Source organism: Gossypium hirsutum, chromosome A03, assembly GCF_007990345.1.
Source record: "Gossypium hirsutum isolate 1008001.06 chromosome A03, Gossypium_hirsutum_v2.1, whole genome shotgun sequence".
Lineage (NCBI taxonomy): Eukaryota > Viridiplantae > Streptophyta > Magnoliopsida > Malvales > Malvaceae > Gossypium > Gossypium hirsutum.
The window spans coordinates 173,566-240,673 of record NC_053426.1 but is presented as its reverse complement, the minus strand read 5'-3'; the positions used below and the strand labels follow the sequence as shown (position 1 = coordinate 240,673).

General features: G+C 33.4%; 11 protein-coding genes, 1 non-coding gene and 2 pseudogenes across 29 annotated transcripts in view; 7 read left to right on the top strand and 7 right to left on the bottom strand.

The window, feature by feature from the left end:
- LOC121223296 (lysine-specific demethylase JMJ706) overlaps positions 1–6,928 on the top strand; it is a 7,059-nt gene extending 131 nt beyond the window's left edge. The window contains exons 1-11 of one of the 4 annotated variants that reach the window (XM_041104463.1): positions 1–473; positions 1,979–2,363; positions 2,756–2,912; positions 2,995–3,214; positions 3,468–3,521; positions 3,624–3,703; positions 3,789–4,066; positions 4,145–4,540; positions 4,631–5,037; positions 5,173–5,448; positions 6,065–6,928. The exon at positions 1–473 is cut by the window's left edge and continues 131 nt beyond it. In XM_041104463.1, the coding sequence (XP_040960397.1) occupies positions 471–473; positions 1,979–2,363; positions 2,756–2,912; positions 2,995–3,214; positions 3,468–3,521; positions 3,624–3,703; positions 3,789–4,066; positions 4,145–4,540; positions 4,631–5,037; positions 5,173–5,448; positions 6,065–6,421 (2,613 nt within the window). In that variant the 5' untranslated portion in view covers positions 1–470 and the 3' untranslated portion in view covers positions 6,422–6,928. Of the gene's footprint in view, positions 474–1,978; positions 2,364–2,755; positions 2,913–2,994; positions 3,215–3,467; positions 3,522–3,623; positions 3,704–3,788; positions 4,067–4,144; positions 4,541–4,630; positions 5,038–5,169; positions 5,450–6,064 lie in introns of those variants that run through there. The other 3 variants (XM_041104460.1, XM_041104470.1, XM_041104466.1) reach the window with 3 other exon arrangements.
- Positions 6,929–7,905: 977 nt separating this feature from the next.
- Positions 7,906–12,786, top strand: LOC121223293 (uncharacterized). 2 transcript variants are annotated; one of them, XM_041104455.1, is made up of 9 exons: positions 7,906–8,203; positions 8,281–8,372; positions 8,631–8,702; positions 9,338–9,444; positions 9,540–9,595; positions 9,687–9,861; positions 10,484–10,567; positions 11,417–11,707; positions 11,802–12,786. In XM_041104455.1, the coding sequence occupies exons 1-9, from the start codon at positions 8,021–8,023 to the stop codon at positions 12,593–12,595; spliced, it is 1,854 nt and encodes a 617-aa protein (XP_040960389.1). In that variant the 5' UTR covers positions 7,906–8,020; the 3' UTR covers positions 12,596–12,786. The 2 variants fall into 2 exon arrangements, with proteins under 2 accessions (XP_040960389.1, XP_040960387.1); XM_041104453.1 differs by having other exon boundaries at positions 7,909–8,203; positions 11,799–12,786.
- Positions 12,787–14,072: 1,286 nt separating this feature from the next.
- LOC121223284 (dolichyl-diphosphooligosaccharide--protein glycosyltransferase subunit DAD1) lies at positions 14,073–17,386 on the top strand. Of its 2 annotated transcripts, XM_041104441.1 has the most exons (8): positions 14,073–14,348; positions 14,443–14,490; positions 15,225–15,312; positions 15,392–15,435; positions 15,637–15,684; positions 16,419–16,506; positions 16,586–16,629; positions 16,918–17,259. In XM_041104441.1, exons 1-8 carry the CDS (start codon positions 14,259–14,261, stop codon positions 16,999–17,001), a joined length of 534 nt encoding a protein of 177 aa, XP_040960375.1. In that variant the 5' UTR covers positions 14,073–14,258; the 3' UTR covers positions 17,002–17,259. The 2 variants fall into 2 exon arrangements, with proteins under 2 accessions (XP_040960375.1, XP_040960382.1); XM_041104448.1 differs by lacking the exon at positions 16,586–16,629 and having other exon boundaries at positions 14,160–14,348; positions 16,419–16,541; positions 16,918–17,386.
- A 1,599-nt stretch (positions 17,387–18,985) lies between these two features.
- Positions 18,986–25,262, top strand: LOC107938592 (glycerol-3-phosphate acyltransferase ATS12, chloroplastic). 3 transcript variants are annotated; one of them, XM_041104437.1, is made up of 13 exons: positions 18,986–19,607; positions 20,616–20,713; positions 21,154–21,240; positions 21,369–21,466; positions 22,160–22,217; positions 22,705–22,806; positions 22,889–22,950; positions 23,042–23,152; positions 23,272–23,350; positions 23,701–23,820; positions 23,886–23,999; positions 24,710–24,880; positions 25,000–25,262. In XM_041104437.1, the coding sequence occupies exons 1-12, from the start codon at positions 19,286–19,288 to the stop codon at positions 24,842–24,844; spliced, it is 1,386 nt and encodes a 461-aa protein (XP_040960371.1). In that variant the 5' UTR covers positions 18,986–19,285; the 3' UTR covers positions 24,845–24,880; positions 25,000–25,262. The 3 variants fall into 3 exon arrangements, with proteins under 3 accessions (XP_040960371.1, XP_016727297.2, XP_016727298.2); XM_016871808.2 differs by having other exon boundaries at positions 18,988–19,607; positions 24,963–25,262; XM_016871809.2 differs by having other exon boundaries at positions 18,989–19,607; positions 24,710–24,873; positions 24,963–25,262.
- A 3,280-nt stretch (positions 25,263–28,542) lies between these two features.
- TRNAQ-UUG (transfer RNA glutamine (anticodon UUG)) lies at positions 28,543–28,614 on the top strand. The gene has a single exon. It is a non-coding gene; the product is annotated as a tRNA-Gln (tRNA).
- Positions 28,615–28,783: 169 nt separating this feature from the next.
- LOC121223274 (UV-B-induced protein At3g17800, chloroplastic) lies at positions 28,784–32,413 on the bottom strand. The gene is made up of 3 exons (XM_041104423.1): positions 32,096–32,413; positions 30,589–30,866; positions 28,784–29,768 (listed from the first exon to the last, which is right to left on the bottom strand). The coding sequence occupies exons 1-3, from the start codon at positions 32,207–32,209 to the stop codon at positions 28,958–28,960; spliced, it is 1,203 nt and encodes a 400-aa protein (XP_040960357.1). The 5' UTR covers positions 32,210–32,413; the 3' UTR covers positions 28,784–28,957.
- Positions 32,414–34,120: 1,707 nt separating this feature from the next.
- LOC107938585 (bZIP transcription factor 16) lies at positions 34,121–39,164 on the bottom strand. The gene is given in 14 exon segments (XM_016871799.2): positions 34,121–34,629; positions 34,742–34,867; positions 34,970–35,047; positions 35,301–35,581; positions 35,672–35,714; positions 36,818–36,872; positions 37,462–37,631; positions 37,730–37,789; positions 37,884–37,951; positions 37,954–37,972; positions 38,135–38,209; positions 38,304–38,363; positions 38,464–38,580; positions 38,986–39,164. Coding segments are annotated over 13 exon segments (1,197 nt in total). The 5' UTR covers positions 38,521–38,580; positions 38,986–39,164; the 3' UTR covers positions 34,121–34,524.
- Positions 39,165–42,574: 3,410 nt separating this feature from the next.
- Positions 42,575–49,007, top strand: LOC107938569 (protein IWS1 homolog 1). Of its 4 annotated transcripts, XR_005920580.1 has the most exons (12): positions 42,575–42,772; positions 42,900–43,320; positions 44,125–44,244; positions 44,437–44,657; positions 44,743–44,872; positions 44,969–45,031; positions 45,101–45,178; positions 45,531–45,622; positions 45,714–45,776; positions 45,859–46,048; positions 46,335–46,659; positions 47,129–49,007. XR_005920580.1 is itself a non-coding variant. In XM_016871768.2 (11 exons), the coding sequence occupies exons 1-11, from the start codon at positions 42,765–42,767 to the stop codon at positions 46,431–46,433; spliced, it is 1,485 nt and encodes a 494-aa protein (XP_016727257.2). In that variant the 5' UTR covers positions 42,575–42,764; the 3' UTR covers positions 46,434–46,682. The 4 variants fall into 4 exon arrangements, 2 of the variants coding, with proteins under 2 accessions (XP_016727257.2, XP_040960317.1); XR_005920579.1 differs by having other exon boundaries at positions 44,969–45,178; XM_016871768.2 differs by lacking the exon at positions 47,129–49,007 and having other exon boundaries at positions 46,335–46,682.
- On the bottom strand, positions 46,933–47,860 carry LOC121203174 (uncharacterized). The gene has a single exon (XM_041104396.1). The coding sequence runs from the start codon at positions 47,858–47,860 to the stop codon at positions 47,081–47,083; it is 780 nt and encodes a 259-aa protein (XP_040960330.1). The 3' UTR covers positions 46,933–47,080.
- On the bottom strand, positions 47,772–49,629 carry LOC121223266 (uncharacterized; annotated as a pseudogene).
- Positions 49,630–50,831: 1,202 nt separating this feature from the next.
- LOC107938570 (vacuolar protein sorting-associated protein 25) lies at positions 50,832–53,698 on the bottom strand. 2 transcript variants are annotated; one of them, XM_016871769.2, is made up of 7 exons: positions 53,567–53,698; positions 52,920–53,009; positions 52,106–52,245; positions 51,927–51,980; positions 51,740–51,828; positions 51,562–51,637; positions 50,832–51,252 (listed from the first exon to the last, which is right to left on the bottom strand). In XM_016871769.2, exons 2-7 carry the CDS (start codon positions 52,976–52,978, stop codon positions 51,131–51,133), a joined length of 540 nt encoding a protein of 179 aa, XP_016727258.2. In that variant the 5' UTR covers positions 52,979–53,009; positions 53,567–53,698; the 3' UTR covers positions 50,832–51,130. The 2 variants fall into 2 exon arrangements, with proteins under 2 accessions (XP_016727258.2, XP_040960340.1); XM_041104406.1 differs by having other exon boundaries at positions 53,386–53,619.
- Positions 53,699–54,888: 1,190 nt separating this feature from the next.
- On the top strand, positions 54,889–57,463 carry LOC107938551 (signal recognition particle receptor subunit beta). Of its 6 annotated transcripts, none has more exons than XM_016871748.2 (7): positions 54,889–55,006; positions 55,336–55,519; positions 55,957–56,039; positions 56,212–56,298; positions 56,454–56,602; positions 56,717–56,848; positions 57,047–57,463. In XM_016871748.2, the coding sequence occupies exons 2-7, from the start codon at positions 55,339–55,341 to the stop codon at positions 57,234–57,236; spliced, it is 822 nt and encodes a 273-aa protein (XP_016727237.2). In that variant the 5' UTR covers positions 54,889–55,006; positions 55,336–55,338; the 3' UTR covers positions 57,237–57,463. The 6 variants fall into 6 exon arrangements, with proteins under 6 accessions (XP_016727237.2, XP_016727241.2, XP_016727240.2 ...); XM_016871752.2 differs by having other exon boundaries at positions 54,900–55,006; positions 56,236–56,298; positions 56,457–56,602; XM_016871751.2 differs by having other exon boundaries at positions 54,900–55,006; positions 56,236–56,298.
- A 1,582-nt stretch (positions 57,464–59,045) lies between these two features.
- On the bottom strand, positions 59,046–63,203 carry LOC121223218 (26S proteasome non-ATPase regulatory subunit 13 homolog A-like; annotated as a pseudogene). Its single transcript, XR_005920577.1, has 6 exons — positions 62,948–63,203; positions 61,649–62,095; positions 61,033–61,113; positions 59,855–60,050; positions 59,673–59,772; positions 59,046–59,522 (listed from the first exon to the last, which is right to left on the bottom strand). The product of XR_005920577.1 is annotated as a 26S proteasome non-ATPase regulatory subunit 13 homolog A-like (transcript).
- A 1,077-nt stretch (positions 63,204–64,280) lies between these two features.
- Positions 64,281–66,128, bottom strand: LOC121223222 (uncharacterized). Its single transcript, XM_041104352.1, has 3 exons — positions 65,604–66,128; positions 64,943–65,125; positions 64,281–64,635 (listed from the first exon to the last, which is right to left on the bottom strand). Exons 1-3 carry the CDS (start codon positions 65,667–65,669, stop codon positions 64,414–64,416), a joined length of 471 nt encoding a protein of 156 aa, XP_040960286.1. The 5' UTR covers positions 65,670–66,128; the 3' UTR covers positions 64,281–64,413.
- Positions 66,129–67,108: the final 980 nt, after the last annotated feature.

Here is a 67,108-nt window from a genome sequence, read left to right as displayed (position 1 = left end):
AAGCATTAAAATTTGGGTATAAAACGTATAAATTATCCTCCCCTTGTTCTTTTCTACTTTTCCAAGCCTTCTCTTTTCCTTCATTTCTTCCTCTGTTTTGTTTTCTCTCTCGTCGGAAAACTGCCTCCCTCCGCCGGGAAGGTGCTTGTTCTCTTGTTAAAAAAATCTTCCGGTTCGCCGGAAAGTTCTAATCTCTCTGGTATTGATAATTTCCTGTAATGTTTTTAAGCATTTCTTTTGCGTGATTCGTATACGGATCTCCGAGTTTGACTCTTTCCGGTGGAGTACGCGGCGCGTTTTGAGAATGTGGCGCGTGTGGTCGGCGTTGGTCGCTTGCAAATGGTGAAGATCATAATTTAGGGTTTGGTATTTGCGGATTTTGCGCGCTTTTTCTTTCGTTTTATTTCGGTTTGTTTCGTTCGGTGAATTGCGACAAAACGGTGGCGTGCAAAGAAGCATTGAGGAATGAGATGGTGCGTCAATTCTTCTGTTGATTTCTTTTTAATTTTGAATTTTTTGAGATTTTTAATGGATTTTATACGGTTTTATTTTTTATTTACTCTGTTGTTGTACGGATCCAAAGCATTTTTAAATCGGAAACGGTTTATTAAAATTTCCATTATTTTTCTGGTTTCCTAGATTTGTTCTACATCCTTTCGGAAACTAGAATTTTTTTTTAAATCTAGAAAGAAATTCGTTAATGAGAACTTTGTGGACTTAACATAGTGCTTCACGTTTTCTTGGAGCAGACGGATTTTGCTTTAACAGTTTTCCTTCTTTTTTTAATCATTCATTTTAGAATTACTGCTTAAATTTTTACAGAGTTTCCTTTATTTCTATTAATAAATGGTTTTGTTTGTGATGATGGATGCTTCATTTTTCTATTAATAAATTAAATTACGTGTCTGCTTGTTGAATTTCGTTCTTGAGCTAGAGTTTATTTTGACTACGTTTTACATTTTGTGGATAAGATTAAAGTTATTTAATGTATTTCATTTTAATTAAAAAATTTGTTCTCGTAATACCGTGTATTATTGTTGAAATTATCTGGCTTTTGACTGAAGATTTAACATGGGTTTCTGTTGTTGCTCGTTTTTTGACTTTACATTTGTGACATATATATGTTATGTACGATGAATTCAACTTGTCGTAAACCTTTGACTCACGTTTTTAATGGAAAGTTTTGGGTGTAATTTTAACTTAATTGGGTCATTGAGTTGATTTAGACTCAGTCAACCATCTGTCTTCTGCATGCTTTAGAAATTATCCTGGTTCTGATGGTGTCGGCTTTTTGGTTTCACATTTAATCTTGGCTACAAATGGTTATGCATGTTCCCAAATTTATCCTTTTGACTGTATCATTTCAGAATGAACCTTGTTCGTCTCTTAATTATTTCTGGATGGATATTGTCTAGTCTAGTGATGGTGATTGAAACATGGGAGTAAATGCTTCAAAATTTTGCTACCTGATTTAGTAATCTGATTTGAAATGATCTTTGACTGTTACACTAGAATATAGTTTTTATTTTCTATTTATTTTGGCAGAGGCTGATGCAAACAAAATACTGGGATTATTGACAATTTATTCTGTTAAAGAGCTATGTTGAAAAACTTCTACTTTCTATCAGTCTAGGTGATAGTAGGTTTTTTGTTTGTTTGTTTGTTTAACAGTCTAGGTGATAGTAGTTAATTGCAGCAGAGGTTGAACTAATATTTAACTATAAATTGCTGAAAAACTTTTAAATTAATGGTGTTGCCTGTGTGCATTTAGTGTGTTATGATTGTTGTAGCTGCATGCAAGTATGGAGGTCAGTTAGATAGCAGTTAGGTGCTGATTTGTTTGAAAGTTGAACTATTTAACCTCGTAAATGTTGAGGCTGATTTTGTGTTGTCATTACATGTTTCTCAAGTTTGCTTCTGTCTTTGTTTCTACGTACTGATATATATTTCTTTAAATTTGTTTATCTACTTTTGGTAGGTGGAAGGAAGGGTGTGTTTGTCCAAGGAGGTAAGAAATGGGTTAGAGTCATTGAAGCGTAAAAGGCTTCACCGAATAAAATCAGAAACTGTCTGTGGGCCATCTGGTGTCACAAATATGATGTCTAGAAGTGGGGGAGATGCTTTGAGAGCTTCCGCATCATGTGGAGTGAGGTTGCAGGGGAATGCTGAATCGTTTTCCAGGTCAAATGTTGCTTCATGTGAGAAGGATGTCTTTTCAAAGCGCAAGGTTGATAAGTTTTACACTAGTGATCTAGAATGGACTGAGAAAATCCCAGAATGTCCTGTATACTGCCCTACAAAGGAAGAGTTTGAAGATCCTTTGATTTATTTGCAGAAGATAGCTCCTGAAGCTTCAAAATATGGTAAGACCTGTGCTTTTAGATTCTGTCTTTAATAATTTCATCAGTTTCCATCTCCATCTCCATCTCCAAGTCCCAACACCAAAGCCAATCACCTCCCTGGCCGTGGTTGAATGACTAGAAAATACAATCTAGAAAAAACATAGAACATAGAGACATATGATGGTCTATATCTACGTTTTATGTTTTTATATGCCTTTTTTTTATGAAAGTAAGAGTAAAGATCTGTAACAGAAATCGTTACTTCTTTGGCACACCAAAAAAACCAAAAAGAGGGGATATGCTTGTTTGGATTTTGAGGGAAAATTTTGTAAAAAATGCCTCTTTAGTTTTTCTTTTCCCTTCTAATTAAATAAATGCTGAAGCGGTTTTAATGTTTGCTGTGTAATTTGCAGGAATATGCAAAATCATTTCCCCTTTAAGTTCTACCGTTCCTGCTGGAGCTGTATTGATGAAGGAGAAAGCAGGATTCAAGTTCACAACAAGAGTCCAGCCCCTTCGTCTTGCTGAGTGGGATACTGATGACAGAGTCACCTTTTTCATGAGTGGAAGGTGAGCTCTCTTACTTGATACAAATTTTGTTTTGTGCGTAGTGTATTTTTCTGGTCTTTGAGTTTGAGCATGGCTTTTTCAGAAATTATACATTTCGTGATTTTGAGAAAACGGCGAACAAGGTGTTTTCTCGTAGATATTATAGTGCTGGTTGTCTTCCTGCAAGATACATGGAAAAAGAATTTTGGCATGAAATTGCTTGTGGGAAGATGGAAAGTGTTGAATATGCTTGTGATGTTGAGGGTAGTGCCTTTTCTTCTTCTCCCAGTGACCTGCTTGGAACTAGCAAATGGAATTTGAAGGTGTTGACTTCAGTACTATTATCTCTATATATTTCATTTTTCTTTCTAGTGGTCTGTTTGCTTAATTTTACCACGATATCAAATTTTAGAATAGTAAAATTTCTAGTTTATTTGATCGCCAATTGAATTTTAATAACTTCAAGGTTGTGAACTGGGAAAGCAATTTGATACTACTCGTATTATGATTGGTTCTATCTCTGTTCTTGATTATGGTTCAATTGGAATTTATATACTTTGTTTCGGTTGATTTCAGAAACTCTCACGGCTGCCAAAGTCCACTTTGCGTCTTCTTGAAACAGCAATTCCGGTATTGAAATGATCCAAATCTCAATTTTAACTCTCCATATTCACATATTATTGATCTGCACACATCTATGGTCCTGTTGTATTGAACTGATATTTGTTTCAGGGAGTAACCGACCCCATGCTTTACATAGGAATGCTATTTAGCATATTTGCTTGGCATGTGGAGGATCATTATTTGTATAGGTAAATGTTATCAAACATTTAATTCCTTTTAAGTTATTTACTTTCTTAGTATTCTGTAATTAACCCTTTTCCTTTTTTGTGGCAGCATTAATTATCATCATTGTGGGGCTTCAAAAACTTGGTATGGTGTACCTGGTGACTCTGCTTTAAGATTTGAGAAGGTTGTCAAGGAACATGTGTACACTAATGATGTCCTATCCGTGGATGGTGAAGATGGAGCTTTTGATGTGCTTTTGGGTAAAACAACATTATTTCCTCCAAATATCTTGTTGGAACATGATGTCCCTGTCTACAAGGCTGTTCAGAACCCTGGAGAGTTTGTAATTACCTTTCCAAGAGCATATCATGCTGGGTTCAGTCATGGTAAGGCCTTCTTAAGCAGCTGTTCTTAATCTGCTCATACAGAATTCGATGAATATGCTTCTAATTGCGATCTTTTAGGGTTCAACTGCGGCGAGGCTGTGAATTTTGCTATCGGTGATTGGTTTCCTTTGGGTGCTGTGGCATGCTTGCGTTATGCACATCTCAACAGGGTGCCTCTCCTTCCTCACGAGGAACTTTTGTGCAAAGAAGCTATGCTTCTCAATTCAAGTTTAGAACTGGAAGATTTGGATTATTCGCCAGCAGATTTAGCCTCTCATCATTCCATTAAGGCTTCATTTGTAAAGCTGATACGTTTCTTGCACCGGGCCCGTTGGTCCATTATGAAATCAAGGGCATGCAGCAGTGTATCTCCAAATTATCATAGAACTGTCGTCTGCACTTTATGCAAACGTGACTGTTACATTGCTTTTGTTAACTGCGGCTGTTACTCTCATCCTGTTTGCCTGCGACATGGTAACATTTCTCTGATCCTGCTCTATTTTAGTTAATTTCTCTTTGGTATGAAATTTCATTTTATGATGAACTTCATCGGCTTTTTTGCAGATATTAAGTCACTTGACTTCCCCTGTGGGAGTCATCATTGTCTTTTCTTGAGGGATGATGTTAGAGAGATGGAAGCTGCTGCCAAGAAGTTTGAGCAAGACAATGGCGTATCAAAAGCAGTTGAGCGACAAGCTGAAAATGGTGATGACATGTATTCATATCCACTATCAAATAAGTTCCAGAATGATGTAGAGGATGGATACTTTCCATACTGTGAGATAAATGTTGATTTGAAACCTGAGATTGCTACAATGACTTCAGCTACGGGTCAAACTGTTGAATATGGACATCATTCATTGAGCCATAACACTGGAAATTTTCGACCTGAACTGACAGATGCTTTATCTTCTTTTGCCGCATCAACTCTCTGTTCTTTTGTGGAGCAAGTTGGGTCCTCAGCAAAAAATGTAAGATCCATCTCTCTACCTGCCTGAGTATCTTAGTGTTAGGCCGCCACATTTTGTATTGTCATGTTTACGTCTCTACTTCTGCTGCTGATCCTGTTCTAAGTGAAAGTTTGGTATTTATATATTTCAAAGCAGGTTCAGGGGCTAGCTAACCTAGGAAACACTAATGATAAAAGGTTCTGTGAAGAAGTCTCAGAAAACACATATGAATCGTCTGTATTGTGTTTGTCACGTGAAGATCGTCCAGGTATCCATCAGTATAATGGTCATGAACCAGTGAGTAGGTCTATAGTCGACCATGACAGTGATAGTTCTGATTCAGAGATATTTAGGGTTAAACGGCGTTCTTTTTTGAAGGTTGAGAAAAGAAATGGCAACCACACCATGGCATCAAATAGCTCTGAACACCAGGTATAATTTTAGCATTTTCTGAAGTTATTTTCTTAAATTTATCTTAAAATGGCCAACTTAACTTTCAATCTGCTTTTTTTATTTCATCATAAAAAAGTGAAGCTATTGAAATTGAGACAAATGATATGTATAGGAACTTCATTCGATATTTAGATTGGCATCCAACAAATCCATGAATTTGAGAAATAATCTTAAAAATATTGCACTTACATGCTTTTAGCACACAACTTACACTATTATTGAAATGTAAACCCATATTTTGAAATCCGAGCTTTCAATCGCTGCCTTAGTGTGATTCTTCTTTTAGCTTGAACTTTTTACTTATCATTATGATGTAATTAGCCCTTTGAAATTCACATTGCATTTCAAACTTTTAGTCATTGTGCTAATATTTATTGTTCATAATTGTTTTTGGGGGCTACTATTTTCCTTTTTGGGAAGTATTTACAATATTTTTAGCGTTTAGTTTACAGTATGCATCTCATCAGTCGTTTGCTTTTGCCCTTAAGTGAGTTTTGTTAGAGGATATAAATCGGCTTTTGATCCTATCATACACTTTTGTTGATTACATTTCCGCGTCTAATTGTTTCTTTTTCCTTTTTATTCTTTTCAAAAGGGGCTCAAGCGATTAAAGAAACTCCAACATGAAAAAAGAAGTGGGCAATCAATGCCATCTGATTGCTCTAGAAACGATGAACCAAATCGTAACACCAATCGTGCTTCTAATTACAAAGAATCCCCAGAGAACACTTTGAAGGACAGATATGGAAGAAGCAACCTTCCCATCTCCATAAAGTACAAGAAATTGGGAAATGAGGAAGCAATGATTAGGCAACGAGAGCACCATAGAAACGACAGGTTGAAGCATGAGGTGGGAAAGTACACGAGGGAACCTCCTCCCTTAGAGAACGGTCCAAAACGGATTAAAGTGAGGGGGCCAACTTATGTAGGTTCAGAAAGCAGTCTGGATTGAAAGTTTATACTTACATAGATGTGCAGAAAAACTGATTGGAGTTCCGACTTTGCTAACTTCATTCCCTCTAATCTAATGGAGTTCTAACAATACTGAAACCGGAAAATTGATTGATTTTCTTCATCAGGGAGTAGCAGCAGGCGAAGATTAGTGACCAAAGGTTAGGACAAAATTTATATATTCTTTGTGCAAATTGCACGTGCAGTGGAATTGATGTGGGGTTCTCAGGCCGGGGGGTGTTTTTCCTGTCTTTGGTAGGAGAACCTTAGTGTAGAAAATTTGGATTAGTGACTTTTGTTTCTGTTGGTATATTATTTGCTTATTCTATACATATATATTCATTGAATGTATATGCCAACGTAACTTGTTCTGTGCTTTGTAGTTTAGGTTAAGAAACGAAGTCCTTTGATTGGGTTGTAATTTTTAGATTTCCACTAGGTTAGGGAGAGATTGATTGGGTTGTAATTGGGCCCATATTGATATCAAATTTATTTCAGTTCTTTTTTAGATCCTTTCTATTCTATTATCTATGCGTTGGGATTGATTTTGAGTTTGTTTTAAAATTTCAAGTCATTTAAGTTTATCTATATCTGAAAAATAAAAGCTTTCTCCAGTCGGTGTTGACTCGGGTTGATAGTGGCTCATTTTTCTCGAGTCTGTCTGTGGTAGCTTGTCTTTCCCAATTACGTGGTGGCTACCTCTTGTTTATGCCTATGAGGCTCTGCCGGAACTATCTATGTCGGATTTAACACCGGTTTGCGGTTAATACCCAAGTAATGTTGTACATTAATTAGTAAGATTTGGAAATAAGTTTTACGAATGTAATCTCCTTTATTAAAAATTATTTCTGAATATTTTAATTAATGTTTATTATTTTTATTTGGCTTTAGAATAGAACGAGAAAATGATGTTGTAGAAAATTAAAGCCTATAACAGTTGATGTTAAAAATAGTCTTGGTCCCAACAATGAAAACCAGCCTAATGGGTTTAAATGTTCATAATTGGAAGAACCCAATCCATTAACACAACAACTCTAGCGTTTGTGATCAATATCATCCGATTTGAGTTCTAAGTCGATTCTGTTCAAAAGGTTCGAAAAAAAAGTTTTGAGTAAAAAAATAGTTTAAATTCGGGTTTAAATATTTAAGGCCTAAATTTAACTCGATCAGTTATTTTAAGTTTGTAATATGGGTGAGGTGAGTAAAATTTTAAGTTAAAATTTCAAATCGAATCGAGTTTAAACAAATATAAAATATATTAATATCATGTCTATACTTCATACTACCCATAAACACTTTTAGTATTCAAACCAGTTTTACTATTTAAATTATATATTAATGTTAATTATTGTTTTTATAACTAAATTAAATACATATATCTTTTATTATTTTAATGAAGCCAACCATTTGGAAGCACTTAAACGACTCGAGCGAACTCCGGTTCAAGGTTGAAATTTTTTTAAAAATCTGTCCCGGCCTGCCCGACCACAAACACCTTTAGAAAGGTTTAATAAAAACCTTAGCACGTCTCCCATTAATCTCTATTTCCTTTTCATCATATTTCTTCTCAACGTCTCTCAGTTCACTCCCCAATTCCCAAATGGAACCACTGCTAGGGTTCAAAGAAGAAACGGTTGAAGCTTATAACCAAGACTTTTCATCCTCAACAATACCTTCTAATGCTTACAAATTGGTGCCCTGGTTGAACTGGGCCGAGTGGGATTCAGTGGGAAAATCCCTGTTCTCCTCTTCTCCACGCAAGATTTCCTCCGCTCTCTCAAGAGTACCTACACTTTCTCTTCTCTTTCCATTTTTTCCATTTCTTTGTTGATTTCTCATAAAGTTTCCAATTTTTTTTAGATATCGACTTGGCGGAGCAGAGGTTGTTTACCGGTTGTCATTGATGTCACTGCTTCAATCGTTGAAATTCAGCAGTCCGATCCTTTTTTCCGGTAACCATTTATCCATTAAGTTTTGGTTAAATTCTATTATTAGTCCCTGTACTTTAATTTGGTCATATTAGTCCTCTACTTCTCAAATTTTAAAATTCCAGTACAAGGACTAAAAATGACCAAATTAAAGTACATGACTAAATCTACAACTTTTGCAAAGTCCAGGGACTAATAGCAGAATTTAATCTTCAATTTTTTCCTTTTTTTTTTTTGGAAGAGAGTAATATATATTATATTTTTTTTTCATTCTATTTGCAGAGGGGATAAGTCAAAAGATGATTCACGTTCAGAACAATTGCTAGCTATGTTGTATTGCATGGCAATCCTGAGGTAATTTGTTTTCCCATGAGTCTTTTTCTTAGTAATTGGAAATACTTGTGGTCTAAAGTGAAGTGTAGCTAATGTAAAGCAACTGGTTTACAAAGGAAAGTTTGTGTCTTTCCTAGTTTTATGCTTTGATATGTTAGTTTATAATATATTAATCTTTGAAGGTTTGTTAATTGTGTAATAGAGAAGGCACATAAGAGAGCTGGGAAATACTTTGGGGTCTAAAGTGAAGAGTAGCAAATGTAAAGCAATTAGTTTACAAGGGAAAGTTTGTGCCTTCTCTAGTTTTATGCTTTGATTTGTTATTTTATACTAATCTTTGTAGGCTTGTTAACTGTGTCGTCAAGAAGACACTTATGACATCGAGTAGCAGATGTAAAGCAATTAGTTTAAAAAGGAAAGTTTGTGCCTTCTATAGTTTTATGCTTTGATATGTGTTTCATATTAATCATATATATATATTAATCATTGAAGGCTTGTTAACTGTGTAATGGAGAAGGCACCTAAGAGAACTGGGAAATACCTGGGGTTTAAAGTGAAGAGTAGCAAATGTAAAGCAATTTGTTTACAAGGGAAAGTTTGTGACTTTTCGAATTTTATGCTTTGATATGTAATTTATTTTATATTAAACGCTGAAGGATTGTTAACTGTGTTATCGAGAAGACTCGTAAGAGAACTGGGATTTCAATTGCTGATGCAGCTGATGCAATTGGTATTCCACGAAGACTGATTGATGTTCGCCATGGTAAGTGGCTTTAATAGTTCGAATTGTTTGTGACATTTAGCTACAACAGGAAAAAAAGACAATGATTGGATTTCTTTGTTTTTTGATGTTGGCAGAGGGTTCTCATCGTGATCTCCCATCTCTCACTATTGCTCGAGATTCCTCAGTTGTGGTTGGTGCTTCATTTTTTTGTATTCTCTTTATCATCTTTATCTTACAGGCTTTTTCATTGTGACATGTTCTATGATCCTTGCTGATTTCAGGCACTTAATTGGCTAAAATCCTATTACTGGGAACCTCAGAAAAAGCAAATTCCATTTCAAAGAGATGGAGTTGTTAATATTAGAAGAGAGATCAAATCAAAACTCCGTGAATTGGCATTGTGCATAAAAATCCAAAAGAATCCTGAACTTAAATCTTTGCTCGTCAGAGGAAAAGGTGCTTGTCTCTTCTTTTACTTTCGATTATTTGAATACTTCGATGCTAAACGTTGACATTTTTGTTTCCTCCTTAATATAAGTGTAAGTGATTTCTTCCATGGATTCTTTATCAGATTGTTCTTCTGTCCTGCATCAAACATAGCATGGCATTATCTAGTGCCTTTTTGTAATATTTTTTGGTAAAAGTGCCATGGAGGTCCCTGTACTAGGAGTATGATTGCATTCCCTCCACTAAAAAATGGGCAAATTAGTCATTGTACATCAAAAAGCAAATTGGTCATTTCTATTAAAATTTGATCTATTTGTACCATTAACAACTGGCGTGGCTGGCTTAATAACCACATAGTGACATGTGGCGTGTCACATGTATTTTATGCTAATGTATAGGGACCAGTTTTTAATAGGAGAAATGGATGAAATTTTTAATAGAATGACCAATTTGCTCTTTGATCTAACATATAGGGACTAATTTTCCTTTTTTTTTTTTTGAGTGGAGGGGGCAAAATGCAATCTGACTCCTAGTATAGTGGCCTTCATGGCACTTTTACCAATATTTTCCTTCTAACCTTTAGGGTTGTTCATCTAAATACACCGTAGTTTATATTATTTATTTCTTACAGGTGGCGGGCAATTCAAACACCTTTGTGGCCGTAGTAAATTCTTCTCACTTATGGCAGGGAAGGTCAATTCGTCCCAATCTAGTGGTAGGATATCCTACCTTATCAATTACTGTTAGGTGCTTCTTGGAAAGAAGAATTATGATGCTTAGCATCAGAATTCAAATAATTTAATTGTGCTTAGTGTTGTCAAGTGCACAAGGCGCATTCTAAGTGCTAGAACCCTTATATTTGCCTCAGATGCAAGCCTCAACAAAAGCGCTAGCCCAAGTGAAGTAAACTGCAATATGTATATGTGTGAGTTTTTGCAAGTCTGTGCGTGTATATATATAATATTAAAGCTTCGGATATATGGTTAACTCTAAAGTGTGGTCTAGTTTATCTAGAAAACATTTCAATATGCATGATTTCCTTGCAGTCAATATTTTTTGTTGAATACTTAAATACTGAGGAGTATAGAGTTTGATAGTATCCCTTTCTTTCTAGTAAAGGCATATCAAATGAAAACAAAGAAAAATAAAAGAAATTAAAGAGAAATCAACCAGGTGGGCTTCTTTTATGCCTATTGCCTTACAGAAAAGTGCGCCTTGGTGCGTGCCTGCTCAAATGGGCCTCACCTGGAAGGGTCTGAGGCATTTTGCTGTATAATGATAAGGTGCAGGTGCCTAGGCTTATGCCTTGACAACACTAATTATGCTACTCTTCGGTTGACCTGTTTAGAACCTGTTGCTTCATTATTTCAACTGAAATAATATCGGGATATTTACTGTTGCATTTGTTTATGATTGTTCCATTGACTTAAGGAAATTGAGTGGTATATTGTGTGTGCTCTGATTGGAACTGGTTGAGCCATTATTGTGTAAAATGTACAAAAAGACGATGTTCATGTCTATAATAAAATTATGCATTTCCTGATGGGTGTGTCTGTATTTTCAGGTCCTAAGAAACTGGTTAGTAAAACCATGAAAAGTCTTGTAAGTTTATATTCTACTTCATCCTCGGAAGTAGTGTCTGTGTTATTGGAATTGTTGCTAAGGGCTTTAGATTCTTCAAGCTCCATGGACATTTCAGAAGACTCTGAAAGTGGCCTGGATAGACACACTGCATTGGACGATTGGCAGCTTGTGATAAGAAAATTTTCGAATAAGGAGCCAGAATTGCTTCTGGCCCTTCTTCAAAGGATTCTTGATATGATCGGGACAAATGAGGCATCAAAATACGAAACAGGTAAACATGCATTTATATTGACTTGGTTGTACATCCCTTTTGAATGTCGTACTTTCTACATAATTCGGTTTACTTTCTTATTTTTGTTTAGAAGCCCATCCGACAGCTTCAAAGGGTAGACCGGAGGCTTGCCAAGTAGAACATGTCTCATCTTTGTTTGCATGGCTAGTTAGACATTTAGAATTAAAAGGAAAAAGCATGTCAAATGCAATTCTACTGGAGCTACTGCGTAAATGTCTTTTGGTGGCGTCTTTACGTAACAACCATCTCATGGATTCTGCCCTTCATATTGCACAGTTGATCGGAAACAGTGTTCTAATGGAGAAACTCAACAAATTTCGTTCCTTAGGTTTGTCAAATACAGCGGTTACTGAAGAAAATACTTCAAATGAGATTTGGGGAATTGTTAGTCAAGAGGAATATCTTAATCAAGCAGCTAAGAAGTTGGAAGTTGTAAAACTTCGTCGAACAAAGAGCACTGCTGTGAAAACAGGAGACGATGTTAGAAACTCGAACAGATGGGTTGTGGCAAAATCATGGAACCCATGTCCACTCGGTATGTTGCCTCGTACTCTTGGGTCTTCTGGTCGTATTCCATTGCTTGACTGCGGTAGTGACTGCCAAAAGGATACAGAAGTAATGGAAGCGAAGAATGAGCGGGAACTTAACCGACGAAATGGCAAGAGAGAAGGTAGCGATGATATCCAGTTAATGAATTTCTCAAGCCCTAAGAAGCTAAAGGAAACGGTCGAGAACAAACATGAACAGAGTAGTGAAGGTGTTTCTTCATCAGGTACCTGCAGGCACCTTATGATGGATGGGGTCTGGAAGGAAGTTGGGGCAACAGAGGTCGAGGCTATAGCATCTGCTGTAAGGCTTTTGGTATAGAAACCCTGCATATTAGGCATTGCTTTAGTGTAGGTGTGATGTTTTCAAATTGTATCAGAAGCTGTTGCTGAATTGCCATGGCATAAATTTTGTCAATGGTTCTTGTCCAATGGGTGGAGATTATTTTTGGTAGTATTGAGGAAGTTGTCACTGGGAGGCAATTGAGGTTCTAATATGATATTTTCAAATCATCATGCTTTTATTTCGTTAGTTTTTGGCCCTTGAACTAAACTTTTTTTTTTCTATCCACATTGGCATGTAAATGCCTTGGATTTTAACTTAAACATGCCAATGGACAATTGTGACTACTTCAAACTTGCATGCCAAAATGGTAAAATTTCATTTTAGATCCTTTTAAAATGTCAAGAGTATGGTTAAACAATGACTGCTTTACACTCGTATGTGGAGGTCTCATCAAGCTCTATTGGGGCAATGCCAAAGAGGCAGCTATAAGGGTCTTAGTCCCCAAAATAGTAAACTTTTATTTTAGTCACTTTAAAAATTTTGAGAGTACAAGTTAACACTATGATTTAATTACGCTTTAGCCTCCAAATAATAGAATTTTAATTTAACCCTTTTAAAAATTTTAAAATATACAATGATAAAATTATATATTGACAGATTAAAAAATTATAATTCAAACTGGACCTTCAAAATGAATATGGAGAGATTTTTTTTTTTCATATATATATATAGGCGTGCACGATTTGAATTTACTATTGTTGAAGAAGTCAATTTTGAATACGAATATTAAAAAAAAAAACAAATATTATTATATTAACCTTTTATTATATTAATACTTTTATTTAAACCTACTCTGACCAATTGGATTAGGAATTTTTCGGTATATCATTTTGGACATTAAAATCTGACCAATTCGACTATCTAGTTATTAAAATATTACAAAAAAATTATATATTATTAAAATATTACAAAAAAATTATATAAAAATGGTGAAGAAGTTACTCTAAAGACATTAAGAACCTAAGTCACTAAACTATTAATAAGTTTATGTTTTGGTCACTTAACTTCAAAAAGTTACAAAATGATCATTAAACTATTCGAAAGTTTTAATTTAAGTCATTGGGTTGTTAAAATCGTGGTTGTATAGCATTCTCTGTTCGCGTTGCCTACATTAATCAAAAACTCTGCTTCCCCTTCTCTTCTATAGTTTAGTTTTTTTTTCATAAAATTACTTTGAAAAGCCTGAATTTGCAAACCAAAATCCGAACAGCTTTCTTCTCCAATCTCTAACACTGTTCCACCGTATCGATCATCAAATCCTCACTTGGAACTTGCTAGCTAGACTTTAAAAAAAAAATTAAGAACCTAGTGACTTAAATAAAAACATTCAAATAGTTCAATGAGTTGTATGAAAACTTCGATTAGTTTAATGATTGTTTTTATAACCTTTTGAAGTTAAATAACTAAATCGTAAACTTATTAATAGTTTACTTACCTTAGTTGTAGTTTACCCTTTTCTTTAAAAATGAAGGGTCGATATTCAATCTTGAGATCTGATCACAGTTGACTTGGAGTAAAACCGCCCTTTGCTCGACGTTATTTCATTTATTGTTATTTTTCAAGTTAGTACAGTTTACAAACAGAAGTTCTGGCGGAGAAGCTTGGAAGAAGCCAACGGAGGCAATTGAATTAGGGCAAAATGGGAAGAACATCATCCACCAAGGAAGACGCCGGCGCCCTCTTCCATTCTCTTCGATCTGCTTACGCTGCTACCCTTGTCAATCTCAAGGTTCCTCTCCTTCTCTTTTCCCCCTTTTTGTAACTCTCAATTATTTTTCCTAATCTTATATTTTTTTTTCTTTGGTGGCGTCTTCCATTTACAGATCATTGATTTATATGTTGGTTTTGCAATCTTCACCGCTCTGATCCAGGTACTTCCATTCATCTTCATAATTACTTTTTTTATCTAAATCTTTTCTTGAATGCTTTCTCATTATATTTCATCCGTTTGAAGTTCAGTTTATTACGCATTAGAAATGTTAAATTCTTTTTCTTTTTCGGAAATGCGAGCATATCGTAAATTGAATTAACGAGTTTAATGGAAGGACGCAATAATTTGAAACTCCATGAGAACCAAATTAGCATTGAATGCTCCCTGGAACCTTTTAATTGTTGAAATCGATGAATATTAATCAATTAGATCCTACCATCAAGCTAACGCCAGCTTGGGTGTGAAATGCTATCCCATATATGATGTGGAGCATATTTGAAGCATATGATCAAATTTAAAACACGTATATACCTGCATGGGCAGTTTGAATCTGATGCGTTAAAGAAAAACGTATAGTGCCATTAAAATTTTGTCAGATCTGAGCTGTTTGTTTATGCAATAGGTACAAATATGTTTAAAATTTGATCTGTGTTTTTAAATATGCTTCATGCCAGATCCTAGTTAAAATTTACTCTCAAGCTGGCGGCTAAGCTGAACTAAGTATCTAGTTGATATGATCTTTATACTTTGAGAACTTAATTAAAATGACATGAAGTTTAGGGGCTAATTTAGAATCTGGATTATAGTTTGGGATGCCAGATGTAAATATCCCTATATTTAATTTAGTTGCATATATGTTCAAAAACTTTGTACTCTAATATTGACGATACGCAGGTAGTTTACATGGCAATGGTGGGATCATTTCCTTTCAATTCATTTCTTTCTGGAGTGCTTTCTTGTGTTGGAACAGCAGTCCTTGCCGGTAAGTCAAACTTTCTATCACCACTCTTTGCAAAGGTAAATGACAGATTCTGACACTGATTTGGTTTTGTTGGATTCAGTTTGTCTTCGTATTCAAGTGAATAAAGAAAACAAGGAATTCAAGGTAAGCTTGGTCATGTCTTTTGTGTTTGCGTGTTACTACATGAGTTATGAGGCAGGGGAATAAATACGAAAGGAAATGATCTTATTATCCCCCTTGTCAATCTCAAGGTTCCTCTCCTTCTCTTTTCCCCCTTTTTGTAACTCTCAATTATTTTTCCTAATCTTATATTTTTTTTTCTTTGGTGGCGTCTTCCATTTACAGATCATTGATTTATATGTTGGTTTTGCAATCTTCACCGCTCTGATCCAGGTACTTCCATTCATCTTCATAATTACTTTTTTTATCTAAATCTTTTCTTGAATGCTTTCTCATTATATTTCATCCGTTTGAAGTTCAGTTTATTACGCATTAGAAATGTTAAATTCTTTTTCTTTTTCGGAAATGCGAGCATATCGTAAATTGAATTAACGAGTTTAATGGAAGGACGCAATAATTTGAAACTCCATGAGAACCAAATTAGCATTGAATGCTCCCTGGAACCTTTTAATTGTTGAAATCGATGAATATTAATCAATTAGATCCTACCATCAAGCTAACGCCAGCTTGGGTGTGAAATGCTATCCCATATATGATGTGGAGCATATTTGAAGCATATGATCAAATTTAAAACACGTATATACCTGCATGGGCAGTTTGAATCTGATGCGTTAAAGAAAAACGTATAGTGCCATTAAAATTTTGTCAGATCTGAGCTGTTTGTTTATGCAATAGGTACAAATATGTTTAAAATTTGATCTGTGTTTTTAAATATGCTTCATGCCAGATCCTAGTTAAAATTTACTCTCAAGCTGGCGGCTAAGCTGAACTAAGTATCTAGTTGATATGATCTTTATACTTTGAGAACTTAATTAAAATGACATGAAGTTTAGGGGCTAATTTAGAATCTGGATTATAGTTTGGGATGCCAGATGTAAATATCCCTATATTTAATTTAGTTGCATATATGTTCAAAAACTTTGTACTCTAATATTGACGATACGCAGGTAGTTTACATGGCAATGGTGGGATCATTTCCTTTCAATTCATTTCTTTCTGGAGTGCTTTCTTGTGTTGGAACAGCAGTCCTTGCCGGTAAGTCAAACTTTCTATCACCACTCTTTGCAAAGGTAAATGACAGATTCTGACACTGATTTGGTTTTGTTGGATTCAGTTTGTCTTCGTATTCAAGTGAATAAAGAAAACAAGGAATTCAAGGTAAGCTTGGTCATGTCTTTTGTGTTTGCGTGTTACTACATGAGTTATGAGGCAGGGGAATAAATACGAAAGGAAATGATCTTATTATCCTTCTATATTCAAATGGTTTCGGGACCGCAAAGAAACTTTCTTAACTTAAAAATAGATGCTTTTGAACAGCAATAACCACCCCCCCCGGGGGAAAAATTACTGTCTCCTAGAGGTGGGCATTGGGTAATGGGTATATAACTATATATGTATCATCTATGTGTTAAATCCTTAATTTGAGAATGCTCATTTCAATTGCAGGATCTACCACCTGAGCGAGCTTTTGCAGATTTTGTTCTTTGCAATTTGGTGCTCCATTTAGTGATCATGAATTTCCTTGGCTAAATCGCGCCTCCAGGTTTGCTGTGGACTGCTGGCTGTGATTCATATTTAAAGCATGAAATGAAATTCTTAGGTCATTACTATGAGTTTATGCATATAGCGTATATGATCAGGAATTGTAGTAAGAATTCAGTGGTGTCTTTAGTTAAAGAATTTTGAAGTTGCTTGGAGAGGAACAGTAGACGTTTTAGTGTCAATTTGCTTGTTCTGATTCCTTTCTGTGTTCATCTTTCATACAAGGCATTTTATAGACTTCGGATCTCTCTCTGGTGCTTAACTTAACAATCCTAAGTGCATGCATCGGCATATGGTTGGTAACGTTAATTTTCTTCTAGTTTATGAGTTGGATGAACATTTGAAAAGTAGTGAATTTACGTGTTGCCGGTAATAGCATCGAATCATAAAACATAATGAGCTTGCTTTATATTTTTTATACTGCACAAGTTTCATGGTATTCATGAGTTGCAAAGGAAACGTTCATGAAGAACCTATAGTCATTGATTTAGAAGTTTAACATGTTTGAACCCAGCTGATAAACAGGACAAATTAGTCTCTGTACGTTAGATGAAAGAGTAAACTGGTTTTTTCTGATAAAAACTCCATCCATTTTTACTTTTAAAAATTGGTGTAATTGACAAAATAACTCGACAGTTACATTTGGCGTGCCACATTTACCTTGTGCTAGTTTACCATGACAAGTTTCTAACAGTAGAAATGGATGAACTTTATATCAGAATGACTAGTTTGTCCTTTGATCTAATGTTTAGAGATTAATTTATTATTATTTTTATTAGAGGGAACAAGGGTCTCTATAGTATTTTTATCGTGTTAAATGTCAATTCAAATATGACATGAATCATATTTAAAACATGTGAATTAAATTTTAAACACGTATATACTTATTGCATGGGTAGTTTAAATTTAGCGTGTAAGAAAAAAACAAACAGTTCATTAAAAATTAAGAGACTTATTTTATTTAAGAGAGTTAGTGCCATTGATATATGCATATTTAGTTTGATCTATATGTTTTAAACATTATTCTCATCAAATTCGAACTAGTATTTAATGTCTAAGCTTATATGATACTAATATTTTGAAGAGTTAATTAAACTGTTATAAAGTTTGCAATCAGTTTTGTATATGGATAATCATTTAGGGATGTTTTGTCTTGTTATTGGCTACACTATTTTGTATGATCCGCTAGGCGTTAGTTTCTATTGTCCAAACCTATTTTTACTTTTTTTTTCTTTTTAATTGCACGTTCTATGGTAAATTTGCTATAATAATTTTAAGAGTTAACTGCTTTAAATATACCCAAATTATGTTCTCATTTTAAATTTAAATTGATGTTCAAACGTCAAGATATTTTAATTACATTTTTAAACTATCAAAATTATATCAATTGAGTTTTTTCATTATTAAAATTGTTAAATGACATATCAAATTTTATGTAGTTAAATTTAAAAAATATATATTTTTAAAAGACTAACATAAAAGTAAAAATTAAAAATAAAGTAAATTTGAAAAGAAGAGTGGTCGATTTAGTAATGAAATGACTTAACATTAACAATTTGATGATGCAATTAGAATGATTTAAAGTTTAGGTATCAATTTAAAATAAATGTTATAATTTTAAGATGTTTGATATAATTAAATCTAATCTTAATGGTATATATAAAATTTAATTTTATCAATTTTAACCCAAATTCAATCGGATTGATTTTGGCAATAAAAAGATAATAATTCAAATCTATTTTACTTGAACTAACTTAAATGCATAAAGATTAAAACTTAAAATCATTCAAATTCATCCATTCAAACATGTGATAACACAATTAAAAACATCAGATGAAATTCAATTCACTGGAATTAAAGGATTCGAAAATTCAAAATGATATAAATTTGTAATAAAACCATCGTACGATCAAACCCCCAAGCCTTTTTTTTTTTTTAATATATAGAAAGGAGAAAATTCTTATGAGATGACACGTAAACATTGGACGCCACGCATGCCGATTACTACTCCAATCCTAATCCCTACGCGTCAGCATTTTAAGCTATTCCCCTATTGGCCTCTTCCTTCGCTCGCCGATATCAGGCGATGTAAATCACGTGCTTCCCTCCAACAACATCGCCCCGCCACCACTATACCCCATAAAACAATCCACATTTTCCCTGTCCCAGAAGACTATATAAAAAAGAAGAGAGATCAATTCGTGTTTTTCGTTTATTTTTCCCCCTTGTTTTCGCTCGTATTGTCCTTTTTTTTCAAAAAAGTAAAGCAATAATGTCTACTTTGCCTTTACCTCTCTCGTTCTTTAGATTGAGCGGCACATCTACTAGGGATCTTCCATTTCCTTCCTCGCTTGAACGTTCTTCGGTGTCTTTTCCTTTGATTCCGTTTAGGCGGCTAGAGCTGTTTCGATCTACTTCCGGAATGACGATATCTAGGAGTTTCTCTTTCGTGTTTTGTTCATTGAAAGCTAAAGCAACGGCTGAGCTCGTTCAAGATACGGAATCCGGTATACCTGCCGTTGGTCGTAGTGGAGGTGGAAGGACAACGGAGGTTGAGCATTCTCGTACCTTTCTTGAAGCTCGATCCGAGCAAGGTTCGTTTTCCTTTTTCATTTCTTCTACAAAACATTATATATGTTTATATATATCGGTGTTTATTTAATTAAACAAATGAATTTAGAAAAAAGTATGGTAAATACTACTGCGTGATGCGACGTTCTTTTTTTTTTCGGAAGAAAAGAAATATGTATTTGTAAATATAATGATGTTTTCTTCTTCGTATTATTTCTTTCCTTGCCTCACCGGTAAAAGGAATTAGCTATAAAAAATTGTTATTGGATAATTTTGTTATATTTTTATAAGTTAGTAACCATTCTCTCTCTTTCTCTTTTTTTTTTCTTTTTGGAAATAGAAATTAAAAAAAAAATTGCTTACATCATAGGAAAATGTCGTTTTTATTATTTAATGAATACCTTAATGGATCTTTTTTTTATGGTTTTCAAATAAGCTTGGATTAAAGGTTTTATGGTGTCATGCACAAAGATCACATAAATGAATAATTACACTCAAAAGCGCTTCATGCAAAAATTTTCCTATCAGAATGTTTATTGGAGAATGTGAATGGATGTTGCTGCCGTAAAATAAAAAGATTTCTGGAATCTGTTAATTCTAAGAGCATCAGCATCATGAATTGATCAGGATACGATGAATAATTTATCTCCTCTATAACGGTATACGATGAATAATTTAGTTTGATGGTTTTTTTGCATGAAATCTTTTTATTTTACAGCAGCTACATCCATTCATGATAAGAGCACATCTTGAAATTATCTACTCTGTAACGGTATACAATGAATAATTTAGTTTGATGGGTTTTTATGAGCATATAAAGAAGGAAGACAAGTTGGAAAATGCAGGTGGTTGGACACGATGAAGAATAGAAAGGTTTAGTTTGTTGAAAGAAAAAGTGGGGCTGAAAATGAAAGAAAATCATTTCCTCACTTTGAATACAACTTGCTGTTTTCTTTCAACTACACCCTCTTGTTGTTCCAAAATTAAACCAGGGGACTAATTTTACTCTTGTTCTACTTACTTGTCTACAGAACTCCTATATGGAATAAGGAAGGAAGTAGAAGCAAAAAGGCTACCTCCAAATATTGCAGCAGGAATGAAAGAACTTTATCAGAATTATAGAAATGCGGTGAACTAATATTTTTGAGCTCTTTATTTTAGTGGAAATTAGTGAATGTTCTATATATGATAGATTCTGCTCTGCATATATTTGAGCTCTTTATTTTAGTGGAAATTAGTGAATGTTCTAGATATGATAGATTCTGCTCTGCATATAATGTGTTAGTTCAGATCGCAGCATCAAGCTTCCTTTTGGGTGCTATTTATCCTGTGTCTTTAACAAGCTCATATTTTAGCAAGTCTACTGGCATGTTTTTAAATCTCTTTATTTTTACACTGAATGCATGGTTTATACTTAAATGGTGTATATGCATTTAAAAATTGGAGTATATTTTAGTTTCTCACCTAAAGATTGCAATATTTGGCCAAACCTTATCATTCAATGGTTAGCTTTTATTTGTACCTCCAAAAACCTAAAAAAGAAAATTTTTTGCATCTGGGAACATTTAGGTTTTCCAAAGTGGAGATCCTTCAGCTGCTGAGACTGTGATGTCAAACATGGCTGTTGCATTTGATCGTATACTTTTGGATGTGGAGGTAATTCTACTAAATTCTCTTTCAAGATGATTCTGCTGTTTGTAGCATATATGAATTTCCATTCAGATATTGCATACAGATTATGAGTTTTATAAACTTCTGCATGAAATATGACAGTAACTTTTCAGGATCCTTTTGTCTTTGAACCCTACCACAAAGCTTTGCGAGAGCCATTTGACTACCACATGTTTGTTCAAAATTATATTCGGCCTTTGATTGATTTCAGGTGATTCGGTGACTTCCACCCTGTTCCCATTTTTGGTTTGGTTACTCGTTAATTTAGTTTGCAGAAAGTTCCCTTGAAAATTCAAGATGTGCCTTGATAAAGGAATTTGTGGTTTTCCAATTCCATAACTCTATTAAGAAAACCAAGGTACTGTATTTTAAGGTTAGTGGATGGGACATGCTTGATTATTAGCTAACTTTTGAGACCATCTAGGATTAAGCTTATTCTATGATCCTTATTTCTTGCATTCTCTTTGGTGTTTTTTTAATAAATTTCATGAGGGTTTCTTGATCAGGAAGTGAATAAAATAATAATGCATTTCAAAATTGCAAAGGACCCCTTAATATTCATAGGGTCTCAAGTAGTTTTTTTCCTTCATGTTTGATTGTTTATCATCAACTGTATTGACAACAATTCCAAGAAAGAGAAACATGTATTATGCATATTGCACTCTCTTTCCTGTTTCAACATCTTATTTTACATTTCTCACGGGTGCTTGTATTTTACTTCAATGCTTGTCAACCTCATAATCACATTGCTATTATTTCATGTTCTTCATATGAAATTTTTGTTATCCATATTTTAATCTCCTGAAGAAACTTTTTTATGGGAACCAGAAGACACATTTGGTCTATTGTTTTTTTTGTTTTTTTGGTTATTTCTCTTAACATCAGTCTGTTACATTTGTGGCAGGAATTCATACATTGGAAATCTTTCTTTTTTCTATGAAATTGAAGAAAAGCTTAAGCAGGTACTAATGCTCACTTTTTCCCTTTCCTTGACTCTTCGGAACAAGACTGAGTTTTGCTAAATCCTTTTTTTCACAAAGCTGCGGTTGGATGTTCAATTGTGTTTGCATTTGAAAAGAAAGTTAAAAATCATAACTTGTTTTATCCATTGTAGTGCATGTTTGTAGATGAAAATTTTCATTCTGGCTATAATACTTACATGTTTTTAATAACTAATAAAAACATGTATCCAAGAAGGATATATAGATAACAGGTTTTTGTATGCTTAAATTTGTTTCCATTTTCTTGCAATTTTGCTTTTTGAAATACAAAGAATTTGTGGTGTTCTACTTCCAAATTTATGTTGGCATAAGCCAAAAGTAGTCATACTAAGTTTTCAAGGTTCTGGAGTTTATAACATTCAACTGGAGCCTGTGAAGTGTGTAGTACTGTCTAAATCTTTTATATTTAGCTGGCTTTATATGTATAATTTCTGACAATTGGTTGCAGGGTCATAATGTTGTACTTATATCTAACCATCAAACTGAAGCTGACCCAGCCATCATTGCATTGTTGCTTGAGAAAACAAATCCACGTATTTCTGAGAACATGGTAATTATAAATTTTACATTTTGAGCTTGTGGTAGTAGCCATTGACTGTGCTCTTAATCATATGTTATGCTCTATTTTGCAGATCTATGTTGCAGGGGATAGAGTCATAACAGATCCTCTTTGCAAGCCTTTCAGCATGGGAAGGTATTCAAATAGTTACTTCCTGTTTTGAATTGGTTATTCCAAAATATACTAAAGAGTCACTTACAAAAAAGGTTTTACCATTTCCTTTCAGGAATCTTATATGTGTGTACTCCAAAAGGCACATGTATGATGTTCCTGAGCATGTTGAGATGAAAAGAAGAGCAAACACAAGAAGTTTGAAAGAGATGGCTTTGCTGCTAAGGTGCCTTAATGACCATTATCTTACTTTTAGAACATAACTTTTCATAACACGCTTGAATCAGCACCGTCGTATTTCACTATAATATGCAGCTTTAGACCAAAATTTTTGTTTCATTATAGGGATGGCTCAAAAATAGTGTGGATTGCACCAAGTGGTGGCAGGGACCGCCCAGATCCCTTTACAGAAGAATGGTATCCAGTAAGTTTTAGCAGTCCTCTTTAACTGTTGTTGTTGTTGTTATTCAAGAATTTTTTAGTGCTTCTTATTATCAATTTTATCTTGTAATAAAAAACTGTAGGTACAATGCTAGAAATGTATAAATGCTGCTTTCATTAGGATAGAGTCCAATCCAAAACATATTATCACTTAAAAAGGCCTCTTACTTTACTTTAATTATGTTTCTGCCTCATTTTATTTATGCAACAAGCAATAGTCATTCTTGTGTTAATTAGACCCTCTAAAGGACATGAACCTTTTGACTGCAAATGTGTGTCACCTTATTTTTAAGACAAGCTTGTATTCATTCATACTAATATAAGGGGAGTTAGGATTCCTTTGATTCCTCTTCAGTAGACAATATGAGAAGGCTCATAGGACGATCAGGTGCAGCAGGGCATATATATCCCTTGGCTCTATTGTGCTATGACATCATGCCCCCTCCACCCAAGGTGTGTACTTGCCTGTCAGTTTGTCATATAAAAATTTTCTCTTGTGACTCAATTGCATTTTCCAGGTAGAAAAAGAAATTGGAGAAAAAAGAATCATGTCTTTTCATGGGGCTGGATTGTCGGTGGCACCAAAAATCTGCCCTTCCGAAATTGCTGTTGCTAGGAAAATGTCTGAAGAGGTTAGTCGCTTTATATATTTCAAAAGTTTTGAGAAAAATAATGTATATTGGATGTTGCATGGTACAGCATCTAATCAATGCAGAGTGCACATTTAACTTTATCACTATCATTTCCACATGAGCTTCATCATTTATATCAAAGATGATTGACCATACTAGCAGATATTGATTGTAATCATAACTTCATGTTGACAAAATGACTACCTCAAAGATTTTATTGGATGTGAACCATAACAATTATTTGAATAATTTGATAAAAGTATTATGGAGGCCATTGTACTAGGAGTCAAATTGCATTTTGCCTCTTTTACTCAAAAAATGGGCAAATTAGTCCTTGTATGTTAGATCAAAGAGTAGACTGGTCATTTCTATTAAAGATTTTATCCATTTCTACTGTTAAAACAGAATAACCAAATAGTTACACTTGGCCTGCCATGTATATTTCATTCTGATGTACAGAGATCAATTTTTAATAGAAGAAATGGATGAAATTTTTATTAGGACTAGTTTACTCTTTGATCTAATGTATATGGACTACTTTGCTCATTTTTTTAGTAGAGGGGGTAAAATGTAATCCGACTCCTATTACAAAGGCCTCCATAGTACTTTTATCAAATAATTTCTATGTTCTAAAAAACTCTAGAGGATAACTCTCTAAAAGGATCGTGTTTGTGATCTCTTTAGTTTAAATTGGCTTTACTTTTGGGCAGGCTAAAGATACATATGCACAAGCTCTGTATAAGTCTGTGACTGAGCAATACAATGTCCTCAAATGTGCCATACATGGGAAACAAGGGTTTGCGGCATCAAGCATAGGCATCTCTTTATCGCAGCCATGGAACTAGTCAAAACCTTACTATGATCTCAACATCCGGTAATAGGTATTGACTTAAAATGTGCTTTCTGCAGTGTCAGAATAAGCACATCCTAATGTAATATGTTACTCGATTTACTTGGTGCCAGGTCATTTCCATTGCATATATTTTTGACTCGTTAACAGGAAGCCATCAGATATGTAGATAAAAGAATGCCCCGCAAGACGAACAATATATGTTACTCGATACCCATTGATAACTTAAAACAGTAGATACCTTTTACGTGGAGCTGAATCCATCAGAAACAGAAGCTATGCCGAAAATCTGCTTCAGGTTTGCTTTTGTACAGACCTTACTTTCTAGAAAGAATCAAAACTTATAGATACAGCAAATTCTTACGTGTATATGATCTTTATTCAAATTCGATGCATCACATTATATTTTCTGAGTTGAAGGTCCAATAATTAGTTATGCACTTTTACCGAATATGATATAATAAACCAATTTTGATGGCATCCTTTAGAACATGTTCTCTCTAATAGGAACCATAATTGGAAGGTTAAATGTACTTGATCAAATTAGTCCCTCTGATATTTACTAGATCAATTTAGTCCTTATACTATTAAAAAGAATCAAATACGACTGAATTGGAGTTGAGTTATATTTTCAAAGTTTTTATGGTTCTGTAAATGAAATATTTTGTTCAGAATTGAATTACAATTGACAAAAAATATTTTTCAAGACATTTTTTATATGGCAAATGTTAACTCTGTTACAATTTGGACTAGTTTGATTCTTTTGATTAGTACAAAGACTAAATTGATCCATTTAATAATAGAGGGATCAATTTGATCTAGTCCTTATAATACAAGGATCTCCTAGGTACTTTAACCTAATTGGAAGTATGAACATCATTACCATTCTTTGGGGCCAGTAATTGGGAGTAATTTAATTGCTTTCTTTTTCATGAATAGAAAGGCCTTCTTTCTGCGACTGTTGGTGAAATTGCTATTTTCACCATTTGTTTTATTTGTCTGCTGCCATCATTACTATTATTGTTATTCATATTGCATCCTCAATGGTATTCGTTATGTCTGCATTTAATGGGCAAGTATGGCTGAATGCCTGTTTCCCCCTTAAAAGTCATTTTCATGGTTCGAGTTTTTTTAGGTTAAATTATGGTTTTGGCCCCTCTGCTATGCTTGAATTTGAAACATAGTAGAATTTGAAAATTTTTATCAAGAGCAAAGCCAGGATTTTTCTTTGGAGGAGTCAAACGGACTAAAATGTATTTTTATCAATATATTAGCTTACATCTTATATAGTTTTTAGGAAAAAAAAATCTTATCATTTTGGGGTCAAATTATAATTTTATCATATATTTTTTATAATTTTATAAATTTTAAAAGGGTCTAAAAGTAAATTTTCTATTTTAAGGGTGACGGTTTTGCCTGACTCTTGGTGTCACCCTTGTTCTTATACCGAAAATTGGCATGATTTGATCCCTCTATTTATGTAGTGTAAATAATTAGCTATTTTTTAAAAACATAATTATGACAAGTGTTTTCTTTTAAATACATTATTCATAAAAATAAGGATTAAATTATCTAAAATATAATACTAAATTTTAAGTATTTTATTTTTTTAGATGAAATCAATAGTTTGACATTTTAGGAAAAGAAAATGTGATTATTTAACATTGAAAGAGAAGCAAGATAAGATGTAGGAGTGGGAGTATATACGTCTGTTTGTTTGTTTGTATGAGATATAAGCATTTATTACGCTAGGTTAAAAAGACGCGCCTCACGTGAGTGCCGCATGAAAAAGACTGGGATTGGTAGTTGGATGAGGAGATGTAAATCTTAATCTTAAAAGTGGCTGTTCAAAAGCTTACACATGTTATTCGTATTGTCTTTTTGTTATCTCTACCGACTGTAGTAGTAAATTGGATTCAAAATTTGAAATTTTCAACATTAATGTTTAAGTTTTAAATTTCACTTAGCATTTATCAATTTTTATATTAAGTTTTTTTACAAAATATTAAACATTTTGTATATCTACCTGGATTTTATTTTAAGGAATTATAATATTATTTATCAACTAATAATCAATTTAGCGAAAACAAAATCCATTAAAGAAAGTAAGTGATTTCTCTTTCACGATGTATGCATTTTTTTTTTGGCTTAATTGGTAGCAAAGTCACTTTTTTATATGATTGTCTCAAGTCTAAATGAATTATTAAGAATAAGGGAAAGAGGATTGTGCATAAATACATGTTATTTTCGGATAGTTGAATGGTTGAAATTAGCTGAAGGATGGAAATAATAGTTTAAAATTTAAAAAGATTATAAAAAAAGTTTTAGAAAAATAAATAAATATAATGATATCAATATGATCATTGTTATTCCTAAATTAAAGTTTTTAAAATTTAAAATTAAATCACCAAAACAAACATTAATAATATAAACTAGAGTCAAAATATATAGAAAGTCCTTAAAAACATTATTCCTCGGTGTTTGAACTGCTGCCGGAAACCAAAATTCACGTCGGAATGTTGCTGCTTCTGCAACAAATGTTCATGGTGGAAATTATGTTGCTGTTGTGGGGGTACACACAATAATAATGTTGAGTTAAATGGTATAAGCAAGAGGGTTAATGGTGATAATGTGCTTTGTATAGATTGCTGAACTTGCTTAACATCCGCCCACCCTATAATCATTGGCAGTAGTAGCCTACAAAACAAGATTTTATAAGTTTACCTTTTAATTCAACCACAACAAGTCTCGATTATTGAATTATTTAAAAGTTTTTATTTAACTCATTAATTTATTCAAAAAATTTGCTTAAGTCATTGGTTATTAAATTTTTTAAAGAAAAGTCTAGCTAGTTAGCTTTAAGCGATGATTCAACAATTAGTACGGTGAATCAAAATGCATCTACGAAAAAAAAATATACTTTAGATCTAAGTCAATCTAACAATCAAAGTTGAAAATCGGAAAAGAAAACCATTTGAATTTTGATTTATAGATTCATAATATTTAAAGTTATTTCATAGCCAAAAAAACTAAACCGTAAAAGAGAAAGGAAATGAGAGCTTTCAATTGATGCAAGCTATGCGAATAAAGAAGTCCATACAACAATGATTTTAATAGCCTAATGATTTAAACTAAAACTTTTAAATAGTTCAGTGGCTATTTTATAACTTTTTGAAGTTAAATAGCCAAAATGTAAACTTACTAATAGTTTAGTAATATTAGTGTAATTTATCTTTATTTTTGTAGATTTAAAAAAATATAGGAGCTTTCATTAATTATTACCCATTAAATTTTGGGATAAGAAGGTAAAACAATTACTCTGGTCAATTTTGAAAATAAACAACTAATGATAAGTAATCATGACACATCAAGTATCATATTTTTTCTTGGTATATAATTTAACTCTCAAATTTTACACATTTCGTAATTTAATCCGTAATATTTATACATTTTGTCAACATTTACACAAAATATACAAGCATTGAGATAAAATTTGTTATTATACAAATCAAAATTATATAAAATTAATAGAAAAATATGAAAGCTGTGCTTACTTGTCCTTAATTTCTTACTTTCAAAATTAATAGAGACTAAAATTGCTCCAAATTTTTTGAGATGAAATCAATGGAAAATGAAATGATTCATTTTGTTTTATTAGACAAAGACCTTAGGAAGGATTTAAGTCAACAAGATGGTTCTATGGTGTAGTGGTTAGCTCTCTGGACTTTGAATCCAGCGACCTGGGTTCGACTCCCGGTAGGACCTTTCATTTTTTTTACCATAATATTGTAATTACTTTACATACGGACACATTATATCGCAATTACAATGAAACTTTACATAGATAATGGGTTGAATGATGAATTTGCCCATGGATTTGAGCAGCAAGAGCCATAAAACACACTTCAAACTTTCTGAATCATCAACACAGCTCTGCAAAATAAAGTCCAAATATCACATATGTTTCTAACAATGTGAGTTTTCACTATTAATCTCTTTTTTTTTTTGAGCAGTATGGTTTACATTTTCCCAACTTTTACAAACTTACAATCCCATATTCCATCAACACTATCACCATTCATCACACGAATTGATCATTCGATGACAATTAGCTCTTAAGAAAATGGTACTTTGATTCAACATAGCTCTCTGCATCCCATAAAAATGAACCAAATGCCACTGCTTCCAACACTAGCATTGTCAACCCAGAGAATGTGAGTGAAACTACTTCATCATTTGAAGTGTCGAGCGAACCGTCATCAAGAATTTGAATGTCAGGCCTCCCAAATAGTGCTTGTGTTTGCTTTTCAATTAACGAAATAGCTTCTTTGGATCTTATAGTTGCGTATCTCTGAAGTGTCTCGGAATCCAAATACATAACGTAAGATCTCAGTCTATATTGTTTTCCTTCGGCATCTTCGTATCCTCCTCCATCATCGTCATCATGGGGTGGGATTCTAATCAAAGAATCTGGATCCCAAAGCTGCTTCCCTGGATTAGGGTCTTCAAATCTTGCTTGGCTTTTAGTGAAATCCTCGGGAAGGGTTTTCATTGTTCTCTCGAGTTGAAACCGTTGATCGACTCTTCTAAGGAAATATCCGTACATTATCGAAGCAGCATAGAGCTTTCCAAGTTTGATCTTGCTAATTTGAACAATGGTACTTAGGGGACCAACCATTCGGTCTCCGAGCACAAGGGATAAGTGGCTTTGAATCATTTCAAATGCTTCAGGAGAATGAACAAATTCCAGTTTTTGTTCCTGGTTTGGCCAAAAGTCCACTCGTCCAGTAGGGTCTGAAGTTTCTGTTACCTTAGGAATCATTGAAATCTCGTTGTCGACAAATTTCTGTACAATCAAACAATATATGATTTCCTCCAGTGTTTTCTGTCTCTCCTTTTCTTTAACTTCAGCTATTCTCCTACAGTTCAATGGTTTCAATTATATCAGTAACTTCTTAGTAGGGTAATAGCAAAAGAACAGGTAAAAGTACCATGGAAGCCCTTGTACTAAGAGTCAGATTGCATTTTACCCCATTTACTCAAAAAATGGGCAAATTAATCCCTATACGTTAGATCAAGGAGCAAATTCATCCTTTTTGTTAAAAATTTCATTCAATTCTATAGTTAAAAATTTGTGTGCCTGGCAAAATAACTAGAGGTGTACCACATTCTGACGTACATGGACCGGTTTTTATCAGTAGAAATGGATGAAATTTTCAACAAAACGACCAATTTGCTCTTTGCTTTAATGTACAGGGACTAATTTGTCCATTTTTATAGTAAACGAAGCAAAATGCAATCCAACTTCTAGTACAAGGGCCTCTATAGCACTTTTCCCCAAACGAACAATATAGACGTACATGGACCGGTTTTTATAAGTAGAAATGGATGAAATTTTCAACAAAATGACCAATTTGCTCTTTGCTTTAATGTATAGGGACTAATTTGTCCATTTTTATAGTAAAGGGAGCAAAAAGCGATCCAACTTCTAGTACAAGGGCCTCTATAGCACTTTTTCCCAAACGAACAATATAGTAAGCATTGGTTGAATTTTGAAATAATTAAGTCAAAAACCGCTGATTCCAAAAAATAACACAGCATAACATAAAAATGCTATTATCCTGTTAATTTATGAAACGAGAAACATTTTATTCTAATTCACATGCATGCACACACATACACCCAGATTTTTTCAACTGCACAATAGAAGGAACTAACATGGAAAGAGATGAAGCTCACTTGTAGAGGAGATCGTGAGATTGCAGAGTTTCTTCTGTCTGGTCATTTTTATCACTCTGAAGGTTACCGAGCTGTTGATCAACGGCCGCAGGCAATAAATGAGGATGAGTTCTCAATATTTGTGCCAAAAGCTGGCCAACCGGAGATTCAAATTCTACAGGAGCAATTGGTGATAAATTATCACCTGACTCCCCCAAGGCTCTCATAGTTAAGCATCTTCCTCCTCGGTACTTATCGGGGACCATTCCTAGCTTTGGAATGCATAACGAGGGACATCTCTGAATAGAAAACACTCAGAGAGAGCTAATCAGACAGGGGAAAGTATCAAAGACTAGGCCTGTATTCCAAAACATGCATGCCATAGGAGTGAGTATTCTAAAACATGTAACGCATACTCTACTATCGAGTTTTACTCAAACTGAAATCTACTTAACCGAATTGCTTTCGACTACTTGATATTTCGCAATCAGAACATCACAAATTAAATGATTTCCAAATAATGGTAAGCCATCTCAGATTCACAGACATAGCAGCTCCTAAAAGCATGAAGATCCAAAGGCCATATATATATAAACTCCAAGACTATTTAAACAACTTTATAAAAGAAACATGCTACTAAGTTTTTCCATATCTATTTCTTTAAGTTTAGCAAAGACAACTACGACGTCAAAGTGGCAACAGGGATTGGTTCAATTAGTTGAGTACTCATCAGCACCCTCAAGCAGGGGCAAGGGATGGGGGGCTGGCAGGAGCCCTGTCCCCCTAAAATGAGAAATTTCTTCTTAGACCCCCAGAAATTCATAAAATCCTAAGTTAATATATGGTAAAATTATAGTTTAGGCACAAAAATGCTAGAATTTGAATTTAGTCTTTTTGAAAACCACAAAGTTATAAGCCAATACAAGGGCGAAATTACATTTTAGTTCTCTTAAAAATATGCAACTTAATCTCGAGCCCCCTCTAAAAAAGTTTCTGGCTTTGCCCCTGCCCCCAAGCAAGTACCAAGGTTCGAGTCTCATCAGCAATCTCATTTGGTAGGTGATATTGGGTAGCCTTCCCTCACCTAAACTTATTTTGACCAGAAAAAAAAAAAAGTAGTATTCAAGCATTTTCTCTTTCCAATATTTTCAATAAACTATCCAACTGGTATAAGTTAACATAGCAGCAAAATATGAACAAGGATTAAGCAGTTGCCAGTGGACTGCATCCAATGGCAAAGAGGAAAACAACAATAGGTTTCTAAAAACTAGCAACCAAACTGGATTTTGCACAACCACTGAAGAAATCCCTAGCATCAAGGGAGAAGAAAACAAGAATAAAACCAGCAATTTATATCAACTATCTAATTAAATACCAAACTTTTATGTTCTCTATATGAAAAAAAATACTATTCGCAAGGGACCAAAAAAAAACCCAGAGTCTAGAATTTTACAATAATTAAAACCAAGATATGAGCAACACAAATAGACATATAAATATGAATATAAAAAAGAAAAAGGTAGCATACTTTGAAGAAAGGAGAAGAGAGGAAGAAATGATTGGGATGGAAGTGTCTGAAATTGAGGGCTCCAGCTGAAGGGATGGCTATCAATACCTCAGTTGCTACACCCGCTATCTGCATTTCTTAATTTGCTACTCTCTTTTTTTTTTCCTTTTTTCTTTTTTTGAAAAAACCCTAAATCAAAATCCTCTAAGAAGAAAGAAGGGCAGAAGGAGGTTTTTGATAATGGTGGGAAATACTGTAAGATGGAATGGGGTGGTTGTTGAAGCTAGTTTCTTTGTGGACTTCTCTTTCTTTCTTTTCTTTTTTTTTTCATTTTTCTGGATTCTGTCTCTTTATATTATTCTAAATTATTTATTTTTCTAAAAAAAAATCATTTTTTGCAAGAAGTTTGTATATTTAGTGATTTATAAGTTTTCTAAAAAAATAAATTATTAGACGAAAGAAAGTACACTTATTTCAAATATGTTTGTTTTTTTTTCCCTAAACATGCTTGCTTTTTAATAACAAGAATAAAGGTTTTTTTTAAAGTATATAGAAGGGTGAAGAAAGTGAAATGAAAATTACTTTTTCTTATATTAATTCATTTAGGGGTGTAAATGAATATAACATTCGATAAATTATTTATGAACTGTTCGTATAACCTTTGTTTATGTTTGTTTATTAACAGACGTGTTTTTGATTAGTTTATGTTCACAAATAAACTCATTTATAAATTTATTTATTGATTTGTTTATTACACGATTATTTATTAATGATATTTTCTTATAAAAATTCTATTAGTATATATTAATAAAATTATCTTAAAACTCGTTTATTGGTCTATTAGTACATATTAATAAAATTATATTGGTTTGTATTTTTTCATTTATAATATAATTATTAATGGTTATATTTTACTATTTTGTATCTAAACAATATATGTGTGTATCTATTTATTTATTGTTTGTTTGTTTATTATTTATTAACATTGTTCGTGAATATGTTCAATTATATGTTCATGAACATGTTTGTTTAATGTTCGTGAACATGTTTGATTAAGTTAAATGAATATGTTCGTGAACATTAAACAAACGAATATGAACACACATAATTTTAAATAAACGAACATGAATAGAAGTTTGTTCGTTCAAGCTCGATTCATTTACATTCTTAACTCTATTGAATTCTCAATTATAAAGTTAAAAAAAATAATTAAGCATAAAAGAGTATGTAAAATTATTAATTTTAATGAAATTTATTTTTCATTCATTCTATTTAAACCATATTGAATTCTAACTTTTGTAAATATAAAAATAGTAATAATTCATTTTAATAAATTTAGATGATAAATGTAATTGTCAAGCTATCATTTTTACTTCAAAGCTTTTTTCTTTTCATAGGTTTTCTGATATGATAAGCAATTAAACTAAATTATTAGTAAGCTTAAATTTAAAAAAATAAAATTTAATTTCGACAATTTAATTTTAAAAATAATTTAATGGTCATTAAATTATTTTAAAAGAAATTTAATCAAATAACAAAACTGTTAAAAATTATTATTAATCTTTCCTATTCACACCAATCGAAAACTCTTTCTCTCTCTTCTATGGATTATATTTTTTTTCATAAAATAATTTTAAATGTTATAAATCTACGGATCAAAATTTAAATAACTTTCTTCTTTTATTTTTAACACTAACTATCAATTTGACTTGAATCTCGTTGATAAGTACTAATTCAATACACCAATAATCATATCGTTGCTTGAAATTTACTAACCAAACTTTTTCTAAAAAAAAATTAACCGTCCAATAAATTAATAAAAACTTTAAAATAATTCAGTGACTTAAATAAAAATTTTAGAATGATTTAATAATCATTTTATAACTTTTGAAATCATAATGTTATTAATAATTTAGTCATAGTTTACCTTTTTAACGTATTATCATGTGCTTGATTTTGCTTGCTTGCAATCCTATTTTCAGTTATTCGATTGTACTGACAGGCACAACAATTCCAATGCAATCGAAGGGAATAAAATAAATGTAGTAAAAAGAAAAACTATCATCGCCCAACCATTAAAATGAATCATAGTTTATTACACGTTCATCATCAATCATATTTTAACATAAAACAAGCTTGAAAAGGTTTAAAAGAAAAACCTGTGCATACTTACCCTTCTTTCAACAAAGAAAGGTATCACATTCACGACACTTACCCTTTCTTTCAACAAAGAAAGGTATCACATTCACGTACTTATATAGTCTACATACCATCATCATCCTCTTAAGGCTTTGCTTGCAAAAGGCAAGCCAAATCAATGGTGATGGATTATAAGGGATAAGGGAACCTAAAAATCTATCAAGGTCAGTTTTGATGATATTTATAACATGTCATGCAGAATAAATATTGTCTTTAGCTAAGCTAAATTTGGTTAAGAGGGTGTATAAATCCTACTGACTACCTTGCACATGCTCTGTTTGTTTATCATTATTTGTGTCTTGGTCATTCCTACTGGAATTTAGATCCTCGTGCCCTGGAATTTCCTTTAGCCTCTCCTGCAATGTTGTAACTGATATTAGAAAGAAGTTTTATTCGAATGGGGTCTCTAAGGACGACATGCTAACAAGGTTAATATTTTTGAAAAGCAAATCAAGAGTGGAATATGACCTTGAGAGAGGTATTCTCTGCGAGAAGTTGCTCATACTCGCTCTTGATACGGTTAGCTTCTGATCTAAGATTGGCATTATCTTCTTTTAAAACTTCAGCGCGCTGAGCCAGCTCATCGCATTCCGCCTGATTCAACAGCAAGAATTTGAGAAAAATAAATTAACATGTGGCTTTCAAATGGAAGATAACCGTAATACAATCCACAATTTCTGAAGGATACTTCATTACCTGCTTGCGCAACCTGGATCTACGAGCGGACTCTCTGTTTGATTGCTTCCTTCTCTGTCTTTTAAGCTCCCTTTCATCCTAAACTCATAAAACCAAAAGAGTTCCAGTTACAAAGTAACCCAAAAAGAAAAAGAGAACCTGAAAAAACAGATCTTACAACATAGGCAGGGTAAGTATGAGACAGTTGATTCGATGAGAAAATCAAGTCCAGCTTAACTTAGATTGAAATTAAACATTACAAAAAATGACGGCAAAGCACTAAACCTCAATCAAAGATATCAAATCTAAGGAGATCTTGAATTTTACTATATTGTTTAGAGAAAGAGAGAACCTGTAGCCATATCTGTGACTGAACACTGTCCCGTGATGCAGGAGTTACTATTCCTCCTGCAACTGGAGTTGGAGGAACCTTCCCACGCATTGCAGGGATGGTAGATGAAGCCGGACTCCCCCAGTAGTCCATCCCAATATGTAAGTTTGTTGTTGGACCAGGAACAGCTGTGGTGGCCACAGCCGTTGATATAGGTACAATGGGCAATCCTGTATTCACCATTGTATTTGGGCCTCCATTCTGAGGACCATGTGCTGAGTTTCCATTCTGAGATGCTTCACCTGTAATACAGACATTGTAGACACTCAGGATACCCAAATGATAATAAAGAAATGAAAAAAGATATGCTATTGACACTATCACTGTCTAACCTTCTCCAGAATCAAGTCTTCCTCCAGACTTCAAATGTGAATCCTACAAATAAGGAAACAAATAAGATTTTACAGCATAAATATGTGAACTCCTGAATTTGGGATAAAAATGAGCCATTGAAAGTTTTCTCATCCTTGGAATAGTTCCAAGAGAAGCTGCAACTGATGGGGAGCTGAAATAGAGATTATTGTCAAATGCCGCTTTAGCATTTCTTCAATAACACAACTGCATAGTATTTTTATGACATATAGAAGACCAATTCAACTTTGTTTCCCATGTGACAGGAATAAATAGAAAATTAATCTGATTAGTTGGCAGGCTAACTCTAACAACATAATACAGAAGCTGCAAGAGGATTTTATGCCATTTAGAGAGTGTGTCTCAACCAATGCTCCTAAAAATTCTGAAGAAGCATTTATGTCAGTCTCTGAGCAACATGCAGGCAGACAAGGTTGAAGCAAGGAATTTTTTGTTTTTTTTTTTTTTTTTGGGGGGGGGTGGGGTGGGGGTATAAAAGAGGATGAAATAATAAATTTGGGGGGAGCCAAAATAGATTTTTACCATCTTTTGAGAAAGAGAATATTGAAGTATCTAGGTATTGGACAAGCCAAGGGGACCAAGGCCCCAGCCTTCGCCCCTGCAGGCAGACATACACTGGGCAAGGGACATGATCTTGAACCATAAGTGAAAACCCTAAGATTAATAATGTAAAAAATTTGCCCGCTAAGTGGGCACCTACATACAGAATGAGAAGAAATGTGAGCCTCTTTGGCTCTATTAACTTACCTTCATACTTAGGGCAAGCCAATATCGAGAAATACAGAGAGTCCGGTGGCCACAGAATTTAATAGAATCAAATAGATGATGTCAAAAAAATATGATGTATGGCAAAAAGAAAATTGCAAAGAGGAAATCCTTTACCAGGGAAACACCGGTAACATCTCTAAGAACTTATTTGTTGTATCATAGGTCCAGAGTGTAGGGGGAAATAATAGCTATGGTCATAAATTCACAAAATTATAAGTCTTGCCCAGGAATCCACCATTTACGAAGGGTGTTCATGCTCCCCAAGATAGATGAAATACGGAAGCAATTTCAAAATATGAAATTATCACAAAGGAAAAGACAAGAGGCAATGTACTCACATTGTGGGAGTTCTCATCACTGCCTTCACTTGTACCTTCACTGCCACTCTCAGCACTACACATACACAATTATTACACTTTTAGCTAAATTACCTAGAAGGATCATTTTGATAGCAAACACAAGCAATTAGCAAGTTGTTATGCTTAGATGAGTAGGTGCATCTAAAAGTCTAGATATGACTTTGACTACCAACTAAAAGGCTCAAACAAAAAAAGGAAAACAAATGCTTAGTCAAATCATCTTAATTCAGGAGCTCTTCAAGCCACAAAAACAAACAGAACAATTCAAAAACTACTATAATAGAAGTTCGGGGGGGGGGGGAAGCCTTACTCTTAAACAAACTTTTCAAATCTTTCTAAATCTTCGTACAACTTAATAAAGGGAGAAGCATGGGAGGTTTATTCAAGAGTGGAGGTAACGAGAGAGCTTCTTCAATAAAGGGTCCTAATGACTTCACAATGAAACCAAGTTGAAACTACTTTGTTTAATAGGCTCTTTTCTTATTATTAAATTCTATTTTAAGACTTAGATATGCAGATCAAGAGTAGCCTTCCGACAAAAAGTCCATGTAATCAACAACAGCACAAACTTTGCAAACAAAATCTATAGAATAATTGGAAAGATCATTTCTTTTCTCCCCTACCTTCTAGAATAAGCTCCATTAGCCGAAGCGCCTGATTCTTTACCGAGATTATTGTTCTTTCCAGTAATCATGTTCAAACTGCCTAAACTCCCTTTTGATCTTTTAATTGGCAATTTTTCCTTCACATCAGAAGGCTTACCATCTGCTTCCATGTTTCCAGGAGTATTTCCCTATATAAAATCTCAAGATTCAGTCCTCTGAAAGAATGTACAAAAAAACATGCCTTCTAAAAGTAAAATCATAAGAAAGAGTAAGATTAAGTGCTCACAGAAGCCTCAACAATGCCGTTAGGAGAAGGCATAGCAAAAGGACTAAAAGGATAAGATCCCTGTCCAAGATTAAACCATGTCATGAAGAAGGCTCCAAATCTCGAGCTATTGTGGCATTAGAAACAAAACTAAGAACAGTGAAAAAGAACAAACTGGAGGAATGGATGGATGCGCATATATTCCACCATGAGGATACATTGCAACATAAGGATGTGGTGGGTACCATATGGAGGCATAATATGCTGCAAGAAACAAAGAATTACATTAAAGCTTTAATGACCAGCAAATGAAATCATTAAACCAAAGTAGTTAACAGAGCCAACAAATCCTAAAGCTGTAAAACTTAACAATTATAATAATGCACCATCTACCATCCTACAATACCAATTAACAACCATAAATACCTGAACCCCCCACATATATGGGGGAGCTTGAGGAGTCGATGCCAAGAACCCATGTGGAGGAATGGGAGAATATGCCTGCTAGCAAACAACAATCCACATACATAATAATTCAAAAACACGTATGACCTTAATTCCAAAAATAGAAACTGAACACATTTATCTACCAAACCTGAAATCCTGACCAGTCTGCATTTGCTGGACCAGCTGAATTAGTGGTTGAAGATGGCTCCTGAGCACAAATAGAACATTATTATAAACAGAAACCCAACACACACAGACACACTTGTAAGAACAGCTCCAAAATTTTCAAACAATTAACAAAAACATACCTGAGAACTACTAGCAGGAAGTGTTTTAGGCTCCTTCTCTTGTGCGGTTTTATCCATCTCACTGCTACCCACTACTCTATATCCACCAACCAACTATTAAAAAACCCTCAAACCATCCTACAAATATTCAATAGATACTTCCATCAATAATCCGCACTTTCAGATTTATCTAAACCCTATACATATAAGGAATGTCAACACAAAAGAAATCGCAGCTTACTATTTAAAAATAATCCCTTAAAATACATATACCGAATGCATTAGCCCCAATCAAAAAAGAAAATTCCCCATTTACATCACATCAAAAACAGTTAAAATTCCAATATCCAATCCTCTTTTTTATTATATTTATCAGTAACCAAGCAAATAACAATTAAGAAAAAGATGTAACATGCATCCACGGAAAGAAATAATTAAGAAAAACAATTTGTATTTGATAAAATTTGAAGGCATGCAATATACTGTTGACTACTCCACAAAATTAAGAAACAAATTATAAAAAAAACGTAAATATTGAATTACCGGTAAAAAAAAACCAAACTGATACAAAAGCCGAGTCTGAGATCCACTGAAAAAGAAGCAAATTTTAGGGAGCTATGGAGCTGAAAATTGCGCGAAGGGAGTTTTTTATTTCGATGGGTGGGGAAGAAGGGTGTAGGTGTCAATCTAGGAAAAGATTAAGGGTGGGATTGGAAGACAACAAATTTCTCATTTGTCCATTCCTTTTTACCTTTTCCAGATGGGAAAATTGTAAAAGATCATGCGATTGATGTTACACGTCGTACGGTAGTGGATTATTACTGGGATTCCCCCTTTCTATTTTCATGACATCGGGAATTCTCTATTTTGTCCTCCAATTTATTTTTTTATGGCTTAATTCAATGATAAGCCCTCAAATCATATCCATTGTTTGATTTAAGTATCTAGTTTTTTTCTCTTATAACCATTCGTTTTTTATTGATCCTTTGTTTTTAATCATTTTTTTTTCTAATGGTTAGAAGCTTTTTAAATATAATTCTAATTTTTTAAAAAAAATCAATTTTAATAGGTTGGTATTGTTATTTTTTAATAATTTTATTTATAATGTTTATGATCTTTTAAATAATTTTTAAATTTTTAAACGGTCATGATTGAATTTTTTTTTTAATTTGTTACCAAGTTCTTTGAAAATGAAGGTTAGGCGGTATGCGGTAGTAATCCTTCCCTGAAGTGTTGTGTTGGGAGTCCAAATATTTGTTGTGTCAATCGTTGTTTCTATTGTCCAAAGAGTTTTTTAGTCACCTTTTGTTTGGAAGGCTCCGTTGTAGTCGTTGTGATTATTTATGGCATGTTGATTACTTTTATAGGGTTTCGTTGTGCTTGGGTGAAGCAAATCGCATTTTGATGTTTCCAAATGTGCCAAAGTCTGAATATCTACCCTCGATTTATAAGATGGTTCGGTTGTCTTGTAACTGTGTATCCAAGAAGCAATCCATTCTCGAATATCTGAGATTTGCAAGACATCGACGTGGACCGACCATGAAATACTGATTCAAATCGGTCTGATTAGGGGCATAGTCGGAATTGATTCATTTTGCTCTGAACAAATAACACAATAAAGGTGAATCGGAATCCGTCATCTTAATAGTTCATCACGGATTGGTTGTAGATTGCGGCAAAGTTTCCAAAAGAATATTATATCTTGTGCGGAATATTAATACGCTATAGTGCCTCCCATTTTATGTTAAACTAGTTGTGAGTGAGTTCTGGGTTACGTTCCTCGATTAACATGTTGTAGGCAGCTTTGACTAAGAACTCGTTCGAAAAACTATGTTTCCACACATACCTGTCATTAACGTCGGTTAAAGAGAAGCTCCTCAAGTGTAATTCATTGGCTCAGTTGTCTCCCAGTCAATTCTGTATAAATTGGGAACACCACCTTTTGTTTTCTATATCCTATATGTTCGTTAATGGAATCACCAACCAATCGAAATTTGGTCCAAGCGTAACGTCTCTATTTGCGGCAATGGTCTAGCACTCAAACATCGGAAGAGATGTTAAGTAAAAAAGTTCAAGTACTTGTTTTTTACGAACTTTGTTACCATCTTTAGGGATACAGTTTCATGCAAAAATACATCTGTTTTTTTCAAATGAGATAAAATGTTACAATTTCCCTCTTGCATGAAAATTCTCAATACATGATGTGTGTTCTAACTTTTTTTAAGCAACCATGTTTTTCATTAAATTAAAACATTTAAATTAATAAAAAAAATACATTTCTCACTTTATTGTCCCAAACATGAAAAATTATCATGCATAAAATTAGATAAAAATGAAGTGTAAAATAAAGTATATTACAATTTAATTATTTAAATACAGATAGGTGGGTATGCGCTCTTTCTCTCTCATTATAAGAAATAGTTAAATTTCAATATTAAACTTTATACTTTAAATTCTAATATAATTTCATTACCATGTTTTTATAATGTTATTTAATAGTTCAAATAGTTAATATCGATTGTTGATTTTTTTATTAAAATATTACATGGTTATATATAATTTAAATGCCTTAAGAGTCTTAGAAACTAACAAGTGATTTCTTATTCTTCTTTATTTTTTTTCTAAACATTAGAAGAGGATGATCAAATTTCAGATTTTAACTCTATACTATGCCGAGGCTTGAGATTTAATATATACTTTAATTTTTTTTATATAATTTGGTTCCTCCACTTTTATAATGTAATTAGTTAATATTGTTAATTATATTAATCAAAATGTTAACGTCATTTTTTTCTTAAGAACACGACAACAAAAAAATCATTTTATCATGATGAGTTTGAAAAATTATTTTTAAGAAAAATCTTAATCGATATTTCAATATATTATTTTTAATGTTACATGACTACAAGGTGAATATATTATTTTTTTAATTTAAAAAAGTCACACCTATGTTTAATAAAATAATGAATTTTTAATTTCAAAAAATAAAGAAACTAAATTCCTGAAAGCATGGGAGTGAACAGTATTAGTATATTTTAATTACAATATCTTAATTTTTATAAAATATTATAAAATAAGAAAAAATGGTAAACTACACTGATAGTCACCCAAGTATTTAACTTTTTCTTTTTTGATCACTAATTGTTAAATTACTGATGGGAAGATAACTTGGTAGCTTCTAAAATTAGCATAATAGCAACTTTAACTCTTAATATTTATACACTGTGTCAAATTAACATTGATTATTAAAAAAATTTATCTCTCAATATTTACAAATTGTGTAATATGGTCTTTTTTATATATATAATTTTGTTTATTTTTTTGTGACAATGAGGTTTAATTTTAAAAGAATAAGAAAATATGAAAACTGTTATATTGGATTTTTGTGTGTTCACATTTTTTATATATTTTCGATCAAGTTGACTTGATAATTTTTTTTTAGCTTTTCATGTGAATGGATCACAAAAAAAAAAACCAAATTATATGATGTTTAAATGTTGAGAATTAATTTTTTTAAAATCAAGACTAAATTGATACAATATATAAATGTTGAGTATTAAACTTCCTATTATACTAATTTTAAAAGTTGTCATATATAATCGAATTATTACTATTGATGTAGTTTACCCATAAAAAATAGGGATAAATTTGAAAACAATACATGAACTATAGTTTAATGTGTAATTGTATACATAAACTTTGGTTTTATATAATTTTATATACGAAAATTTGATTTAATCAAATTTTTGTAAATTATTAACACAATTATTGATATAACAGTATTTTATGTTTATATATTGCAATAATAAATAATTATATTTATCTAATATCAAAATAAATTAATGTACTTATTTTTTTAAACGTGTATGATTAAAATAAAATAAATGTTTTAAGTATATATTTAAACTAAAATTAGAATTTTATGTGTATAATTGTCTCAAATTAATATGTATAATTATACTTTAAATTAAAATTGAAGTATAAATTTGAGATTTATAAAAAAAAAAAACCAACCGGCTCCGCCGTTGGATACGTTTACAAAGTGACAAGCAATAAGACGTAAACCAAACGTTGGATCCGAAAGTCCGAACGGGTTATACCAAAATTGAAAGGAGTCCGTTCCATTTGGGCCGGATGTACGAGTGGACCGACTTGGCGGGTGAAAAAAGAAATACTAATGAAAATTTAGTTCATCCCCCCGCTCAGCTAAATTACTTCTTCTTCCCTGTTGCTCCATTCATATCCTAAACAGAAAATATTGGGAAAAAATCCCATAAAATTAAATAAATTCAAATTTTAGCTTGTGATTGATCGCCATCGTCATGGATTCGTAAGCTTTTCTTTTTTTTTTTTCATTTTTATTTATATGTTCAATTAAGGGCTTAACTTTTTTTTATTGAAAGTTTTATATATAAAATACTTAGGGTTTGTACATGGTGATTATTTTGTTTTTTTAGTTATCGTGACGAGGAAGGAGAGCCGATTGTGGATTACGATGACATTCAGTCGGATCCTGGTTCACCGGAGCCGCGGCAAGATCTTCTCGATGACTTTGAGGATGAAGTGGAAAATTGGGGCCAACGAGAGCGATCGCAGACGCCGGCTTATGATACCGATAAGGTTGGGAAGCCGAGGAAAAGGCTGGTCAAGAAAGGAGGATCTACGGGAAAAGAGAGTATGGATGCTCCCGAGTTGTTAGATGAAGGTGAAGAGGGCAATTTTTGGAGGGGAGGATCGGATTCAGATGCGAAGAAGAGGAAGAAAAAGGAGAAGAAGCTCAAGGAGAAACATTATGGTGGTGCTACTGAGAAAGGAACTGTTAAAAAGTTGGGGAAGTCTGAGGAAGTAAATGAGATGTGGGAATGGGTTAATCCTGAGGTATTTCTCTCTCTCTCTCTCTTTTCTTTTGGGTTATTGAACTATTGATTGATGTTTGATTGAATTTGTGGTTTTGGAAATCTGGGTTCTCATTTTTTGGATTTACAATGGGTTCTGTTGCATAAAAAGAGATAAACTAACGTTGTAGTTGTTTACTCATTGAAGTTAAATTCCTAAATTGTGTGCTGAAATTTGGAATCAGTGAAATATTTATTGGTTTGTACTGATTTTAAGCTCAAAGTTTGGTTATGAAGTAAAGCAAAAAAGGAGAAAAACAACGAGTTCGGTTGCTACTTTTCTTTCTTTTTAACTTTATTTTATTAGAGGAGAATTTTGTGATATGTAGTCTCTGTGTAAATACCCCAAGATTAAGTTGTGTTATTTGATTAATTTTAATGGAGAATTGAGCCTTCTCTTTATTGCTGTTGGAAAACAAAACTTTTTGTGAGCATGCTAAAACAGTTTTTAAATTTAACCTTTCAGTTCATAGATTAAAGGACATAATAGTTTTGCATTTCAACCATAATATGTTCACTAGCTTAAGTATCTTTTTTGAAATATTGGCTTCAGGTCTCATCATTTCATTTTTTGAACAAATTACAAAACAATTTTATTCGTTATGTGATCCGCATAACTAATTGATGGTTCTGTTTCTCTTCTCTATGCTTCTATTTGATTATGTATGAAGTGGCCTACTAAGATAAGCTTGTTGATGTGATCACATTTCTTCTTTAAAATTTAATGATATAAGGTCAAAGGCTAACCAAAATTTTTCTTTGATTATCTGTCTCTGAACTGGAATAGAATGATCAAGAAGGTACTAGGACTATGGATGATGACGATTTCATAGATGACAGTGGTGTCAACCCGGAAGATAGATATGGGAGTGACAATGAAGCAAGGTCACCTGGTGCTGCCCCACAGGTTGTCAATCTTTGTGTATGACTTTCTTGTATGTTTGTCTTCGTGTTGATAAAGAGTTCTAGGAAACTGAGTTTGCCATGATATTTGTAGGTTTATGTACTTCAAAATTCAAATCCAAATTCATTGGTTGCTTAAAATATGTTATGAAGGGTTTTTAAAATAGTTTTTTGGTTCACTTCTATGATCTTTTAGGCAGAGGAAGATGATGAGGATCCTGAGATTAAGGAGTTATTTAAGATGGGTAAAAAAAGGAAGAAGAATGAGAAAAGTCCAGCAGAAATTGCATTGCTAGTTGAGAGTGTCATGGCAGAGCTTGAGGTAACTGCTGAAGAAGATGCAGAGCTTAATAGACAAGGGAAGCCAGCAATTAATAAACTCAAGAAGTTACCACTTCTTACTGAGGTTCTCTCAAAGTAAGCTGCTTGTCACGTTGATATGCTTTGCTTGTATTTATCAAGAAATGATCCTTCTCATTCTTTTTAATTACTCTTTATGCAGGAAGCAACTTCAACCAGAATTCTTAGATCATGGGGTTTTAACCTTGTTGAAAAATTGGCTTGAACCCCTTCCTGATGGAAGCTTACCAAATATAAATATCCGTGCAGCTGTTTTGCAGATTTTAACTGATGTATAAACTGGCATTATTTCTATTTCTGCTTGTGTAATAATTATCACCGCCTTGTTATTCTGTTGCATGAAAACTGAAATGTTGTTATCCATGCAGTTTCCAATTGATTTAGAGCAGCATGATAGAAGGGAGCAGCTAAAGAAAAGTGGTCTTGGAAAGGTAAGAAACTTTTTTATTTCAAAGCATGTTTGGGTTTTGATTCTCTTCACTCCCAAATTTTATGGGCAGGTCATTATGTTCTTATCAAAATCTGATGAGGAAACTACGTCCAACAGGAAACTTGCTAAGGAATTGGTTGATAAATGGGTAATCTTCTGGTTTAAGCTCCTGTTCTTTATATTCTAAAGATTTACCTACATCCTTCTTATCGTCTTTGGATCTGTATCCGCAAACTGTCATGGTTTGTGGCCTTTACTTTTTATCCTTTTTATGCATTAGTATGTTGACTCAAGAGTATGGTTTTGATTGGTGATTTTTTAGTGCTTGGGAATTGTGATTTCAGTGAAAAACATAGGCTTATTTTAATATATATATTTTGTATGTTAACTTTACATTTCTCAGGATGTCTTAAATGGCTTCTTTTATGGATAGCAATGGAATTATTTTCTGTCCAGCTGTACTAAGTCTCTTCTTATTAATAATTTTGAACATAATCCAGAGTAGACCAATCTTTAATAAGAGCACTAGGTTTGAAGACATGAGAAATGTTGAGGATGATAGAGTTCCCTTGCGAAGGCCATCTGTGAAAAGGTACCCTTTTAGTCAGTTTTATGCAAAATATGGTGTCGGATGGGTTTTTGTAATGTGGTTTCTTATTAATTTTTCTAAAATTCTTTTGTAGGCCCACAAATAGAGCTGCATCAATGGAATCTAGAGATGGTGATTTTGATTTGGATATTTCTCGGTAAGATGTAACCTAACATTTGGTTTAACATCATTGTTCTGATGATCTGTGCTATTGACTATTGTTGACCATAAAATTACAGGGACCACAAGTCTGGTAGATCATCGTCAGGTCAAAATGCTTCCAGGTCTGAATCTTCTTCAAGGCTACAACATGCTTCAAGGCCAGATGCAACACCAATGGATTTTGTTGTGCGTCCGCAATCTAAGATTGATCCAGATGAAATTAGAGCTCGTGCAAAACAAGTTGTACAAGATCAGCGTCGTTTAAAGGTTCAGCTTCTCTCTTTAGTATTAAATTAAGTTGGTTTTATTATTCGGAGATGGTTCCTTGGTTAGCAAAACTGAAGGGGATAGTTACCTTAAATTGTTCCTTTAGCAGTCAGAACCCCTAATATGGTGATACCCTCTTAAATTGTTCATCTTAAATCAAATGTTAAACCAAAAGTTTCATTGTGGTATAAAACGAATGAGCTGCAACAAGCATTCCTAAATCCTGACGCCCCTTATTCTTTTTTCTCTACATTTTCTGATCGAATTTAAACTTGTATCATGGCAGATGAATAAGAAGTTGCAGCAGTTGAAAGCCCCGAAAAAGAAGCAGCTGCAGGCATCTAAACTTAGTGTTGAGGGTCGTGGTATGCTTAAGTACCTGTAAATGATAATCCACAGTCCAGATACCCAAACTATAAGCTCTCTATTTCGCAGAAGAAACCTCCTTTGAAGCAAATGTTTCTGTTTTACTTATCCAATTGATTCCAATCATTCAGAAGGATTAACGGTGGACTATCATGATGTTTCATTAATTCTGTCTTGGGAAATACCTTCACTGCAGTTCAAATAAACATGGTATAATGTTTCAAGTGCATGCTTGCGTTAATATGGTAATTGATTTGATTTCTTTGTTTTTTTGTTCGCCACACCTCCTTATACAACTTGACTGGTATCTTGGTAACATCGGCTTCTAGCTTCATATTTATATATATGCATGTAATTCATCATATATATATGTATGTATTTCATTGTTGAGTTGCGAGACAATCAATGGCTTGGCTTCACTTTTCTAGATGTTGGTCTTTCAAATTTATCCTGAAATTAATGTTGACGTATATGGGAATTCTCCTCTGGAACAAATTTATTTGCAGGTGTAGCAAGTTGAAACATATTGTTCAGTAAAATCCCTCCTTGTAGGTTGCAATGTTGCTTCTCAAATGCTTCAAGCAATGAGATTTAAGATATTATTGGACAATGTTTTCAAATAGAGGTCCCACAGCATATGCTGGCTCATAGAAACAATTTTGATGATCATCTTAATCTTGATAATCTTTTCCATTTTCTATTCTTCTCCTGCAGATTGCTCTTGGAAGTAGATGGAAGAGCTGGAAAAGATGCCGGTATACCAACAAATTTCCTGCCCTTCTTAGAAATCCATTTCAATGGCATATTGTTAACCACAATGCCAATATCATTTGAGCTGTTCAGTTCAACAAGTTGTTTGATTTGATCAAGCATCTGGTGGCTCCAGGCAGCCGACTCATCTAATATGATCGAATCCTCCATTGGTTTCTTCCAAAGATCCATCAGTATCTCTCTGAACGATCGAGAAGACATGGAAGGTTCGCAGGCTTTATCATTGTCACACATCATATTGACCTTAATGACATGCTTGCAAAAATTTCCTTGCATTGACCATGCACAGTCACAGAAGCCAAATTCTGATCCAGGATTCCATACTATGTGTGTAATGCTGCTGCCTTTCAGACTTGCTACCTTTGCAAATAGGTTATACTTATCATCCAAGGTAACAGCAGAATCGGGAATTTGCAGTGCCCGGTGCCAAGACGTAGATGCAATGTATTCTTCCTTAACATTCTGGAAGGAATTACTTTCATCTGCATAACGATTGAGCCAATATGTTGAATGCAACTCCGTTGTCAGCTTGTGCACTAACCAGTCAACTCTTAGAAGTGCACCGAGATGTGAATCATCAAACAATTTTGTTTTCAGCTTCACCTGGTAAGCTTCTATGGCACCAGATGCCTCCTGGCTTGCAAGTGGAAAACTTTTCAATGTTAAAAGCCACATTTCTGGTCAAGCAGACATAGACAACATCAGTACTAGACATGAAACCTTGATTATTTGTGCATTGAGCTACAGCGAGAGAGAACTAACCAATCTTAGGCATCCAAGAGGATCTGAAATAATCTACAAAGGCAGTTTGATCAACAAAATCCTGAATGCATTCTTCCAATGCGACGGAAGTATTTACGCTGTCCCAAGTGTCATAAACTATTTTGCCTAGGCGCTTAAAGATTTCCCGTTGAACTTCGATATTGGAACATTTCTTAACAACATTCCTCAACCAAGAACTACGAAGACGCCAAAGAGAGAACAGGATAGGACAGCAAAATGTGTTCCTGATCCATCAGACAAAACAGGAGTAAGAGATCTACTCAGTTCAGACAAAATCTTAAAGCAAAATCTCTTGCCTTGTGGGATCCATTTCCATGGCTGCATTGTCAATCACGAAACCGTTGACCTTCCATCCACGTTCTATGCTCTGAGCTCGATCAAACAAGGCTTTTGTCCATTTAGACATATCTGACTTCACGACACTGGGTGTAATGATCCATGCAACAGGTAATGCATGGTGTCTTGAATCAAAGACAAGAAGTGTGCATAGGGGGTACTGCATTCAGAAACATTATCATGCAAGTTCCAGATCGAATAGCTTTATGAACACTGAGCAGACATAAATTGATAGAGTTATTACCTTGAGTTTTTTAATACCAAAAAGTCGAATCAGCTGCAACGAGATTGTGACGGCCAAAACGAACCATCTGTTGCAACTGCCATTCTGTTTGGATCCCGAGAATGAAAGGATCCATCTCGGAAGCATCCTGATAGAAGAATATAGATTTCTTATTGCGTTCAACCCACATCCGAATGCTAGCTTGATCATCTCTATCTAACTCGTGTGTGGATCTTTTAATGATCATCCCAAGTTTGCGGACATATTCAGAAGCAAGTGTATCGAATGTTACATCGGAACCACAGTATTGTTGAATGCATTCAATGTGTTTCTCGAGTACGTTTTCTTCAGGAATACCCTGATAGATCATAGACATTGTTTTCTGTTGAATCTCATTGGAAATATATGGAATTTTCTTTGCACCGGGGCCAATGGCATCTTTGTCAAGAGGGCCATGGCAAACGAAACCGGATTTGTTTATGTGACATCTCACGTTGTAAATAATAAGCGCAAATGACGGTCGAGTGTAAAGACGTTTGACAACAAAATGGCATCCTCGCATGGATTGAGGTCTTGCAGCTCGATTTCGGGTGTTTAGACGATATTTTCTACTAGGTAAACTACCACCACCTTCCCCATAGTTTTCAGGACCAAAGGAACACCAATATCTTTTACATATAAAATAGAAAATGTAAGAAATCTTATGGAACAAAATGGTAAACACTGTTAAGCATGGTTCAAAAACTTACAATTTATATTCCAAATATTCATCATTTTTGTACTCCTTTAAACTACCCTTTGATCGTTTACGTACCCTTTCTATATGGAATCGCGTCGGGCATTCCACATTGCAGCATTCTCCGATTATAAAATCATCGACTCGAGTGCAAGGAATGAGTGCTACATCATCTTGGTGCTCAACTGTGCCGAACTTTTTCCAAGTCAGATCCGCAGAAGAGAACTCCGCTTGTGGATCTTGTACTGGTATATCGAGTATCGATTTGACTATCTCCATAGACTTCTGCTCATCAGTATACCTGCAAAATGGTCTTAAAGCCCCCAAAAATTTGTACTTCAAATGGTCTTAAAACATTCAATGTTAGACTAATGATAATGAACCAAAATCATATCTAACTTTCACATCAAATCAAAAGCAAAGTTTTGTTTTTTTTTCCCGGAGTACAGGGATGGAGATATATCAAAATACGAAAGCAAAAGGAAAAAAGGGTCATAGGCAAGTTTCACAATGATAGTTCAACCAAAATTCATTTTTGCTCATCAATTGTTAAAGAGTAGAAAGATAATACCTTTGGAGCAAAGGCAGGCTAGCAAAAACTGGGTTTTAGACCTTTCAGGATCAAGTCCTATTTTAAGCTTGCAAAAATGGAAATGGCAAGGAAGTAGAGCATATAGAGGAATGAGTGAATATAAATAAAGAAAGAGAGAGCTTTTAGAGGAAAGGATGAAGGTTTTTTTTGGCAAATTGCGAGAGAAGGAAAGGAAGTACAGGGTACTGGTACAGTACTATGAAGGAGGCCGTTGGGACCTGTTTTTGGTGTATAGCAATTACAATCTCATGTTCCATTTTCATTTGCAATTGCTATAGCTATAGCTACCTATATATGTTTTCATTTTCATTTGGATCATTTAGATTTACCAAGTTTTTTTTAGTGAAATTTTATTATTTTAGGCATTAATGAGAGACTAATTGCAAGGAATCACCTTTCATTTTCTGCTATTACTTTTCCTTTTGTCACGAAGAAGGTCATTGAACTACGAAGTCCACAAATGGGACCAGAACACAAACCAGAACAAACTGGGCGAAAAACACAAGGCAACCCTACCAAGTCTAGACTAATCGTTCTACTATGGAATTGAGGGGAGGGAAGGATCATCATGATACAAGGATTCAGCCATTTATACAATAAATCGTATAAATGCGGATAATCCCGCCTACCCGATGGGCCCCTCAATTCCACTAACTAGTCAGCACAAGCAAGGAAGATAACATTAAGCACAAACGATTAAGAAACAAACAAATCGGGAGAAACCCGAAAACAAAACATGACCAAAAGGCCCAGGCAAAGGACCACGGAGAAGCCTAGCAAAACTAAGTCCACCACCAAGGGAAGAACTCCACAGGAACGACCACATCCCCAACTGTGGGGCAAGGCACCAGTAGGCCATCATCACCAATAATTGTCAGAGACACCACAGGAAGGAAGGAGCAGGCCACACCCAACCAAAAAACACACATATAGAGAGCAGTGGAGCAAAAATAGGCCAAGCATCGGGAGAGCAAAGTGAGAAAAAAGGAGATCTGTTTCTGCTATTAATTGATTCTTACAATAAAAGAAGAGTGTGTATTTAGTTCAAATCAAATGCCCTGAAAAACTTGTCGGTTCTTATTGTACATCTTCAGAAAAAGGAAAACAAAAATGACACTGATGGCTCCAGTCTAGTACCAGGGTAAAGTTGAGTAAAAATTCCATCAGGTTTGGTTTTTCAACACATCCGGTTACTGACAGGCTGCTGGTGATTAAAGTTCTGATGATCAATAGGCAAAATGTTGCCTTGCCTCTGAAAGCCAATTCGATAAATAATTAGACAGAGAATTTTACACCTTCATCATCAGTTGAAGTTCCCTTAAAAATTGCAAGCTTTCCCTTATGTTCTAGTAATTTCAAAGCTCGCACTAGAATCGTCCGGTCTATTCCCTGAAGCTCTGTGGGAAAAATCAGAGAGTGAAATTGCAATCAGTAGCTTGTAATATTTACAAGAGTTTTGGATCATGAAATGTGTTAATGGATGCATATGGATTATGATACATGCTCTTATTACCTTTTCCAGATGGAGTTTGCAAACCATAAAAAATAAAAAAAGGCTTTGCTGAATTTGAATGACATAGATTCTTTCTAAATGAATGCTTGCAAGAAGTTAAAGCACCATCCATGGAAGCTTGATTTTTGGGGAATATGCAGTATATAGATACACCAGGAAAATCCAGAAGCCATGTAAAGATATGTATATTTACCTGTCCCTCGAGATTCAATTCCCGATCGTATTTCCTCAACTGTCATAACACTGTCCTCGAAGCCGTTATCTTTCACCTTAAAACATACACAAATATGTATCAGAAATTAATATTTAGAAGAAACCATGTAAAACTAAGAATTTATGACCAAATAGTTGAAGAACCAAGATTAACTCACAAAATTCACAATAATGTCAGCCCATTCTTGAATTCGGTGCCAAAGGATAAGGCAATTCCTACGTCCTTTATCCAACCATTCTGCACGCCCTGTTGCATCACAGACAAAAAAATTCAGAGCTTCCAATGAATTAAGGATGCTGAACTATATACACTTGTATTAGTTAACCAGCAGAACCAGTAAAGACCTTCTGCAACCAACGCCGAGAGGAATGCTTCCCTAGCTTCGTGACTGAGCGTGCCTGAAAAAGAGCAAAAAAGTTATCTTCATATATATGTACTACTCATGACCACAAACAAATGCACCATACAGTTTGAGAACTCTAATTAGATGGCTTAATCAGAACTTAAGAGAAACGGTTCTTACGTTCTATCACAGAATTTGAGAACAGAGGAAATTCTTCCTCAAGCCTAATTACGAATATCTTCTGAGTTCTGCAGTAATCCAGAATCAGTTCCTTCCAAAGTTGTATTTGCTTCTCGCGAGTCTCCCTCACTGGCTGCAAACTGCATATAAATCAATCCCAATCCTTGAAAAGCTCGTTAACAATTCAGGTGAAATAAAACAACAAAGATGGTGACAATGGTGAAACTTTTCTAGAGACAAGTTTTCAGCTCCACTTCCATATCATGTTCTGGTACACATTAAAGAGTAAGAAATATTAAGGCTCCGTCCGGAATATACTTTTTGTGTTATTATTATTATTATTATTTATCTATTGCATTTAGATCAATTCTTTATGAAAAAATCAAATAAGCAAAAGCATGAAACGAACGAGCCTAGCATGTAACGATGCAATTTGTTATAAGCAAGTATCCAACTTATCTTCACAGGTAAGGAACAATATTTTCCATGATGTTTCATAGAGAAGATTGAAGTAGATGTTGTCAACCGAAGAAATATTATATATATTGAAACATCGACATTCATCTGATTTGTTAGAGTGCTCACTATTAATTCCGGTTACCAAGGTTCAATCTCTAGTAACCTCAAATACTATATATATTATATGGAAACAGACGCCCATATATTCGAACTAAATTATCAAGCATACTTCACAGGTGAAGATCAATCTTCTTCATTTCATAAAATGAGCGACTAAAAGGAACAATAAGTCATTGAATGTTCTGCTAGAATGTGAATAAAGCAAAACACTGAAATGAAAAATCGAGGAGAATACGTGAAGTATGGAGGGTAATTGAAAAAGTGGGGAAGCTTAAAATCACCCAATTTCTGCATCTCTATCGGCGTTCCTTCTCAGTAGACGATGCTGCGTAAAAAAAAAATATCAGTAATTGAAAGGAAAATGAATGAGGTGAAAATTTAGCTGAATAACATTAACAAAACAAGTCATAACAATACAAAGGTTATCAACAAATCCATAACTAAGAAGACAAAGGTAAAATCAACAAACAAAGATAAAAGAAACAAGAAAAACAGAGAAGACCAATAGTGAAATCCACTAGATAAATTGAAAATTAGCAGCAAAATTATGAAAGGCGATTAGGAAGTAAGATATTTGATAACATAACATGGAGTTTCCTTAGAACAATCACATCACCTTGAAAGAATCTCATCTTATAAAAACTGCAAAACCACGGGCAAATACCCACTAATATACTAATAATTAAAAGCTTATTAATTACCTAAGAATGAAATAAACTGCTACTACTAATAAAAATAACAAAAAGATGCAGCTTATAAAGGATTCAAAGAAGCAACTTGATTTGCTTTTTGGATTCAAATAAATTCACAAATTTGAAGTTTCTAACAGTATGGGGTTCTCCAAAATTGGATATTGAAAAAAGTAAAAGGGAGAAATTATGCCTGATCGGAGAGAAAAAGTTTTCAGCTTTCAATTCCAAATTTCGGACTCTTTTGATTTTTTTTTTTTGCGAATGTCCTTTTCTTTATGTTCTTCGTACTTCTTAGCTCCGCGGCTTAACAAAATTGGTTAATTTCATCAAACATACCAATCTATTGCTTATATTCTAAATTAGTCTCTAAATTTTAAAATATTCTAATTGAGTCTTTAAAATATCTGTACTGTATCCATCTACAGTTTCCTCATCCTAAAAGTGTTAAATGTTACTTCCCACCATGATTTTCAGAATTAAATCAGATAAATTGGTTGAATTGAAAATTAATAGTCTAATTAATTTAATAAGTGATATATAATCAAAAATAGAGATAATCTTTTTAAATTCATAAAATTTAAGAATGAAAAAAAAAATTAAAGTTTAGAAATATCAAAGAAATTTTTTAAATTTATCTTTTAAAATAATTTGAAATTTTTAATTGTGTTTTGTTAATTTTTCTTTACTTTTTAGACTTTTTTCTTATTCTAATTTTTAATAGTTTTTAATATATTTTTATGAATATTTTTAATTATTTTTAATTTATTAATTTTAATTTTCTTCAAAGTGGTTGAACCATCATAGTTACAACTGATTTGGATATTGGTTTTGAGTTTTATAAATTAGTTTAAATTTAATTAGAATATATTTATAATACGTGGATCTAATTATTAATATGTATGTATTTATCGAATAGATAGCTCGGATATAATGTATTAGAAACATATAGTCTCAAATATCAATAAATTTATAAGGCTATGTATCTAAACTATCGATACAAATAGGTTAACACATGTTTATAATTTGAATATCGTATCTTAAATATGCTTTATATGATATTTGTGTGATGATTTAACTTACAAGTTAATGGTTAAGTTGGCAAAAGAACTTATTGACATTTGATAAGGTTAGAGGTCTGAACTAGCAATAGTTTATACATTGGGGTTTAAATTTTTTTAAGTTAGTGATGAAATTTTATTGAAAACTCTAAAATTCACGCTTAATTTGAGAATAATTGTCAAGTTTAAAGATTAATTTGGACAAAAAAAAGTTCAAACCTCAATACGAGGATACTTACTTAATCAACTAACTTAGACCAAACAAAAGTTCAGGCCTGTGTTTAGAGTTGTTGCCAAGTTTATAGTGATTTAATCTTATTTGATATAACACTAATACATTAAGGACTCAATTAGAACATATTGAAGTTTAGAAATCAATTTAGAATATGACTATATTTTGAGGATCTCTTATGAATTAACCCATAACAATACCACTCCTTTTAATTTTAATTTTGCCTCGAACAGTATCTACTTGTTTCTTCCATCACTCTTCAGGCTCTTCTGGAGAAAAAGAACCAAAAAAAAAAAAAAAAGCATTTCTCTTTTCTCTGTAGAAGATAGATACGTTAAAGGTACGCAAATTACACTCTGATATTTGAATTCATTAGCTTAAATTTGTGGGTTTATAGTTAAAGTTGGGATTTTTCTCTAATCTTAAACGAAATTTTGCTCCATTTGAGATTTGGGTTTTGTTTCTGAACTCTTTAAAAATGTTTCGAAATCATGATTTGGCTTTATTTTCTTACTGAATCAAAAGTTTTGACTAAAAAGTTTCTATGTCTTTCATTTTCTTTTCGATTTTCTAGTTACAAGAGAAAACGGCACTTATTCAAAAGGGGACTGATATTGAATCTGGGTTTAGATTTCTAAGCTTTTATATCTCATAGAACTTGAAATTCAGGCTATGGAAGGGTTGGAACAGTGGAAAGATCAATTAGAGCAGTTGAAGAGTCAATTGGAGCCATGGAAGAATCAGTTGGAGAAATGTTTGCATGAAGCCATTGAGTATTTGAATCAAATACCCCCTGTTCAATTATATGCTGCTATTGCTGTCTTGCTCATTTCTACCCTCTTGCTTTTGTCCAGTAAGTATAAATGTTGTTCGTATTATTTATCGAAGAATTAGTTTTTCATTAGTTTTTAGATTTTTTCCCTTAAAATCTTGGTTTGTATGCATTTTAGAATTTGAAATATTATTCTTTTAACCACAAAATAAGTTGTAATTATAACATTTTTTATCAAGAATATGTTTTTTATAATGTATGCAGTGAAATTGTATTGTTTTTATGATGTTAAAATAATGATTGTTTGATTCATTTAGTTGCTTAAATCATGATCATTTAGATTGAATATTGTAGAATCCTATTAGATTGCAATGGTGCCAAGGGCAATATCTTTATATGATTTCGCATTCTATTAAGTATTGTGTTTTGGGGCAGTATTCTGGATAAATTTGGTCGCTTATTGGAGTGTACACTTTGAGTTATATGTGCTTACATTTTGTGCATTCTTTGTCTTGCAGTTCGCTTGTTCAAACGCGCAAAATCTAATACCATTATACTCACTGGCCTTAGTGGAAGTGGTAAAACTGTTCTTTTCTATCAGGTATGAAATGCCATTACTTGGTTCATTGTGCATGTTTATTCCAATTTAAGCTAATTATCTTGTTGTGGTTGCCAATTGCCAAATATATGATATGCTACATAAGTGTGCATTTTGTTAGAAGGCATAGTGATGCAATGTTGTCATAACTTTCTTGAAATCGTTTGCATGTCAGCTTCGTGATGGTTCTGTGCATCAGGGTACCATTACATCTATGGAGCCAAATGAGAGCACTATCGTGCTAAATTCTGATAGTAATAAGGTAGTTGACCTTAATCCAGGTTTCTGAACTAGTTTTACTTTCTCGGTTTTCGTACTATCTATCTTACTTCATTCTCTTGTAGTCAATTTTACGTTTGGATCATTCTCTTAAATTGAACCGACTCTAACCATTCCTTTTTTATCTATTCTTGAAAGAAGCGTAAAAGCAAGCCTGTCCATATTGTTGATATACCCGGGCATTCTCGTCTGCGTCCCAAACTGGATGAGTTCTTACCTCGAGCAGCTGGCATTGTGTTTGTTGTTGATTCTTTGGAGTTCTTACCGAACTGCCGTTTAGCTTCAGAGTAAGAATAAGCTAGAAGGATGCACACACTTCACCTGCAAGTCTCTTCTTTCTCCGTTTTCCCCCACCCCATTTCTGATTACCGAAAAGGAATTGGATGCAATGTTGCTTGTAGGTATCTGTATGATATTCTGACTAAGGCCAGTGTGGTCAAGAAGAAAATTCCAGTTCTCATCTGCTGTAACAAAAACGATAAAGTGACTGCTCATACCAAGGAGTTCATCAGAAAGCAAATGGAAAAGGAAATGTATGACCCCGAGTACATTTGTCCTACATGTTTCTATTTTTCTTAAGCATTTTCTTTTGCAATATCCCTAATTAGATAACGTACTATTACTTTCAATAGATAGAAACTTACAAGGTCCTACTTACATAAACACGTGTATCTGTTCAATTCATTCTTCCTAATTTGTACTTAAATTTATCTACTTTTACCATTTTGTAGTGATAAACTGCGGGCATCGAGAAGTGCAATAACAGCAGCTGATATTTCAAATGACTTCACTCTGGGGGTACCTGAAGAACCATTTACATTCTCTCAGTGTAGAAACAAAGTTACGGTCGCAGAATCTTCTGGTTTAACTGGTGAGGTTGGTCAAGTAGAACAGTTTATCTGGGAATGTGTAAAGCCCTAGGCTAAATCAGTCTTCTTTCTTTTTTATTGTAAACCTGTTTAAAAAGCTGGTTTGATTATTTCATCTCGAACATTGACCGAGTTTAGGAAAATGAGTCTAGGAAAACTGGTGAATTAGTAAGAGAACTGCTGATTTGCAAAAGTGTTGTGATGAGAATTGTGATTAGGAAAATGATTATCATACTTTGTGTTAAATTATTTTATCAACTGCCAATATCTTTAACTGTATCTAAGCTCAGGAGAATCTCCTTCATGAATTAATTTCCATGCTCTCTAGATTTTAAGAACATGTTGAACAAACACTTCACACACACACTTGGCAAAACTTTGCCTTGATCTTTAGTCTAAATCCAATAACACAGGCTACAACACCATCACCATGCACTGTTCTTGGTTCCATTCATTAGATTGGTAGACTGTTGAAAGGTTAAAGCTATTCTTTTTCTGCATTTGTGGAAGTAATTACGATCTCTTATGATAATCCGATATTCATAGGTGATGGATATTTGTCTTGTTTGGCATATGATATGATAGTCATTTACATGGAGGTTCTTGTATGAGGAATTGGATTGTATTTTACCCTCTTTACTTAAAAAATGGGAAAAATAATCTTTGTACACTAGATTAAAGAGCAAATTGGTCATTCTGTTAAAATATTTATCCATTTTTACTGATATTTTGTGAACCAAGATAGTTTTGACAATAGAAATAGATAAGACTTTTAACAGTAAAAAATTGTTTTTTGATCAAAGAGCAAATTTGCTCTTTATCCATGTCAATTTGTTTTTTGATATAATGTAAGTATTAATTTGCTCATTATTTGAATAAATGAGGCAAAATACAACCTGACTCTTAGTTCAAGGTTCTCCATGGTTAATGGTTATAAGAGAACCTTGAGATGTATTTGTGTAAAGGGCAAATGCATTTGGATGTTCAGTAACTTCTTAACACTGCATTACAGTAATATATCACAATTTATAATTTATATAACTTTTCAGTGCGACATCAACAATCAGATATCACAATCTATAATTTATATGATAAACTTCTCGGTGTATCACAATTTATATAATATAACTTGTCAGAACAATAACAATTGGCGCAGCGGAACCCACAGGTCTCAGGATTTGAAACCTGGCTCTGATATGAGTTGCTTCCTTTGGCTCTAGTATGTATTTTTGCTTCCTTTGGTTCTAGTATATATTTTTTACTTTCCACTGCTCGCCTTTTGTAATCCTTTTTAATGTCACCACATTTGCCGTGCCATACGTATTGATGAAGCTGTTTTGCATTCAGAGCCAAGCTCAAATGCATGCACATGAATCTGATGGTGGTGAAAAGAACCTGCTTGGCTCAAGTACTGAAGCTCCAGCCATACTGCTTAGCAGTACATGAAAACCACAATATTCTTTTTTCAACAACAATCAAATTTCCATGTGGAAGATTACAAAGAAAAAAAGGATGATATCAGTAAGAAAACAATATTAATGATAAAATTAAGATATGGGGTATAAGAAAAAAGTGAATTTTTTATGACATCTTATACAATTTGATTTATCTCAACTTGAGAAACAAAGCTTGAAGTTGGACTGAAAATAGAACAAAACTGAACTGAGAATGGAGTTTGAGTTTTAAGTTTCATTTTCGAGTTTTCAAGGCCCATCATATCTTGCAATATTGACCAAACAACATGATCCATGGCAGATAAAAAAGAACATTCTAAAATGAAAATGCACTTTCTTATCATATGATCCACATGAAAGTGGTTCATATATCTGATTGTATGTAAATTAGAACTCCCAATACAAAGTTAAAAAAGAGAAGGAAACTAGCTATTCTCAAGTTTAACAAGTATCCTTAGGCATATATGCCACTGTAAATATCCAACAAATGACCAAACGTGAAAAAGAAAGTACAAAGGAGGGGACACTCCTTCCACAAGAATAGAAGAATTCCAGGATCAACTATCAACTAATATCCCCACATCACTTACACTTGTCTCTATCCTCATTGCTCACCATTAACTTCTCTCTTCTTTTTTTTTTTTTCCAATAACGAAATTGTTACAATGGGCAGAAAGGAACTTGAGGGGAGAAAAAATTCATGCTGCAACAAGATCAGGTGTTTCAGCCTCGATTGATAACCAAGCAGTTTGTACTTTGCCTACCCAATTATCCAACCTGTCACGTAAGGATTTGATCTGTGGAATTCCCAGAACTCTCGGCTGCACCCAGGAGACATGAACTGTACCCTCAACTTGATCAATTGTGCCCTCAATCAGATGAACCTGCAATTGTGATTCAAATGAAAGGTTATACAAGTAATCCATGCGATAGCTAGTGGTTGTAGACATAAATGCAATCAAATGCATGCAGTGATGCAAAAGCTCATATGAGAAGGAAAAGGAGAGGCTGGACTTGTACAAGATGCAACTTACAGACAAGCTCTTCATGAGAAGATGCTCAACATCCTCAATGGACAGTTTTGTTCGCTCAGCAATAACTTTTAACGGTATGGTTCGGTCTTCGGATGGGCGGCTGCATGGAAACATATTGTAGTTTAGCTTTTAACCATACATACAGATATCAGCAACATACAGAGGACACTGCAAACACACACCTGAAGATAATCTCCATTAAGCATAGAATATTGATTTTTCAGACAGCTTCTTCTCATTCTCAACCAAGGCTGGTTGAGCCCTCAATGCAGCACTGTGCACATGACACAATTCTTGATAGCGAGCTAGATCACCTGAGTTGAAGGCCTGGAGGATATGGTAAAGCCACTCAACCCTAGTCCCAAGAAGACTTGTTATCTGTAAAAGATGCGAAGGATGTCATCATCTCAAACATAACAAAAGTGTATATATGTATGTACATAGAATAAAGCAATGATAATCAGAAGGAACAAAACCTATAACACGAGTGGCATTTCAGATCGGCCCCCTGAAAGACAAATAAGCATGCAACTGCAATAGCATAAAAGAAAATAAAAAAAATGAAAAGAACCTGTAATCATATGGCACTTTCCAATCACTACTTAGGCTCCTTTGCACCTCTATGTATATCTAACCTCAACATCTCAGACTGGTCTTATCAGCCTTACTTTAGTGCAATTATTAAAGTCCATACTATAAACTGTCAACTGTACGTAATTACACAAAAAATGGTATTTCTTATCTGTTTGTTTACACATTTTAACATTTGAATCAACATCAAACCAAAGATGTTCATTCATACCAAATTGTCTACTACTAGACATCATGATTCCGTATGAGCAACCATTTTGTTTGTAGCATAAATAAATTTACTTCCATTCTAGGCATTGAAATGTTTCATTCCCTTGGAAAAAGTTCCAACTTTCAGGTTGAACCATGCCTACAAGTAAATCCACGAAGCTAATCGATTCTCAATGTTATGCATCTATATTCCTTGTGTTCCTACAATGGACAATCAACCACTACATCACAACATTTTAAATGGGTCTTCTACTGCTTCCAAAGTTATTGACATTCTTTATTTAACCAAAGCTTGATTAACAGCCTAAACCAGGTTAAAACTAAAATCAGATTTTAAATGAAAATAGCAATATCCTCAATGAACCATACTATCAGACAAATAGCATTATCAACCATTAAAGGTTAACTAATACATGCTTAACTTGTTAATGGCAAACAAGGATGAATAACATTTTGATTAAATAGAGGATCATGACATGAAACTATTCTGTCTGTAAAAATATTAAAAAAGAATATTCAGCTACAATCTATAGTGAAATTAGAAAGCTGGTCTTCTTACAATGGGATGCGCAAGCAGTTCTCCAAAGTTGTAGATGTTATCACCCAGAAGAGCAGAAAGGGACAGATCAAATGCCAAATCCTACATAATTTAAAGGATAACAATAAAATGAATTGAAGTCAAAGGATAAAAATATCTACTGGCCAAATAAAAGCATTAAACTTTCTTTAGTTTATTTATTTATCCATCTATTTTAATGACAGGAGTGTAAGGATAAGCACCACCCCAGCCTTCCAGCTGGAAGGCTGACTACTTAAGCACATCAGCTATACCGCAATCAGCATTAATTCCATACAGAGGTATGTCATTTTTATGGAGGTCTTATTGTCGATTATATACCTGGAAACTTGAGTCATCTTTGTTATTATAAAATTTAGATATTGAAAGGGACGTGGCATGAAAGAAAAGGCTGAACTAGTAATACAAAAATTTAGACTTCCAAGGCACTGCTGCGCATGAATTGGTTGATAAAATAATAATTTCTTGCAGGGACACTGAGGAACAACGAGTTTGTAACATCAAATCTTGATTAATGAGTAAAAATGATGAGCTCCTGTAGTATCACAAGAAAGTACAATTTCCCCGCCAGAGAACACATTAACCTATAAAAACATACCAGCTTAAAGGATTCTGACAGGGACGCCACAGATGTGTATGCAAGATAAAGGAGAGCACTTCTGTAGAAGTCAGCAAATTCTTGACGAAATTTATGGTATTGAGATGAAACCCAATAATAGCTAGCATATACAGAAGGATCTATGTCAGTCATACTGTCAAGAGTACTCTTTCCATCATCAAGAAGTTTCTTGCACTCCTTTTGGTCACCCTGCTCAAGCTTAAATTTGGCAATTTGCATCTTAATATAAATAATTGGCTCTTCTATGCGCTGCTCTTTAGTAGCCTGAAGCTTTTCGATCACACCTTCAAGATAACTAGTAGAAGCTTCTTTGTCAGAATACTGCCGAGAAACTATAACAGCAAAATGTGCAAGCTTGAGAAGATTAATCTTGGTCTCAAAGTCAGTGATAAAATTATGATACAACTGTATCAGTGCATCTCCAGCCTGAAAATTAAGAGAAACAAGTTATAGGAAGTATAATCTTCTAGCCAAAATCTAGCTCGTCGGGTACACTTGGTTCTTTGCTACCACACTTATTTATCTATGCATGAACGTATATAAACACAAAGCCTTTTCTTCAACAATGAAAACCATTAACTGAACCACACTCCAGATTAATTATCCAAATAAGACGTACTAAATGACCCAATAGACCAATAGGAAATCATGATAAAATTCAACATGTAACACGAAAAAACAAGAGGGATGAGAGAGTGTAACATAAGCTTGCCTCCCAAAATTTTCCTGTCTACAATTAAGAATTCTAAAATAAGATGTCAAAGCTAGAAGCTAATGTTTCATATATCATATGATTTGACAAAGATATAACATAGTCTTGCTCCTTAAACTTTCCATTCTGCAATTAAGTAAACAATTTTTTCTAAAAGCAAACATATAAAGCCTTAGAAACTAATATTTAGCTAACTTCCTGCATTGCAGCTCATGCAGAACAGAATATTTCCTCTAAAAAGTTTTACAAGTCAGCAACAATTTCCATGCTTCGGCATCTTCTATTTAAAAAAAAATTACAATCAACAGGTAGAAGGGAAAATTCAACTGAAACTACTTTCTCGAATCATCTTTGAGTTATCGAAAATCAAAATGATAAGCATTTTTATAATTTCTCTTCAATTTAAAACTAAAAAGAAAAGAAAATGATCCAAATGGAACCCCAGTTCTAAACCAAAATCCTAATTCCTCAAACTCAATTAGGGAAAAAACAACTCCATTCAAAAACTTTAATATAGAAGAGATCTAAAAAACCCTAAACCAAAAAAAAAAGAGAGAGAGAGAAACCTGAAAGACGGTGAGAGCAACGAACTGTTCAAGCTTGAGAGTGAGCTGATGCCAAAGCTTCTTCTGATACAGATCTGCTAGAGAACTATACCAGTCGGCTAGCTCTGGATGCTCATTTCGAAGAGATTCCAGGTATTGCAAGGCCGCCATGGATCCCGATTCCACTACACAGTCGAAGAGAAGCTGAAGCGTAAAGAGGGTTTTTTTTTTTTTTCAATTTTGGTTTTTTTCTATTATTTATTGAACTCTGAAAAAAATGATGTTTTGCGTGTCTTGTGCCCAAAGAAAAGAATAACGGAACCCGAAAAAGGCAAAAGATATCGGGCCGGGCATGTTGTGTTGTACTAAAAAGTAAAGTGGGTCGGGTTACGCAACGAATTTGGTTCATTGTGCTACTCTTTGTATTTTCTCCCTATTTAAAAATTTGAATAAATTAATATTTGTATATTACATCAAAAGATAGTTTAATTTTTTTTGTTAAAATTTTTATTTATTTTCACTTTTTAAAAAATTATTCTTATACTTAAAAAACAAACAAACTAACCTATTACATTGGATCAAAGAGCAAGTCAATAATTTTATTAAAATTTTTATCTATTTTTATTTTAAAATCGATTCTTAAATAACATATGGTAAGCGTGGCATGTCATGTATTAATATTTGGTTATCTCGTCAACCAGATTAATTTTTAATAGTATAAATTAATGAAATTTTTAATATAAAAGATTAATTTGCTCTTTGATCTAATGTATAAAAATTATTTTACCCATTTTTTTAGTTAAGAAGACACAATGCAATCTGACATTTAGTATAACTACTTTCATGGTACTTTTATTTATTGTAATTAGACAACAAATATTTTTATTTAATTCTAATTATAAAAACATATAATATAAATTTTTATTTTTATTTTTTTGGCAAGTAAAATTATATTTTTATTATTTTTCAAATGAGTCATTTGGACATGTGAGCTTGGAATTTAAAAAAATATGTTATTTATTATATTAATATTAGTGATTTATTTTGTTTTATATACACCATAAAAGATTATACATTTAAACATTTTAATTGCATTAAAATTTCTTTCAACATGATAATGTATTGCAAGTTTTTCTTTCATTACCATGAAAATGTTTATTTTTATTTTTATAAAGATTTAATTCGTATGATTACGAGCCAATCAAAATAATTAATGACATGCAAAATTTTCATCGTTATGCTTTATGTATGTCATTTAGTTGGACAATTACATTTTATTCTAAAAAAAAATTATAATTTAAATTTTTTATAGACATAAAATAGTTAAAATTATATTTAAGTAGAAATGAAAAGATGGATTTAAATTTAGATGTGATTTATGAGATATACAGTGGGTAACATTTCCATGATGTATATATAGTTTGATGTTTATAGATGACATGCAAATTATTCCAATGAAGTTGAAGTAGCATTGTAGCAGCATGCTTTTAGATCCCAGATGCAGTACATTCTTCAAGGAGCTTTAGTAAATTATGTTCCGGAGCACTTAGAGACGGTAAGATCATACGATTTGAGGTCGGCCGAGGTTTGGTTCCGACAGTAGCTTCAGATTCGGATTGAGATTGAAGGGTGCCTCCATCTTGCATAACCGGCAAGTCGGCTCTCCTCCGTACGCTAGCTGATACACGCTCCTTCCATATTCTTCCGTCCTAATCAAGACAGTATATTATATATGTAATGCAAAGCATATATCCATGAATTTTTATGGGTAAAACTACATGGAATCTATTATAATTAGACAGTAAAAATGAATGGAATGTTTAACAAAAATAATCAAGAATTAATTTATTCATTTTTTAAGTAAAAGAAGACAAAATAGAATCAAATTTCTAATACAAATTCCTCTAGGTAGTTTGGTTTATAGAATAGTGAACTTACATGGTGAGATTATCACATAATCATGGCCAGCTATACTAATAGGTACTCAAGCCAACAAGACAAGTCTCCGGAGCTTACATTTAGAATTGAAGGCTCAGGCAATGGGCATTGAATCGGCTGGTCGTTGTCCAAAGGTTCAATTGGATGTTCTACCGGTTTAAACTCGACCGCTACTTCGATTCCATGAGCAGTAGTAGGGGCAGCAGTGGCCGCTGCTACTGTTGCAACATCCGAAATTGGAGGCACCACTTCCCGTTCCACCTGAACCACAAGTGAGGCAATTCATTAGTCGTGTTATGCAAACTAAAATCCAGGTACGACATTAAAGGGGTTGGAAGTTGCCTCAGCCTAAAATTTATGAAATTTTAAGTTACTACATAATTTTTAATAAATTTTTTATTTAATCCAAAAGAATAAAGCAAAAGAAAATAGAAGTAACGTTAGCCTAACAGGCATTGAATTAAATGGCGAAAGAGCCAAAACAATCCAAAAGCAGATTCTATGAAATAAAACAGATTATTAATTAGGAGATCTGGGTTTAGCTTATATTGGTGATTTTTATGAAATAAATCCCAAAACCAAAGCAACTAAAGGACTAATTCGTATAAAAAAATGGTCAAAAGCACATTAAGGAAACATTCAAGCAAGTATAACAACTAAAGAAACAGACAGATCACAAGATTAATGCAAAACAAGACACAAAAGAAGAAATAAAAAATAATGATTTAGATTTTCTTACAAGAGCGCTCTGGGATCGTCGATGACCAGCTTTGCCAACAGAAAATCTAGGAAAAAGACCAACCATGTTGTTGTCTATTTCCCAGCTATGGGAAACTCTATTTCAGACAAAAGGGTCCTCAGATCTTAGATTCGTTGAAAGCCAAGAATAAAAAAGTCAACTGAGAACCAGAGTTATATGCTGCAATAACAAATGGTGATGATGTTACAGATTCTGTGAAGAGACAAGCATAAAAGGACAGAGAAGATGATAAGAGTGGGGCAACTTTAGGTTAGTGTTGGCTTTAGTTTAAGCTTGCTTTGCGTAATGGGTGTTTTTTGTGTCTGATAAGATTAGATTCTCGTTATCTTTTTTTTTCTTACCATTTGCTTTTGTTAGTGTAATAAATAATATTTAACTAGAAACATGGGAATCAGTAGAGAAAAGGGTGATAATGGAGAGAAAAGAAAAGGACATTTGGAGTGGACAGAATCAATCGTAAGAGTGTAGTTGACAGCACAGAGGCAGGCAACAAGCATTTGTCCCAAGCCACACCTATCTAGGTGGATATTTCAGTTTCCTTTTTTTTTTTCTAAAATGATTTTAAATTAAATTAATATACTTAAAAATAGAGGTCTTAATAAGTCGGATCAAATCTAGATACGATATTAACATGTTTTATATTTATTTAAGTTTACTTATATTTATAAAAGAATAACTCAAACTCATCTATTCATTTGAACATTAACGTTTATTATTTGTTTCTATATTTCTTTTTTACACTCATCACAAAATTGGTCATCAAAAGTAGATATTTGAATATAATTGATCGTAATTACTCTGACAGTGATTATAACTTCTTATAATTTGGATCTAACGATTAAATATTCGAATATGAGATATTACAAAAGTCCTTTCTATAACAATTTTCTCTTTTATTCGAACTTTCTTTGCAAACATCGTCTTCAAATCCCATGTCAAGCCAACATCTTTATTCTTTTAACATATCTTTACTCTTTCTCTATGTATCCTTAATTTATTCCATCCCTCAAATTTTGTTTTAGGATATTTTTGGACAACACATAATAATTTAATGAAAATACAATTACTAGGGTAATAATTACATTCTCATGTAATTACAAAGAATTATAATTCTTTAGACGTGTTTGGCTGATAAATTTGACCGTACAAATTGTAATTATATAGTTAAATAATTTATATTTTTAAAAATATTAATTACTATAAAAATTATTAGTATGATAAAAATTCTAAGCGAGTAACAAAAATTAAAATCAAATCATCATATATATTATATTAGTCTAAAAAAGTAGTTGATAATATGATTACTAAAAAATAAGAAAAATAAACATCATATATAATTTTATCTAATTATTCTAGTACATATTTGTTGTGTTATTCGCTCTTTAATATTTAACATATACTCATTATCATCATTTGTTGGTCATTGATCGAGTTCATCATCATCATCTAAATTTGAATTTGTATCCTTATGATTATCAATATCT

Bases quoted from the DNA above. Each gene is read 5' to 3' on its own strand.
- LOC121223274 (XM_041104423.1), bottom strand. From the start codon at position 32,209: ATGCAGATAGCGGGTGTAGCAACTGAGGTATTGATAGCCATCCCTTCA. The intron at 30,867-32,095 runs GTATGCTACCTT...TTTTCTATTCAG, and splicing joins TCTCTTCTCCTTTCTTCAAA to AGATGTCCCTCGTTATGCAT. The intron at 29,769-30,588 runs GTGAGCTTCATC...ATTGAACTGTAG, and splicing joins TCTCACGATCTCCTCTACAA to GAGAATAGCTGAAGTTAAAG.
- LOC107938570 (XM_016871769.2), bottom strand. From the start codon at position 52,978: ATGCAGAAATTGGGTGATTTTAAGCTTCCCCACTTTTTCAATTACCCT. The intron at 51,981-52,105 runs GTAAGAACCGTT...GCTCTTTTTCAG, and splicing joins CTCAAATTCTGTGATAGAAC to GCACGCTCAGTCACGAAGCT. The intron at 51,253-51,561 runs GTAAATATACAT...TTTTTCCCACAG, and splicing joins AATTGAATCTCGAGGGACAG to AGCTTCAGGGAATAGACCGG.
- LOC107938551 (XM_016871748.2), top strand. From the start codon at position 55,339: ATGGAAGGGTTGGAACAGTGGAAAGATCAATTAGAGCAGTTGAAGAGT. The intron at 56,040-56,211 runs GTATGAAATGCC...TTTGCATGTCAG, and splicing joins AAACTGTTCTTTTCTATCAG to CTTCGTGATGGTTCTGTGCA. The intron at 56,299-56,453 runs GTAGTTGACCTT...TATTCTTGAAAG, and splicing joins TAAATTCTGATAGTAATAAG to AAGCGTAAAAGCAAGCCTGT.
- LOC121223293 (XM_041104453.1), top strand. From the start codon at position 8,021: ATGGAACCACTGCTAGGGTTCAAAGAAGAAACGGTTGAAGCTTATAAC. The intron at 8,204-8,280 runs GTACCTACACTT...AATTTTTTTTAG, and splicing joins TTTCCTCCGCTCTCTCAAGA to ATATCGACTTGGCGGAGCAG. The intron at 9,445-9,539 runs GTAAGTGGCTTT...TGATGTTGGCAG, and splicing joins ACTGATTGATGTTCGCCATG to AGGGTTCTCATCGTGATCTC.
- LOC121203174 (XM_041104396.1), bottom strand. From the start codon at position 47,860: ATGTGGCTTTTAACATTGAAAAGTTTTCCACTTGCAAGCCAGGAGGCA.
- LOC121223222 (XM_041104352.1), bottom strand. From the start codon at position 65,669: ATGGTTGGTCTTTTTCCTAGATTTTCTGTTGGCAAAGCTGGTCATCGA. The intron at 65,126-65,603 runs GTAAGAAAATCT...CTTGTGGTTCAG, and splicing joins GACGATCCCAGAGCGCTCTT to GTGGAACGGGAAGTGGTGCC. The intron at 64,636-64,942 runs GTAAGCTCCGGA...TGTCTTGATTAG, and splicing joins CTGAGCCTTCAATTCTAAAT to GACGGAAGAATATGGAAGGA.
- LOC121223284 (XM_041104441.1), top strand. From the start codon at position 14,259: ATGGGAAGAACATCATCCACCAAGGAAGACGCCGGCGCCCTCTTCCAT. The intron at 15,313-15,391 runs GTAAGTCAAACT...TGTTGGATTCAG, and splicing joins TGGAACAGCAGTCCTTGCCG to TTTGTCTTCGTATTCAAGTG. The intron at 15,685-16,418 runs GTACTTCCATTC...GACGATACGCAG, and splicing joins TCTTCACCGCTCTGATCCAG to GTAGTTTACATGGCAATGGT.
- LOC107938592 (XM_041104437.1), top strand. From the start codon at position 19,286: ATGTCTACTTTGCCTTTACCTCTCTCGTTCTTTAGATTGAGCGGCACA. The intron at 22,807-22,888 runs GTAATTATAAAT...TCTATTTTGCAG, and splicing joins CACGTATTTCTGAGAACATG to ATCTATGTTGCAGGGGATAG. The intron at 22,951-23,041 runs GTATTCAAATAG...ATTTCCTTTCAG, and splicing joins AAGCCTTTCAGCATGGGAAG to GAATCTTATATGTGTGTACT.
- LOC107938569 (XM_041104383.1), top strand. The intron at 45,179-45,530 runs GTAATCTTCTGG...AACATAATCCAG, and splicing joins AGGAATTGGTTGATAAATGG to AGTAGACCAATCTTTAATAA. The intron at 46,049-46,334 runs GTTCAGCTTCTC...GTATCATGGCAG, and splicing joins AAGATCAGCGTCGTTTAAAG to ATGAATAAGAAGTTGCAGCA.